General features: G+C 50.0%; 4 protein-coding genes across 26 annotated transcripts; 1 reads left to right on the top strand and 3 right to left on the bottom strand.

Annotated features, from left to right (window-relative positions):
- Nucleotides 1-3,279: 3,279 nt before the first annotated feature.
- LOC103654119 (protein FAR1-RELATED SEQUENCE 1-like) lies at nucleotides 3,280-9,828 on the bottom strand. The gene is made up of 8 exons (XM_008680942.2): nucleotides 6,127-9,828; nucleotides 5,645-6,028; nucleotides 5,100-5,562; nucleotides 4,749-5,016; nucleotides 4,292-4,632; nucleotides 3,988-4,050; nucleotides 3,789-3,893; nucleotides 3,280-3,698 (listed from the first exon to the last, which is right to left on the bottom strand). The coding sequence occupies exons 3-8, from the start codon at nucleotides 5,289-5,291 to the stop codon at nucleotides 3,504-3,506; spliced, it is 1,164 nt and encodes a 387-aa protein (XP_008679164.1). The 5' UTR covers nucleotides 5,292-5,562; nucleotides 5,645-6,028; nucleotides 6,127-9,828; the 3' UTR covers nucleotides 3,280-3,503.
- Nucleotides 9,829-24,893: 15,065 nt separating this feature from the next.
- On the top strand, nucleotides 24,894-29,460 carry LOC100304404 (uncharacterized). Its single transcript, NM_001361418.1, has 13 exons — nucleotides 24,894-25,239; nucleotides 25,358-25,507; nucleotides 25,705-25,881; nucleotides 25,985-26,128; nucleotides 26,232-26,337; nucleotides 26,422-26,570; nucleotides 26,653-26,778; nucleotides 26,940-27,083; nucleotides 27,298-27,385; nucleotides 27,924-28,297; nucleotides 28,442-28,768; nucleotides 28,888-29,103; nucleotides 29,201-29,460. The coding sequence occupies exons 1-13, from the start codon at nucleotides 25,048-25,050 to the stop codon at nucleotides 29,333-29,335; spliced, it is 2,328 nt and encodes a 775-aa protein (NP_001348347.1). The 5' UTR covers nucleotides 24,894-25,047; the 3' UTR covers nucleotides 29,336-29,460.
- Nucleotides 29,461-30,274: 814 nt separating this feature from the next.
- LOC100193613 (uncharacterized) lies at nucleotides 30,275-34,154 on the bottom strand. Of its 3 annotated transcripts, XM_008678346.3 has the most exons (6): nucleotides 33,835-34,154; nucleotides 33,212-33,484; nucleotides 32,002-32,224; nucleotides 31,395-31,465; nucleotides 31,148-31,283; nucleotides 30,275-30,757 (listed from the first exon to the last, which is right to left on the bottom strand). In XM_008678346.3, the coding sequence occupies exons 3-6, from the start codon at nucleotides 32,165-32,167 to the stop codon at nucleotides 30,669-30,671; spliced, it is 462 nt and encodes a 153-aa protein (XP_008676568.1). In that variant the 5' UTR covers nucleotides 32,168-32,224; nucleotides 33,212-33,484; nucleotides 33,835-34,154; the 3' UTR covers nucleotides 30,275-30,668. The 3 variants fall into 3 exon arrangements, with proteins under 3 accessions (XP_008676568.1, XP_035822555.1, NP_001132186.1); XM_035966662.1 differs by lacking the exon at nucleotides 33,212-33,484; NM_001138714.1 differs by having other exon boundaries at nucleotides 30,307-30,757; nucleotides 33,212-33,946.
- Nucleotides 34,155-38,580: 4,426 nt separating this feature from the next.
- Nucleotides 38,581-43,956, bottom strand: LOC103654120 (Phosphatidylinositol N-acetyglucosaminlytransferase subunit P-related). Of its 21 annotated transcripts, none has more exons than XM_008680951.3 (6): nucleotides 43,393-43,956; nucleotides 41,743-41,906; nucleotides 41,570-41,646; nucleotides 39,713-41,479; nucleotides 39,477-39,621; nucleotides 38,581-39,374 (listed from the first exon to the last, which is right to left on the bottom strand). In XM_008680951.3, the coding sequence occupies exons 2-6, from the start codon at nucleotides 41,894-41,896 to the stop codon at nucleotides 38,737-38,739; spliced, it is 2,781 nt and encodes a 926-aa protein (XP_008679173.1). In that variant the 5' UTR covers nucleotides 41,897-41,906; nucleotides 43,393-43,956; the 3' UTR covers nucleotides 38,581-38,736. The 21 variants fall into 21 exon arrangements, with proteins under 21 accessions (XP_008679173.1, XP_035823321.1, XP_008679174.1 ...); XM_035967428.1 differs by having other exon boundaries at nucleotides 39,713-41,475; nucleotides 43,393-43,954; XM_008680952.3 differs by having other exon boundaries at nucleotides 39,477-39,639; nucleotides 39,713-41,475; nucleotides 43,393-43,915.
- Between the last annotated feature and the right edge of the window lie 25,306 nt (nucleotides 43,957-69,262).

Consider the following 69,262-nt stretch of genomic DNA (forward strand, 5'->3'; position numbering starts at 1 on the left):
GGCTCTAGCACCTCTCCAATAGCCACGTTGGCATGTACACAGGGCTCAGGCACCTCTCTGCCAGACACGTTAGCGCATAGCTACACTCCCTATTGTACACCTGGACCCTCTCCTTGCATCTATAAAAGGGAGGTCCAGGGCCTTCCTATGGGAGGGTCACGCGGAGGGACGAGCAAACGAACAGGCTCACTCTCTCTCTCTCGCGCGCGAACGCTTGTAACCCCTACTATGAGGACCCCCTGGTGCGAGATAACACGAGCCGCATTTCCCTTTTGTGTTCCATCTTGCGCCAACCCATCTGGGCAGGGGCACGTAGCGATAAAATTCACTGGTCAGCCCGGTTGAGGGTCCCCCGGGGTCCAAAACGCCGACAATAGCGTAAGGGGATCTTACTAAACTTCTTACGCTCATGGCGCTTAGAAGTGACGGACGGCGTGTCGGAGCCGGAGGTGGAAGGCGACGAAGAATCGGTCTCGTAGTAGACCACTTTCTTCATTTTCTTCTTCTTGTCTCCACTCTGGTGCGACTTGACGCAGGGAGGTGATTCCTCCCTCTTCTTATTGCCGGACTCCCCCGATGGGGCTTTCCCGTGGCTTGTGGCGGGCTTCTCGCCGGTCACCATCTCCTTTTTGGCGTGTGCTCCCGACACCACTTCGAGCGGTTAGGCTCTAATGAAGTACCGGGCTCTGATACCAATTGAAAGTCGCCTAGAGGGGGTGAATAGGCAAATCTGAAATTTATAAAGTTTAAGCACAACCACAAGCCAGGGTTAGTGTTAGAGACAAAGTCGAGTCCGAAAGAGAGGGCAAAAAACAAATCACAAGCAAATAAGGCGGATGACACGGTGATTTGTTTTACCGAGGTTCAGTTCTTGCAAACCTACTCCCCATTGAGGTGGTCACAAAGACCGGGTCTTTTTCAACCCTTTCCCTCTCTCAAACGGTCACCTAGACCAAGTGAGCTTATCTTCTCAATCAATTGGGACACTTAGTCCCCACAAGGACCACCACAACTTGGTGTCTCTTGCTTTGATTACAAATGTCTTGGAAACAAGAAATGGGGAAGAAGAAAAGCGATCCAAGCGCAAGAGCTCAAAAGAACACGACAAAACTCTCTCGTCTAGTCACTATTGCTTTGAGTGGAATTGGGACTTGGAGAGATTTTGATTCACTCTAATTGTGTCTTGTATTGAATGCACTAGCTCTTGTATTGAATGTGTTGGCTGAAAACTTGGATTCCTTGAAGTGTGGTGGTTGGGGGTATTTATAGCCCCAACCACCAAAGTGGTCGTTGGGGAAGGATGTTGTCGACGGGCGCACCGGACAGTCTGGTGCGCCACCGGACACTGTCTGGTGCGCCACCGGACACTGTCCGGTGCGCCAGCCACGTCACCCAATCGTTAGTGTTCAACCGTTGGAGCTCTAACAAGTGGGGCCACCAGACAGTCCGGTGGTGCATCGGACTATCACTGTTCACTGTCTGGTGCGCCTTCTGGCGCCTGCTCTGACTCTACGCGCGCAGTCGTGCACTGTTCACTGCTCCTGTAGCTTTTGCAGACGACCGTTGGCGCAGTTAGCCGTTGCTCTGCATGGCACACTGGATAGTCCGGTGCTACACCGGACAGTCCGGTGAATTATAGTGGAGAGGCTCCCCGAAAACCCGATGCTAGCAAGTTGGAGTTGATCCACCCTGGTGCACTGGACACTATCCGGTGGTGCACCGGACACTGCCCGATGGTACACCAGACAGTCCGGTGCGCCAGACCAGGGCAGCCTACGGTTTTCTTTGCTCCTTTCATTTGAACCCTTTCTTATAACTTTGTATTGGTTTGTTGTGAACCTTTGGCACCTGTGGAACATATATTCTAGAGCAAACTAGTTAGTCCAATAATTTGTGTTGGGCAATTCAACCACCAAAATCATTTAGGAAAAGTTTGACCCTATTTCCCTTTCAATTTGGTCATAAGTTATATTTTACGTTATCTTTATTTTTCCATAGACACATTATTGTTCATTCATAACCTTATACATATATGTTAACAGATCATGGTTCCTATGCTACGCCGTAGTCACTGGACCCTTTATGCAATCAACTTTCAACTTCGTCGAATAGACATTTTAGATTCAAATCCTTATGGGCCATTGCTTGGAGGCACTTCCTGGAAACAAATCCACAATGATCAATTGTTGATAAATGGAACGAAAATACCTTGGTCCAGATTAATAATGAGAAGACTTAGCATTGCGTTACATGAAGCTCGACCAAATTCAAGTTTACCAAAGTTTGGCAACTACAAGATTGGGCTTCTTCCCAATTGTCCAACCATGTTACCAGGGTCAAATGATTGTGGTTTTTTTGTCGCAAACTTCTTCCGATTCTACGATTTTGATGATGGTGACTTATCAGAATTTGTTGTTCCGGTATGTTACTAAATTAGTGTTTTGATCATGCATATATTACTCCTTCATACATCTTCTTAGCGTTAATTCAACTATTATGACTATTTCAGGATCAACCATTGGACCAACGTGCTTTTGTTCTGCATTACCTGACCTTTCATCGCAACAACAGGGTTTACCCCTTCCCTGCAGAACTGATGCCTTTCAAGTATGTTCCAAGGAAACGACGTTGTTTGAAAGCCAAGACTTAGATATCATAGCTGAACAATATTCCCTCTGGGATCCCCAAACTGTTTATGTTACTTCTTAAGTCACTTATGTCAAGTGTTGCTCATTTGTATGATACTCCCCATGACACTTATGTTTGTTGTGTCCAGTGTTTATGCTACTTCGTATCTGTATTTATTTCAAGTGTGTAAAACAGAAGTGGTACCAGAATGCCTAGTTATGCTATATGTGATGAACTTCTATGCCTTACATGTCCAGATTGTCTGATTGTTAATCGTTTCCGTCCAATGTTTGGCGTATTTCTATTATCATATTATCCTTAATATTCAAGTTTTATGCAACATATATACTTCCTTGTTTTATATACATTAGGTTCCTTTTACAAATTTACCATGCTAATTATACTAACTGTGTCCAGTGTCTATGCTACTACCTTTCTGGTTTAGATGAAGTGTCAAACCCGAAGTATGTAATACTAATTGTTTAGTTATGTTAAGTGTATTGAGTTTATATACCATTCATGTCCAGATTGGCCAATTGTTAAACGTTCCATGCCAATTTTTTGCATTTATTTAGTTTCATGTTTTGTATAATGGTCTAGTTTTACGCAACATATTATAGTATTATATCAACGCATTATATAACCCAGTCATGCAAAATATTAATTTCCTCAACTAAAACATAGGTCATTGTGCTATTACAAATTTATACTACATCAACCTCTCTTTAGTCACACTTCAAATTATTCACCCAATTCCATATGCTCAGCGGTTTATTTATTTTCTACTTCTTCATCAATACGATGTTTTTAGCAGTCGAGGTTTCATTCCATTGTGGAGCAGTTGTTTTATTGTTTAGTCTTGATCCGGCCAGGTTTCATTCCACAGACAGACACGTTCTGCTGTTATGTCCATCTGCTATTCCACACAATTGGCATCTCCTATTCTTCTTTTTTTCTCCTTTGGCACCTAGTTTCATAATCCCATCTTCTGTATTTTTTATTGTCCGTCCTTTTGGTCTTGCACGATCCGGCATACTCAGATTTATAACATCCACATTAAAATTCAACCTCTGTATAATAAAAAAAGTTATTAATTAGTATACACATATTTACATAAATTATTTTTGTACCACTCAGCAAAATCAGTTCTCAATGCTCACCTCCTTAGCTTCTGAGGATGCACCAATCTGTTCCATTTGGTCGTGTGCTACGTGACACGGAGAACTTGTATCACCAACCTCAGGTGAAATTCTCATGTTGTCCACCTATATAGCACAACCCAAACACATCATCATTTCCATGCAGCATAAACATCTATTTTCATTATATACAAATGAACACTAAATTTTGAATACGTACCTGGTTACCAGCTGTTATTAATGCTAACGCATGTTCACATCCAGTCATGGTGTTATGATCATCCTACAAAATAAAATATTTTTTAGTACATTGATTTTATATATTCATTACATACAATACTTCATGCAAGATTATATATTTATCCTTTACATTCTATTTTATGGCATGTAATTGAATTATCATCTTCCATTCCATCGCCAGCATTATTATTATTTATTTCTCCTTCCTGGTACAAATAATATGTGACCATGCATACTCATGTGTTCTAAATAGTATAACATTTAAAAAAATTGAATCTTATTACCTGGTTTTCCTCATCATCACTAACATCACATGACTCATTACATCCAATGCCTGGCTCTAATCGGCATAGAACGCCATCGAGCTCATCCAACACATCCATTGCCTTGTCGTACCCTACTTTTGACATACACGCCTGGCGAACAACTTTCATTGTTTTCGTTAGCAACATTTTCTGTCTGTATGATTTAGTAACTCCATCCTTTCCCCTGAAGCTCTTATCAATTCTTTCAAACGATATATCTTTTCTTGATGAGACAGTGTACCTTTGCAATATATACTTTGAAGGTATCTTTTCAACTTGTAGATGCATGAAAGCTCTTAAAAGATGAACACACAATAGACCTGAAAACATGAAGACCAACCATTATTTTTTTAATGATAAACATTAATTTGTACTACAATCAACAAATTATTTAGCATGCAATTTTATTCTTTTAATCAACACAATATGTACAAACCTGTATGTTCCCACTGTTTGCACTCGCATGTATACTCCCCAGCTTCTATGTCCATTGTTACCTTGAATTGATGTTGTCCCCACACAATTTTATTAGATCTTTTTGTATGTTGTACGATCCAATCTTTATCACAATCGTCTGTGTCCTTCAATATTCTGTATGCAGTGACGTATTTCATTGATTCCTCAAATCTATTCATAACAGCTCTGGTGTATGCCCTAGAGACTCTTACTTCGAACCTATACAATGTATCTGTTGTCCTTGGTCCCTATAAGACGTTAATATCATAATTAAACAACGTATTTACATAAACATGTATGCCATACATTATTGATAACAAACACGACATACCTTGCTCATCAATGCCTCCTTTGATTCTTTCATTTTCCTGCTATGCAACATTTTCATCATTTGTTTAGCGAACTCATGCAGAGGGGTGTTCACATCTACATGTGATTGCTTCACTAATCTGTTCATGCTCTCACTTCGTTTTGTAGACACCATTACCCCACAGAAGTCATTTTTAAAAATGATGGTATCCATTCTTTCCTTATTTCATATAATTTGCATAGAGTCATATCTTCATAAAGATTGAATTCCTCTAGCATCATTTCCAAGGCACATTCAAACTTATGAGGAGTTAATGGATGATGTATAATAGATTGGAATGTTGTTTTAAAATCCTTATCAGCAAACCTTGCATATAATTCATTTAAGAATGGCATAAATCTGTTCTGGACATGCCATAAACATAGTCTGTGAATTGTTTTTGGAAATACAGTTCTCAGAGCAATTGGCTTTGCAGGATCTTGATCTGCAATTGCTCACAAACTATTATTTTACTTTCACAATAAATTATTTAACTTTTTTGCATAACAAATTCACATACCACATACCTGTTAGCATAACTCTCGAACCCTCGCATCCCATACATGTTTGGAATGAATTGAAAGCCCATTCAAAAGTCTGAACTATTTAATCTCCCAACAAAACAAATCCAAACACTGTACACTGCAGATGGCTGTTAGCTCCAATAAACATGCCCAGTGGTTTATCATATATATTTGTCTTGTGTGTTGTATCAAATGTCATAGCATCACCATAATCTGCATATTCCCCCTGCATACTTGTGTGTGACCAAAAAATACTCACATTTTTCCCATCATTGTCTAGCTAAAAATCACAAAAAAAATTGTGGATTCTGTTTCTTGCATTCCATAAAGAAAACCAAAAGTTTGGCTACATCATTTGCGCAGTTTTCTCGTCTCCTTGCTGCCCTCCTACATTTGTATGCACAAAAAATGATTATCCAAACATTTACTATAGTAATATTTATGGCACTCAATATATACATACGCAACATAAAAAGATTCCTTACATGTTTTTCAAATCTTGAGCAGTTACCGGTACGTTCTCTGGCCCATCATGCATGTCTGATATAAAATCAACTATGCAATGCTGCGGCACTCGGCTATCATGCATTGCATCAACAAAATTTATGAACTCAGCATCCCTACTTTTGTTGCAACGTAAATGTTGTTTATCTGCTTTGTCAGTTATGAACTCATGGTTATGCTTTAAATTCACCAGTTCAATTTTTGCAGCTACAACCATTTTTTTCATCATCATATATATTTTTTAATTTCATTTCGGCCTTACATTGCGTACGCCCCGAATTCCTATTCCTCATCCTAGGTGTATCATTTGGTTTTGGTGCACTTTTACCTTCACGTGAACAATTTATCCACTTACTGAATGTCTTCTCTCTGTATTTCTTCAATGGAAATCCAACTTCATATGCATACCTTTTATAGAATTCATACGCATCATCAACATCCTTGAAAGTCATCCCTATTGTTGGCACTATATTTGGATCAATGTTTTTTTTCTGCAATTCATTGACATTGTTGTTTGTACCACGGAATATGATCATAACAATCTAATCAATTATTAATAAAAACAATTATACTTACATGTGAATGCAGTATTTGAGGCGTATCCATCTCCCTGGAGCTAATGTTGGACATTGGCGGTCGAATCCGTTGATGCCCTTCATCCCTATGCTTGAAGCGTCGATTACAGGCCCCAGTAGAGCAGGAGGCGGTGTAACCATTAAGTTACCATCAACAACTCCCTCACTGTTTGGACCAAGATGACCGCCATCTCCTACCATCGCCGGTGATTGTCCAGAGCCGGCCATCTCCATCGCCAACTAGTTCTCCAGTAGTCGGATATTTTTTTCGAATGCAAGGAAATCACGGATGATACTCTAAACAAGTAACTGCACCCACGTTTCCAGGGTATTTCCATAATTTCCGCAACCGTACCGATATTGTAGGTGTTTAACTTCAATACAAAACAACACTACAACTTCTTACGCACAATGCCTCAACATTTTACGCCATTCTGTATATACTATATATGCAACATTTATAGCGTACCTTTTTATGACAATCCATTCATCATCTTATTCGATATTATCTTTAACTGCCTCAATTAAACGCCATGCAAGATCCATTAATTCCGCGCCCACGTTTCAGATTACACACGTTTGCATGCGAAATCTAATTCCTATAATTCTGCCAATTACCAAATGATTCCCGCCTTTCCATTAATCCACCCGTCACGGCGCCGTTGGTTCTGCATGTCCTCTATCTCCTCTCCATCAGACCCACGCGCTGACGGCTGAGCGGACTAGACCCCCTCCACGGCCTGGGCTCTCCTTAATATCCGAAGCCCAGGGCTCCCGTTACACCTGTCCTATATATATATATATATATATATAGTTAGTTAAAGATGGATTCCTATTTGAAGAGTGCCTAACCACATGTATAAGCTCACATTAACCCGTTAATTTTGGATCCAATTCGGGGTTTTTCTTGGGAAGTTTCGGGAAGAAATTGGAATAATATCGATTCATACAAAGGGAAAAGTGCTCTATTGATGCAAATGTTGTAGCTAGAGAATAGGGATAGAGGAAGAGGGGGAAATAGAAATGAATAAATAAAGAACAAAACCAAAAAACAAGTCGAAGATAGAAGAGCCCAGATTCAAAATGAAGAAATGGAAACTCGAAAAAGATCCTTCTGATTCTCAAAGAATGAGGGGCAAGGGATTGATACCGAGAAAGATCTCTTCTTATTATAAGATGTGATTTGATCCGCATATGTTTGGTAAAAGAACAATCTTCTCCTTTAGTCATAAATAATGGAAAGTGTTCAATTAGAACATGAAAATGTGACTCAATTGGTCTTAGTTAGTCTTCGGGACGGAGTGGAAGAAGGACGAGGACTCTCAAACGAGGAAAAGGATCCCTTCCAAAGAATTGAACGAGGAGCCGTCGTACGAGGTGAAAATCTCATGTACGGTTCTGTAGAGGGACACTAAGGATGACTTATTTGTCGACTTTTTCACTATCAACCCCCAAAAAACCAACTATGCCTTACGTAAAGTTGCCGAAGTACGATTAACCTCTGGATTTGAAATCACTGCTTATATACCTGGTATTGGCCATAATTTACAAGAACATTCTCTAGTATTAGTAGGAGGAGGAAGGGTTAAGGATTTACACGGTGTGAGATATCGCATTATATATATATAGCCCTGGGCTTTCAATAAGATATAGAAAGCCCCAGCTACCCCCCGCACCACCGGACCAGCCTGGTTGCTAGCCCCCCTCTCGCATGCGTCCCATTCCTTGTATGCGCTTAGCTTGTTTTAATTTTCACGCGCGACGAATTAGGAAGCGTATCCTTCCAATAAGATATAGGAAGCTCCAGCCACTCTCCTGCACCACTGGACCAGTCTGGCCCCTAGCCTCCTCCCGCATGCGTCACATTCTTTGCATGCGTGCAATTTGTTTTCATTTTTCATGCGTGAGAAATTAGAAAGCGTATCCTTCCAATAAAATACAGAAAGCCCCAGCCACCCCACCGCACTACCGTACCAGACCGCTAGCCCCCGCCTCACGCATGCGTCCCATTTCTTGCATGCACGTAGTTTATTTTTATTTGCACTCGCGAGAAATTAGGAAGTGTATCCGTTAACCGATGCATGCATGAAAACAAAAAAATCTGATTTGAATGCTTTATTCCGTCCATAAATATAAGATCTCTATAACAACCATGCAGCTATGCTCGTTAGAAATATTTTATGATATATACTAATATCAATTATGCTACACGGTGTAGATATTTATGCAATACGGTTAGGGATGGCAACAGAGACATCCCCGTCGGGTTTTGGCTCCCTGTACCCGTCCCCGCGACAAAAAAATTTCCCCGCGGGGATCCCCACGAACTCTTGCGGGGGCATTTCTTTCCCATCCCCGTTCCCCGCGGGGATAAATCCCCATTGGAGATCCCCGTCCCCGCTTAAATTATAATTATGACATACTTTCGTTGTTTTTAATACAAAACATTGTCACTTATATGCATTGTCAGATTTAGAACTTATTATGTGTATATCAAAATAAACATATTTGTACAACGAGTTATCTATTAACAATGTAATTATTTATTTTTATTGTTATATATTACATGAAAACATCACCATATATAAGTTTAACGAGTATGGGGAACGGGGATGGGGAATGTTTCCCCATCCCCGTCCCCATTTACCCATCGGGGGAGTATAAAACAGTAACATACATCAAACTATGAAGCATAGAACTAGCCATATAATTTGACCTATCATAATATAAATAATAATTTATAAGACATTACAATATAATAAGGTAAGAGGTCACAATAAATACAAGACAATATAATGCAGTAATAAAATTATTATCATGTATTTAAATATAGCAATAGTACGTCTAGTAGCATATGACTATAAAATTAAGATGTATATAGCGACATGACACTTACTCAAAGTACTTGGCATAATCAACATAATTGGTGTAAACTTGACCATTCGCAGGGTCTTGTGCAAATTATAAATATATGTATCAAGAGTAATAGTTGGTAAGAAAATATAAATAAGATCCATAAAAGTTTCAATTAACTATAATCTATATACCAGTAGATAGATCTTGATTTTTGTCGGCGTTTCGAGACAGGGGGGTCCCTAAGCCGACGAGTGAGTGTGCTGCGTGCCCCAGCCCAGATGGGTCGAGCGCGTGGGCGAGCGCGAAGGGGGGAGAGGCGAGGTGGCCGGAGTCGAGCGTGAGAGAGGTGGAAGTCCCGCGGCCTTCGTGTTCGTCCCGCGCCCAGGTCGGGTGCGCTTGCAGTAGGGGGGTTACAAGCGTCCACGCGGGTGAGGGAAGCGAGCGGCCCCAAGAGAGCGCCTGTCCCGTCCTCGGTCCCGCGCGGCCAACCTTCTCTAAGAAGGCCCTGGTCCTCCCTTTTATAGTCGTAAGGAGAGGACCCAGGTGTACAATGGGGGGTGTAGCAGAGTGCTACGTGTCTAGCGGAGGGAGAGCTAGCGCCCTAGGTACATGCCAATGTGGCAGCCGGAGAGATCTGGGCACCCTGCTGGCGTGATGTCGTGGCTGTCGGAGGTGCGGCGGAGCCTGGTGGAGGGACAGCTGTTGGAGCGGTCGAGTCCCTGCTGACGTCGTCCTGCTTCCGTAAGAGAGTTGGGGGCCGCCGTCGTCATAGAGCTTGTGGAGCGCCATCATTGCCCCTCCGGCGGAGCTGGCCGGATGGGACGCCGGTCTTGTTCTCCGTGACCCGAGTCGATTCGGGGTAGGATGATGATGGCGCTTCCTGTTGACGTGGCGGTCTGTGCCCTAGGCAGGGCGACGTGGGGGTTCCACCGAAGCCGAGGTTGAGTCTGCCTTCCGTTGCCGTGGCCGAGCCCGAGCCATGGGGTCGGGCGAGGCGGAAGTCGTTCGGCCGAGGCCAGGGCGGAGTCCGAGCCCTGGGGTCGGGCGAGGCGGAGTTTCGTCGTCTTCCGGGTCTTAGCCCGAGTCCGAGCCCTGGGGTCGGGCGAAGCGGAGTTTCGTCGTCTTCCGGGTCTTAGCCCGAGTCCGAGCCCTGGGGTCGGGCGGAGCGGAGTTCGTCGTCTTCCAGGTCTTAGCCCGAGTCCGAGCCCTGGGGTCGGGCGAAGCGGAGTTTCGTCATCTTCCGGGTCTTAGCCCGAGTCCGAGCCCTGGGGTCGGGCGGAGCGGAGTTCGCCGTCTTCCGGGTCTTAGCCCGAGTCCGAGCCCTGGGGTCGGGCGGAGCGGAGTTCGCCGTCTTCCGGGTCTTAGCCCGAGTCCGAGCCCTGGGGTCGGGCGGAGCGGAGTTCGCCGTCTTCCGGGTCTTAGCCTGAGTCCGAGCCCTGGGGTCGGGCGGAGCGGAGTTCGCCGTCTTCCGGGTCTTAGCCCGAGTCCGAGCCCTGGGGTCGGGCGGGGCGAAGTTCGCCGTGGCGCCTTTGGCAAGGCCTGACTGCCTGTCAGACTCACTCTGTCGAGTGGCACTGCAGTCGGAGTGGCGCAGGCGGCGCTGTCCTTCTGTCAGACTGGCCAGTGGAGCGGTGGAGTGACGGCGGTCACTTCGGCTCTGCCGGGGGCGCGTGTCAGGATAAAGGTGTCAGGCCACCTTTGCGTTAAATGCCCCTGCAATTTGGTCAGTCGGTGCGGCGATTTAGTCAAGGTTGCTTCTGAGCGAAGCCAAGGCCTCGGGCGAGCCGGTGATGTGTCCGCCATAAAAAGGGGGCCTCGGGCGAGACGGAAGTCTCTCGAGGTCGGCTGCCCTTGGCCGAGGCTAGGCTCGGGTGAAGCGTGATCGAGTCACTCGTGTGGACTGATCCCTGACTTAATCGTACCCATCAGGCCTTTGCAGCTTTATGCTGATGGGGGTTACCAGCTGAGAATTAGGCGTCTTGAGGGTACCCCTAATTATGGTCCCCGACAGTAGCCCCCGAGCCTCGAAGGGAGTGTTAGCACTCGCTTGGAGGCTTTCGTCGCACTTTTTTGCAAGGGGACCAGCCTTTCTCGGTTGCATTTCGTTCCGGTGGGTGCGCGCGAGCGCACCCGCCGGGTGTAGCCCCCGAGGCCTCGGAGGAGTGGTTACACTCCTTCGAGGTCTTAATACCTCGCGCGATGCTTCGGCTGGTCTGGTCGTTCCCTCATGCGAACTGGTCGTAGCCCGGGTGCACGGTCGGGGTCCAAGCTCTCGGGCTGGTATGTTGACGCTGTCAACGATTTGGCCGGAGCCGGTTTTTGCGAGAGCAGCCCCCGAGCCTCTGCACAGGGCGAGAGGGCGATCAGGGACAGACTCGACTTTTTACATACGCCCCTACGTCGCCTTTCCGCAAGGAGGAGGGGGGGAGTGCGCCATGTTACCCTCGATGGGCACCGAACATGGTGTCTCCGGTGAGCTGCAAGCGGGTAATCCGAGTGGACGTCCGTGCCCCGTTCGTTGGGGGTCGGCTAGGGGCCCAGAGGCACGCCCAAAAGTACCTGCGGGTGATTTGCCGGACCCGGTCCCCTGGCGACGGGGTCCGAGGGCTCGATGCCTCCCTCCGATGGGATTCCGTTACAAGATCGTTCCCGCTGGTCTCGGAAATGTCCTAGGGTACCTCGGGAGCGCAGCCCGAGCCTTGGTTATGTATCGAACGTACCCCTGGTCATCCCTCGCTCGGTGTCTGAGGCGACTGTGAACCCTTCGGGGGCCAGCCTTCGAACCCCTGATCAGTAATGGGCGCGGAGCCCGAGTAGCCTGAGGCGGCCATGGAACCCTTCGGGGGGCTGGCCTTCGAACCCCTGACCAGTAGTGGGTGTCGGGCCCACGCGATCTGAGGCGGCTGTTGAACCCTTCGGAGGGCCAGCCTTCGAACCCCTGATCAGTAGTGGGGGGCTCGGAGCCCGGTTCCTTCGCGGAGAAGGATCCCTTTCGGGGTATCCCCCTTTCCCGGTCCCTGTTGCAAGAGATAGAGAAAGAGGAAAACGGAAAAGGATACGAAATCGGACGACGTGGCGTACCTTTTCTGACGCGGTTGTTACGGCGAAGGTGAAGTGTCGCGCGCTCCTCCCGTCAGAGGCGCCGCCTGTCCCGCCGCGGAGTTAATGCGACGGGGCGAGTGGTTGGCGGGGCGGCCGTTGCGCGCGTGCGATCCGTTCGAGGAACGGGTCACGGGTGCACCGTCTCCACGCCGTGAGAGGAGGCTCTCTTGCTGTCCCAGGATGGGACGTGAGCCTGGCTGACGACGTGACCGCTGCGCCCGCCCGCCTGCCACCGCTATTACTGCCGGCCCACTTTCGGTCACTTTGACTGACGCGCCAGGCTGGCGCTGATGGGTCGCCTCGAGTCGCGGCATTGGCTCCGCAACCGAAGAGGCGCGATGGTGGCACAAGTGGCGGTGCGGTTGCTTGCATGCAGCAACTGGCGCGCCGGTTGCTCGACGCGTGGGCCTGGGTTCCCAAGCTGGCGTGTCAGAAGTTGGAGAAGCGCGTCCATCTGGCGCGGTTGCATGCCGCCTGCATGGCTGCCTGCCCCTTCTGCCCGTTGGTCTGGGCGAGAATGGGGGGTCGCTTGTAACCGCTGGACGGTCGTGCGCACCACGCGCGGCGGTTTGGCTTCTTCTGCCCTGAGCCGGCTTGCATGACATGTGGGACCCAGCCCCCGAGTCGCAGGGGAGGGCCTTGGAGCGTGTTGGAGAAGACTCAGCCTGTGGCGCCTGGGGGCACACGTAGGGAGAGTTGCCTTTAAAAGGAGGGAGACTCCTTTCGGAAGGCAACCATGTCTTCTTCCTCCCTTAAGCGTCGTGTCTTCCCATCTTCCAAGCCCCCGGATGGGGGGTATCCGCCGCCTTTCCGCCTCCTCGTTGGAGGAACGCAACTCCATGGGAGTTGGTACCTCTCAGCCATCGTTCGGCTTCAAGGATTTTCATCAGCCGGCCCGGCCGTACCCCCATGCCGGCGATCACCCAGGATGGTGACCGCCGGTTTCTGGGTGGGGAAGAGCAAGCCGGGCTGCGATCTTGGTCCCACCCTCAGCTTCAAGGATGTTCATCATCCCCGCTGGGGTGGGAGCCACGCTGAGCCGGCGCTCTACCTTCCGCGCGGGTCCGCGGGTCGCCCTTTCCCGCGGCATTCGGGGGTGGAGGCGCTCGCTGGCCCTGCGGGCGGCGCGGACTTAGACAACGTGGGGCTGATCGACGGCGGGCGTCGTTACCTCCAGCGTGTCGGAGTCGTCGGCCGGGCTTCCGGCGGCCCCTCCTGCCGGAGGGTGACCGCCGCATCGTGTGCACGGGAGGACCACCCACGATTCCGCGCGCCGTTAGGGCGGCGTTCGTGTTCTGGGGTGGCCCTGCTTTTGCACTGGGACGGCGCCCTTGCGCAGAGGCCGGCGCCCCACTCGTCTGGGAGGATTTGAGTGGGGATCTGTCGGGGGGCTGGTGTCCCCTGCCATCGGCGCCGAGGTGGAGGCGGCTCGAGAAGTCCTCGTCACCGACGGGATCACTGCCACCACCCGCGCCCCGGGCCACCGCGCCGGCGTGCTTGTCCTCGCCCCTCGAGCGTCGGCGGGGGCGAGAGCAAGACCGCAGCAGCGCCGGCCTACCGTCGCCGTAGTCAGGATGGGCGGCGGCGAGCCGACCGTCGGTCTTCTGTTGCTCCGCAGGCCATCCCCATGGAGTGGGGTCGTTCGTACCTGCGGAGGGGGGAACCGGAGTTCCGTTGGTAGTGGCATCTCGAATGCCAGTGTTTTTTGTTCATTGTGGCTGTCGGGGCCTGAACATGTATGTAATTTCGGCACGGAGCCGTGTTTTTTCCTCATTTTCGAGCACTAAGTCTCGCCTGTTGATTATCCGAACCGCTTTACCAAGCATGAGTCGCCCCGTGTCAAGGTGACGGGTGAGGTATCCGTATCCCGGAGGCGTAGGAATCCCTCGGCCCGTTCGGCCTTGTTGTCTGGGGTTCCTCTAGCTTAGTTAAAGAGACCCCTCGGCCGCCCTTCGGTGGACCGAGGCCAGGGGTAGCGATATCAGTATGAACAGAGGCGGAGTTGGCTCGAGAATGGGAACCTGGTTGGCCGGAGCCTAGTCGTGTTGTCCGTCAGCGGAGCCGACGCCAAAGTCGATCAGTCGAGGCCTCGGGTCGGGCTGGCGCCCTTGGAAGCCGGTTGACCGAGGCCCCAGGGGTAACCGGTCGAGCCGCCTGCTCGGGCCGGATTCCCGGAGGAGTCCCTGGACCGCGTCGCCGCCCGAGGCTGGGTCGGACTTTGCTGAAGACGTCGTCGATGTCGAGGGTGCTATGGCTCCCTTCAGCGTGAAGACCCGAGCCTGCAGGATCAGATCATCTTGTAGCGTGTGCTTTCTGCGGCCGCCGAGGCCAGAAAAACACACCCTCGCCGCGCTTGCAAAGCTGCGTCTTTTTTCCTCTTGTTTCGAGCATCTGGACTCTGTCGGTAACAGGGATGTTTGTGTGAGCGAGAGTTGCTTTTCGCGGAAGGGACGAGTGAGGTATCCGTATCCCCGAGGCGTGGGAATCCCTCGGCTCGGTCGGCCTTGCCGCTTACGCGTACTTTCACCCGTCCATGAGGCCCTGTCCCCGACTTAGTCGAGAAAGCTTGAAGGACTGCTTCGGCAGGAGAGCTTCCGAACGTGAAGACTTGTTCGGTCCACGGAGTCGCTTTATCCGAGCGCAAGTTACTTATCGCAGAAGGTGATGAGTGAGGTATCCGTATCCCGGAGGCGTAGGAGTCCCTCGGCTCGGTCAGCCTTGGCTGCTTACGTGTACTCCGTCGTTTCCAGGATCCGCTTTCCGAAGTAGTCAAGAAGCACGAAAGAAATCCTGCTAAAAAGAGATCCTTTTTCGAGGAAAAATTCGACGCAGAGGGGGTCTCCCCCCTTTTAGCCCCCGAGGGAGGGTCGGGCTTTGCCGAGGCTAAGCCGACCCTTCCTTGACGACTAAACTTTGCGTAGGTGCGAGGTATATGAACAACTTGAAAACATCTTAAGGGTAGAATCGACGTAGTTGTTTGATGTTCCAGGCGTTGCCGTAGATTTCGCCTTGATTGTTGGCCAGCTTGTATGTTCCGGGCTTCAGAACTTTGGCGATGACGAATGGCCCTTCCCAGGGGGGCGTGAGCTTGTGCCTCCCTCGAGCGTCTTGCCGCAGCCGAAGCACCAGGTCGCCCACCTGGAGTTCTCGGGACCGGACCCCTCGGGCGTGGTAGCGTCGCAGGGACTGTTGATACCGCGCCGAGTGTAGTAAGGCCCTGTCCCGAGCTTCCTCCAGCTGGTCCAGCGATTCCTCTCGGCTGGCTTGGTTGCTTTGTTCGGTGTAGGCCCTCGCCCTCGGGGAGCCGTATTCCAGGTCAGTGGGCAAGATAGCTTCAGCCTCGTAGACCAGGAAAAACGGCGTGAAGCCCGTGGCACGACTCGGCGTCGTCCTTAGGCTCCAGACCACCGAGGGGAGTTCCTTCATCCATCGCTTGCCGAATTTGTTGAGGTCGTTGTAGATCCGAGGCTTGAGCCCTTGTAGAATCATGTCGTTGGCACGCTCTACTTGCCCATTCGACATGGGATGAGCCACGGCGGCCCAGTCCACCCGGATATGGTGATCCTCGCAAAAATCCAAGAATTTTTTGCCGGTGAACTGGGTGCCGTTGTCGGTGATGATGGAGTTCGGGACCCCGAAGCGATGGATGATGTTGGTGAAGAACGCCACCGCCTGCTCGGACCTGATGCTGTTCAGAGGTTGGACCTCGATCCACTTGGAGAATTTGTCGATGGCGACCAGCAGGTGCGTGTAGCCCCCGGGCGCCTTCTGCAAGGGACCGACGAGGTCCAGACCCCATACAGCGAAGGGCCAAGTGACGGGTATTGTTTGCAGAGCCTGAGCGGGCAGGTGTGTCCGCTTCGCATAGAATTGGCACCCTTCGCAGGTGCGGACAATTCTAGTGGCGTCAGCCACCGCCGTTGGCCAGTAGAAGCCTTGCCGGAAAGCATTTCCGACAAGGGCTCGGGGCGCTGCGTGGTGGCCGCAAGCCCCCGAGTGTATTTCTTGCAGCAGTTCCCGACCTTCGGCGATGGAGATGCATCGCTGGAGGATGCCCGAGGGGCTGCGGTGGTAGAGCTCCTCTTCGTCGTCCAGCAAGACGAATGACTTGGCGCGTCGCGCTACCCGCCGAGCCTCGACTTGGTCGAGGGGTAGCTCCCCTCGGCGGAGATATTGCAGGTACGGGGCCTGCCAATCTTGGTCTGGCGTGGCCCCGCTCTGCCCTTCCTCGACGTTCAGTGCCCCGCCCTCGGGGGCCGAGGGTACCTCGGGCTCTGCCGAGGGTACCTCGGGTCGTGCCGAGGGTACCTCGGGCTGGGCCGAGGGTACCTCGGGCTCGGGCACGTCGTCGAGCTTGATGGAGGGTTGATGCAGATCCCGGGAGAAGACGTCCGGGGGGACTGTCATTCGCCCCGAGGCTATCTTAGCCAGCTCGTCTGCGGTTTCATTGTAGCGCCGAGCGATGTGGTTGAGCTCGAGCCCGAAGAACTTGTCTTCCAGGCGCCGAACCTCGTCGCAGTAGGCCTCCATCTTCGGGTCGCGGCAGTGGGAGTTCTTCATGACTTGGTCGATGACGAGCTGTGAATCACCGCGGGCGTCGAGGCGTCTGACCCCTAGCTCGATGGCGATCCGCAATCCGTTGACTAGAGCTTCGTACTCGGCCACATTGTTGGACGCCGGGAAATGGAGGCGCAGCACGTAGCGTAAGTGCTTTCCGAGGGGCGAGATGAAGAGCAGGCCCGCGCCGGCCCCCGTCCTCATCAGCGACCCGTCGAAAAACATGGTCCAGAGCTCCGGTTGGATCGGAGTCGTTGGTAGCTGGGTGTCGACCCATTCGGCCACGAAATCCGCCAACACCTGGGACTTGATGGCCTTCCGAGGGGCGAACGAGATCGTTTCGCCCATGATTTCCACCGCTTACTTTGCGATCCTGCCCGAGGCCTCTCGGCACTGGATGATCTCCCCCAGGGGGAAGGATGACACCACAGTTACCGGATGAGACTCGAAGTAGTGTCGCAGCTTCCGCCTTGTCAGGATCACAGCATACAGCAGCTTTTGAACTTGTGGGTAGCGGATCTTAGTCTCGGACAGCACTTTGCTGATGAAGTAGACCGGCCTCTGAACGGGCAATGCATGCCCTTCCTCTTGCCTTTCGACCACAATCGCGGTGCTAACCACCTGAGTGGTCGCGGCGACGTAGACCAAGAGGGCTTCTCCGTCCGCCGGGGGCACCAAGACAGGCGCCTTTGTAAGGAGCGCCTTCAGGTTGCTGAGGGCTTCCTCGGCCTCGGGGGTCCAAGCGAGACACTCGGCCTTCCTTAAGAGGCGGTACAGAGGCAGACCTCTTTCGCCGAGGCGTGAGATGAAGCGGCTCAGGGCCGCGAGGCATCCCATGACCCTCTGTACCCCTTTTAAGTCCTTGATGGGTCCCATGCTGGTGATGGCCGCGATCTTCTCCGGGTTGGCTTCGATGCCTCGCTCGGAGACGATGAACCCTAGGAGCATGCCTCGGGGCACCCCAAAGACACACTTCTCAGGATTAAGCTTGACTCCTTTCGCCTTGAGACACCGGAATGTCACTTCAAGGTCGGAGAGGAGGTCGGAAGCCTTCCTTGTCTTGACTACGATGTCATCGACGTAGGCCTCGACTGTGCGACCGATGTGTTCGCCGAACACATGGGTCATGCACCGCTGGTACGTCGCGCCCGCATTCCTCAAACCGAACGGCATGGTGACATAGCAGTACATGCCGAACGGCGTGATGAAAGAAGTCGCGAGCTGGTCGGACTCTTTCATCCGGATCTGGTGATACCCTGAGTAGGCATCGAGGAAGGACAGGGTTTCGCACCCAGCGGTGGAATCCACGATTTGGTCGATGCGAGGCAGAGGGTAGGGAACCTTCGGACATGCTTTGTTGAGACCAGTGTAGTCTACACACATCCGCCATTTCCCCCCTTTCTTCCTCACAAGCACAGGGTTGGCAAGCCATTCGGGATGGAATACCTCTTTGATGAACCCTGCTGCCATCAGCTTGTGGATCTCTTCGCCAATCACTCTGCGCTTCTCCTCGTCGAATCGGCGCAGAGGCTGTCTGATGGGTCGGGCTCCGGCCCGAATATCCAGCGAGTGCTCGGCGACATCCCTCGGTATGCCGGGCATGTCCGAGGGACTCCACGCAAAGACGTCGGCGTTTGCGCGGAGAAAGTCGACGAGCACTGCTTCCTATTTGGGGTCGAGCCCGGAACCGATCCGGACCTGCTTGGTGGTGTCGCTGCTGGGGTCGAGAGGGACGGCCTTGACCGTCTCCGCTGGCTCGAAGTTGCCGGCGTGGCGCTTCACGTCTGGCACCTCCTTGGAGAGGTTCTCCAGGTCGGCGATGAGGGCCTCGGACTCGGCGAGGGCCTCGGCGTACTCCACGCACTCCACGTCGCATTCGAACGCGTGTTTGTACGTGGGGCCGACGGTGATGACCCCGTTGGGGCCCGGCATCTTGAGCTTCAAGTAGGTGTAGTTGGGGACGGCCATGAACTTCGCGTAGCATGGCCTCCCTAGCACGGCGTGGTAGGTTCCTCGGAACCCGACCACCTCGAACGTCAGGGTCTCCCTTCGGAAGTTGGAGGGTGTCCCGAAGCAGACGGGGAGGTCGAGTCGCCCGAGGGGCTGGACGTGCTTCCCAGGGATGATCCCGTGGAAGGGCGCAGCGCCTGCTCGGACGGAGGACAGATCGACGCGCAGGAGCTTGAGGGTCTCGGCGTAGATGATGTTGAGGCAGCTGCCCCCATCCATCAGGACCTTGGTGAGCCTGACATCGCCGACAACGGGGTCGACGACGAGCGGGTATTTCCCCGGGCTCGGCACATGATCGGGGTGGTCGACCTGGTCGAAAGTGATGGGCTTGTCGGACCAGTCTAGGTAGACTGGCGCCGCCACCTTCACCGAGCAGACCTCCCGGCGCTCTTGCTTGCGGTGCCGAGCCGAGGTATTCGCCGCATGCCCTCCATAGATCATGAAGCAGTCGCGGACCTCGGGGAATTCTCCTGCTAGGTGATCTTCGTTCTTGTCGTCGTCGCGGGCCCTGCCACCCTCGGCGGGTGGCCCGGCCCTGTGGAAGTGACGCCGAAGCATAACGCACTCCTCGAGGGTGTGCTTGACGGGCCCCTGATGGTAGGGGCACGGCTCCTTGAGCATCTTGTCGAAGAGGTTTGCACCTCCGGGGGGCTTCCGAGGGTTCTTATACTCGGCGGCGGCGACAAGGTCCGCGTCAGCGGCGTCGCGTTTCGATTGCGACTTCTTCTTGCCTTTCTTCTTGGCGCCGCGCGGAGCAGACGCCTCGGGAGCTTCTTCCGATGGGCGACCCTGGGGCTGCTTGTCCTTTCGGAAGATAGCCTCGACCGCCTCCTGGCCAGAGGCGAACTTGGTGGCGATGTCCATCAGCTCGCTCGCCCTGGTGGGGGTTTTGCGACCCAGCTTGCTCACCAGGTCGCGGCAAGTGGTGCCGGCGAGGAACGCGCCGATGACATCCGAGTCGGTGATGTTGGGCAGCTCGGTGCGCTGCTTCGAGAATCGCCGGATGTAGTCCCAGAGCGACTCCCCCGGCTGTTGCCGGCAGCTTCGAAGGTCCCAGGAATTCCCGGGGCGCACGTATGTGCCCTGGAAATTGCCAACGAAGACTTGGACCAAGTCGTCCCAGTTGGAGATCTGCCCCGGAGGCAGGTGCTCCAACCAGGCGCGAGCAGTGTCGGAGAGGAACAGGGGGAGGTTACGGATGATGAGGTTGTCGTCGTCCGTTCCACCCAGTTGGCAGGCAAGGCGGTAGTCCGCGAGCCACAGTTCCGGTCTCGTTTCCCCCGAGTACTTCGTGATAGTAGTCGGGGGTCGGAACCGGGTCGGGAATGGCGCCCGTCGGATGGCCCGACTGAAGGCCTGCGGACCGGGTGGTTCGGGCGAGGGACTCTGATCCTCCCCGCTGTCGTAGCGCCCCCCACGCCTGGGGTGGTAGCCTCGGCGCACCCTTTCGTCGAGGTGAGCCCGACGGTCGCGTCGATGGTGCTCGTTGCCGAGGTGGCCCGGGGCCGCAGGCGCGGTGTCGCGCGTGCGCCCGGTGTAGACCGAGGCTTCCTGCATGAATCGGGAAGTCGCGGCATGAGGTTCCGAGGGATAACCTTGCCTTCGGGAGGCAGTGCTCTCGGCCCGTCGGGCCGCAGCGCCTTCCAGGAGATTCTTGAGTTCTCCCTGGATTCGCCGACCCTCGGTGGTTGACGGCTCCGGCATCGCGCGGATGAGCATTGCTGCGGTTGCCAGGTTCTGACCAACCCCGCTGGATGCGGGCGGCGGCCTGATCCTGACATCGTTGGCGACGCGGTGCTGGAGACCTTGGGGCAGGTGACGTATTTCTCCGGCCAGGGGTTGGCCCACCCATGCTTGTCCGACGTCCTGACGGATCGGCTCAAGCGCTCCTGTTCCCTCGTTGAGCCTGGCCTGCGCCTCGCGGACTTGCTCGAGTTGTGGGTCGTAACCCCCCGCCGGAGCGGGGACCACAGCTAGCTCCTGTGGGATGTCGGCGCGAGGCACCGGCCTAGGGAGATCACCGTCCTCCGGCATGCCAAGATGGTTGCCTTCGGAGGGATCCCCTAGCTCGATGTGGAAACATTCGCGGCTTGGGTCGTAGCTCTCGTCGCCAAGGCTGCGGCTTCCATCGGAACAGTCGGATAGGCAGTAGTCACATGCGGTCATGAAGTCCCGCACGGCACTGGGGTTGCCAAGTCCGGAGAAATCCCAACCGATGCTGGGATCGTCATCTTCCTCGGACCCAGAGGGCCCGTAGGTCGAGACGTCCGTCAGTCGGTCTCAAGGCGACCGCATACGGAACCTCAGTGGGGTTGCACTCGCCTCAATGAGAGCGCCCGCCAAAACGAGGTCGTTTGGCGGGTTGAGGCCGAGTCGAAATGACGCAAGATGGGAGTTAGTTGGTACCTTTTTGTCGACGAGGAGCGACGTAGTCACATCGGGGACTGGTTGCACCGTCATCTCTGGTTCGAGGGCGACGTCCTGCAGGCTTTCTGCGAGCGCGCCGGCGTCGTCTTCTTGCTCGGGGTCAGCGTGCCGCGGGGGGACGGCGCTTGCCTCCGTCTTGAACGCGAGGTCGACGTCCGGCGTGCCTTCCGTCGGGGCGTCGGGGGCGTCGATTCGCTCGACGGCCGACGAAGCGCGGCCTCCCACCTGGCCTTGACGGCCCCGCCTCCTCCTCCGTTGGCGGGGGAGAGAACGGAGCGAGCCCGAATGTTGCCCTTCCACCACGCGGGGAAGACGTCGTCGATTCCGCCGCCGGCGGGCGGGTTGTCGGCCGCCATTGTCGTAGTCGCGCGGCGGTGGAAGAAGTATCATGTCGTAGCTGCCGTCGAAGGACATGAACTCAAGAGTCCCGAAACGAAGCACCGTCCCGGGCCGGAGAGGTTGCTGGAGACTGCCCATCTGGAGCTTGACGGGGAGCTGTTCGTCAGCACGCAGCAGGCCCCTACCTAGCGCGCCAACTGTCGGTGTTTCGAGACAGGGGGGGTCCCTAAGCCGACGAGTGAGTGTGCTGCGTGCCCCAGCCCAGATGGGTCGAGCGCGTGGGCGAGCGCGAAGGGGGGAGAGGCGAGGTGGCCGGAGTCGAGCGTGAGAGAGGTGGAAGTCCCGCGGCCTTCGTGTTCGTCCCGCGCCCAGGTCGGGTGCGCTTGCAGTAGGGGGGTTACAAGCGTCCACGCGGGTGAGGGAAGCGAGCGGCCCCAAGAGAGCGTCTGTCCCGTCCTCGGTCCCGCGCGGCCAACCTTCTCTAAGAAGGCCCTGGTCCTCCCTTTTATAGTCGTAAGGAGAGGACCCAGGTGTACAATGGGGGGTGTAGCAGAGTGCTATGTGTCTAGCGGAGGGAGAGCTAGCGCCCTAGGTACATGCCAATGTGGCAGCCGGAGAGATCTGGGCACCCTGCTGGCGTGATGTCGTGGCTGTCGGAGGTGCGGCGGAGCCTGGTGGAGGGACAGCTGTTGGAGCGGTCGAGTCCCTGCTGACGTCGTCCTGCTTCCGTAAGAGAGTTGGGGGCCGCCGTCGTCATAGAGCTTGTGGAGCGCCATCATTGCCCCTCCGGCGGAGCTGGCCGGATGGGACGCCGGTCTTGTTCTCCGTGACCCGAGTCGATTCGGGGTAGGATGATGATGGCGCTTCCTGTTGACGTGGCGGTCTGTGCCCTAGGCAGGGCGACGTGGGGGTTCCTCCGAAGCCGAGGTTGAGTCTGCCTTCCGTTGCCGTGGCCGAGCCCGAGCCATGGGGTCGGGCGAGGCGGAAGTCGTTCGGCCGAGGCCAGGGCGGAGTCCGAGCCCTGGGGTCGGGCGAGGCGGAGTTTCGTCGTCTTCCGGGTCTTAGCCCGAGTCCGAGCCCTGGGGTCGGGCGAAGCGGAGTTTCGTCGTCTTCCGGGTCTTAGCCCGAGTCCGAGCCCTGGGGTCGGGCGGAGCGGAGTTCGTCGTCTTCCGGGTCTTAGCCCGAGTCCGAGCCCTGGGGTCGGGCGAAGCGGAGTTTCGTCGTCTTCCGGGTCTTAGCCCGAGTCCGAGCCCTGGGGTCGGGCGGAGCGGAGTTCGCCGTCTTCCGGGTCTTAGCCCGAGTCCGAGCCCTGGGGTCGGGCGGAGCGGAGTTCGCCGTCTTCCGGGTCTTAGCCCGAGTCCGAGCCCTGGGGTCGGGCGGAGCGGAGTTCGCCGTCTTCCGGGTCTTAGCCCGAGTCCGAGCCCTGGGGTCGGGCGGGGCGGAGTTCGCCGTCTTCCGGGTCTTAGCCCGAGTCCGAGCCCTGGGGTCGGGCGGGGCGGAGTTCGCCGTGGCGCCTTTGGCAAGGCCTGACTGCCTGTCAGACTCACTCTGTCGAGTGGCACTGCAGTCGGAGTGGCGCAGGCGGCGCTGTCCTTCTGTCAGACTGGCCAGTGGAGCGGTGGAGTGACGGCGGTCACTTCGGCTCTGCCGGGGGCGCGTGTCAGGATAAAGGTGTCAGGCCACCTTTGCGTTAAATGCCCCTGCAATTTGGTCAGTCGGTGCGGCGATTTAGTCAAGGTTGCTTCTGAGCGAAGCCAAGGCCTCGGGCGAGCCGGTGATGTGTCCGCCATAAAAAGGGGGCCTCGGGCGAGACGAAAGTCTCTCGAGGTCGGCTGCCCTTGGCCGAGGCTAGGCTCGGGTGAAGCGTGATCGAGTCACTCGTGTGGACTGATCCCTGACTTAATCGTACCCATCAGGCCTTTGCAGCTTTATGCTGATGGGGGTTACCAGCTGAGAATTAGGCGTCTTGAGGGTACCCCTAATTATGGTCCCCGACAATTTTAAAAAAATAATAAAATTAGTTTTATATTTTTCTAAGTGAAAACAAATTTATTATAAATTTATAATATAAACCCAAATTTAATATATATTTTTTGAAAAATACTGAATTCATTACCGACAGTACAACACAGAATAAAAACGATAATGTGCAGGAACGATCGAAAGAGACCCAAACCGTTTTTGTTTTCGTTTCTGTTTTTTTTCTACCAGTTTTGTTTTTGTATTTTTAGTAACTGTTTCTGTTTTTGTTTGGTCTAAAATTTCGATAAATTTTCAAAAATGATACCCGGTATCCGAAAATAGTTTAATTTTTGCATAGACGTTAATTCTATGGCTACTAGATGAAATGTTTGATCACCTAGGACTGTTTTTATCGGTACCCTATTTTTTGTGAATTGAACGTTCGAACGAAACACGAACATATCGCAAGCGTGAACCCACCAACTCCAGTCAAGCTCTTACTTGTGTCTTTATCCCATTTTGAAAGCTCAAATAAATGAAAAGACTCTGCAACTAATTTCCTATTCAGCATGCTGATAAAGAATACGATAATATAGTATAGAGTAGGGGAAAAAATACGAGATTAAACAAGAATGAGGTGCTCTCACCTGACCTGACATTCTCCGCTCTCACGGTGGGGTCGTCGTCGTCGACGGCGACGACTGTTCTGCCACCGTCCACCCGTTCTTTGTCCAGCGCGGTGCCCGCCTCCGCGCCGTCCGTGTGCTAGTGCCGCACTCGCGGCGCACGCGGGAGGGCGCGCGGCACCACAAGCGCGGCTCACGGCACTCGTGGCCACGCGCGCGCCACCCCGGTGACCTGAGTGGCCTGCTATTGACCATCCCCCCGCCCCCAATTCCTCTTCTCTCCCAACCACTGAACCACCACCAACTTCACGTCTGTCCAGCCGGCCAGTCAGTTGCCTTCTCACATCGCAACCCCCGCTGCCCGCCCGCTCCACGCTTGCCACGCCGGCCTCGCTTCCCACCTCCCACCAGAGACGCTGCTGCGGGCCGAGTCCACACCACAGCCGGCATGGAGGCTGCGGCGGCGGCGCCGCATCTACTGCACTGCGGCGGCTTCGGCCGCGTAGCGCACCTCCCAGCGCTCCACCGCCGAGGACAGTTCCCACGCGTCCGCGCCGTCGCCACGGAGCCCAAGCTGTCCACCTCCACCTCCTCCTCCTCCCGCGGCAGGACCAGGAGCCGTAATGACCTCTCTGACACCGTAAGTTTCGAACCTGGGGCCCGGTGCTCCCGTCCGTGCTGCCTTTTCCCCTTCCATCGTCGCTCCTGTGACCTCGCTGACATGTTTCTCTCCCTGTTCGATCGTGTGAGTAACCCAGAGGTTCGGAGAGGTGTCCAAGGAGATCCAGCGCGTGCGTAAGCAGATGGAGCAGGACGAGCAGCTTGCCACGCTCATGCGCGGTCTCCGCGGCCAGAACCTCCGCGACGAGCAGTTCGCCGACGACAACGTCCGCCTCCGCCTCGTCGAGGTGCGTCCAGACTGCAACCCTCCTTGATCCCACTTCACCTAACCTTTCACTCAGCGTGCTCTCTTCTTCTATAACTAATTACCATTTACAGAACGTCAGAATCACTTCCAGCACACAACTCCACAACATCAATTAATCTATGCACAGCTAGGTTGTTACTGAATTCCGTTTTTCCCCCCTACCTTCATTGGTTCAAGGTAGAATCCGCGGACAACAATGAGGGCCTGCCTCTTGTGTATAGCCCTGAAATCATATCAGCCTACTGGGGCAAGCGTCCTAGGGCCGTCGCCACCCGGGTTGTGCAGCTGCTGTCTGTCGCTGGTGGTTTCATCTCCCATCTCGTATCCGATCTTATTAACAAGAAGCTCAAGGAGGTACCTATCATATTCCTTCCTGCAGCTGCGTTGCCTTCCCTAAAACCATGTAAACGCGCTTGCTGATCGCTGTCTTCTGGTGTTGGAACATGTTCGTCGATAGAATGAAGTGGCTCGCGCAATTGAACTGAGAGAAATCGTGACGTCTCTGGGTCCTGCTTACATCAAGCTTGGGCAGGCGCTAAGTATACGTCCAGATATTCTGTCCCCTGCAGCAATGACCGAGTTGCAGAAATTATGTGATAAGGTAGTGCTGCCTGCAATAGTTCTTTTGTTAAGTTTCCCTTGTTACCGCATGTATATAGCACATACCTACTTGCTGATTGGGGATTTTTTACTGCGACGTCAAGGTTCCTTCATTCCCAGATGATATAGCAATGGCTCTTCTTGAAGAAGAGCTTGGTCAGCCTTGGCAAGCAATCTACTCAGAGTTATCCCCCTCCCCAATCGCTGCAGGTAGACAATGATGCAGTCTCTGCTTGCCACACTCCACAGTAATCGAATTCCTTGACTATACATATTCAATGCATTGTATTGCAGCATCTCTGGGACAGGTTTATAAGGGCCGCTTGAAAGAAACGGGAGAACTAGTAGCTGTCAAAGTTCAGAGGCCATTTGTACTTGAGACTGTTACCATCGATTTATTCATCATTAGAAACTTGGGTTTGGTACTCAGGAGATTTCCACAGGTAAGATTTTCATCTACTTGGGAAGAACTGGCAGAGACACGCCTTTGTTAATTTGAACTGAAACATTGCCGAATACTGTTAGGTGTCCATCGATGTTGTTGGCCTGGTAGATGAGTGGGCTGCTCGATTTTTTGAAGAACTTGATTATGTAAATGAAGGGGAAAATGGCACTTACTTTGCTGACGTGATGAAAGAAGATCTTCCACAGGTAATTACTCTGGTAGTCATAAATTTGCCCTGTGGAAGTGGGAAGTTGTGTAACAAGATAGTTTATAACATCTATATTCTATACTGTTACTGAACACAACATGTAAATGTTAGTTTCACTGTCAAAATTCACTTTTGTTAATTTATTGAAAATTCTCCCAGGTTGTTGTACCAAAGACTTACCATAAATACACGTCTAGAAAAGTTCTTACCACACAATGGATAGAGGGAGAGAAGTTGTCACAGAGCACAGAGGACGATGTTGGATCATTGGTCAGTGTAGGAGTCATTTGCTATCTGAAACAGGTTAGTTTGAAAAGCATTTGTTTACATCTTATAAATACTATCCACATCTTACATGATTGAACATATGCATGCACTCACTTGCTGAAGGTAAGGAATAACGGTCTTCACCATCTTATCCATAGTATTCCCGTCCTACATGATTGAAGATATGTGTGCACTCATGTCACCTTTTTTAGAGGAAGTATCTTCATGTTATATTTATTTTTATTTGCAGTTGCTTGATACTGGGTTCTTCCACGCTGATCCACATCCTGGCAATATGATTAGAACACCTGATGGAAAGCTGGCTATTCTTGATTTTGGTATGTCAACTAGTAGTTTGAAAATCCACAAATAACTATTTTGTCCAACTATGGTATTTTGTTTTGCTTCTCATAAAATTATATATAAACATTATATTAGATTTTTTTTGGCACATAAGACTGCTTTACTATTATTACTACAATGACACAGTGACATCCATTTAAGAATTTTCTTTCACTCTGCATTACTAACTAGTAACTGCAACTGTGCATACTCGTACTAGACTAAAGCATGAAAGTGCAGGCCTTTTCAGTAGCATCTGATAGCCTGTTTGCATTGCCTTTAGCAAGAATTCTGCTGACTAAGTTTGCACAAAATTATTTGTGTCTTTAGCTTTTTGTTCAGCCTACTTTTTGCTATCTTTTTTTTCATTTTTAAGCACATGGAAAAAACAATAAAAAAGGGGGTAGACCCGTGTCGGAAGCTTCCACATGAGTGGGGTATGGGAAAGGGAACCATCCCCCAGCAGATGCGGAGAGACTACTTCGAACCTTCTACCTGGAAAAAACAATAAAAATGTGTAATTTTACTTTGCAGGGCTTGTAACAAAACTGACAGATGATCAAAAGTATGGAATGATCGAAGCAATAGCTCACCTTATTCATCGTGATTATGATGCAATTGTTAAGGACTTTGTGAAGCTTGGTTTTATTCCTGAAGGGGTTAACTTGGATCCTATCTTGCCTGTACTGGCCAAGGTTTTTGATCAGGCACTAGAAGGAGGCGGTGCCAAGAATATTAACTTCCAAGAATTGGCAGCAGATCTAGCACAGATAACTTTTGATTATCCATTCAGGATACCTCCGTATTTTGCTTTGATTATTAGAGCCATCGGAGTATTAGAAGGCATAGCTTTGGTGGGAGATCCTGAATTTGCCATTGTGGATGAAGCATACCCATACATCGCACAGGTCTGTACCGTGTGCATTGACACTGTTGCAACTAAAACAATTCTGTGTCAAAGAAACACACGTAGGAGGCACAAAGAAGTTCTAGTTGGGTATTTGCTTTAAACTTCCATATTACTAACACGTGGCTTTATTTGACAATACCAGAGGCTACTAACGGACGAATCGCCTCGGCTAAGGAGCGCCTTGCGTTACACCATATATGGCAAAACCGGTGTTTTCGACGCGGAAAGGTTCATTGATGTTATGCAAGCTTTCGAGAATTTTATCCGTGCAGCGAAGAGCGGTGGTGGGGAGAACTTGAAGGGAAACATGGCTGAGCTGGCTGAGTTGGGAGGTCAACCTAGCACCAGTCTGGTTCCTGTATTTGCAATGGCCGTAGCGCAGCCTGAGCAGCCAGTTAAAGCCCGTGCGGCTCTTGCTTTTCTACTCTCTGAGAGGGGGAACTTCTTTCGGGAGTTTATTCTTGACGAGGTACAGCTCGCTCTTATACTATTTTACAGCTGCCGGTAGTCACATGCTCATATTAAGGTTTCCTTGTTATAGTCAGATGCTCATTCAAAACTAAAGGTCTCTCATTTTCTGCATCGCAGATTGTGAAAGCCATCGATGCGATTTCAAGGGAGCAGTTGATCCAGATCGCCGCGTCTTTTGGGATAGGAAACGCGGCCCCAGTTTTTAGCATGGTTCCTGTCAGGGCCAGGGCATTGCTTCCGACGATCACAGAGGAAGACAGGGTCATCCTGAACAACGTCGAGAAGGTTGTGAAGTTCCTGACATCCGGGACTGCAACTCCAACAGTGGGCGGGGTATGGGTGCTAAGCTCTTCCCTTTTTCTTTTTTGGTTTTAATACTACTAAAGAACCGATGTTGAGGGTTGCTGACATCCATTCCCGTGGTTGGCAGGACGTGAACGTGGTGTCTGTGGTGCAAGAGCTTCTACCTGTGTTGCCAGGCATCTCGTCGAAGATCCTACCTGATGTCTTGAGCCGGTTGTCGTCACGGGTATTTGCACGGATAATCCGGGAGACATTTTTGTAGAGTGTTCTCTTTTTGTTTGCCCCTTGCTAACAGGAAAACTACAAGTAGCAATATCTGCCCAAACAACACGCAAATGAATGGTGATAGAAGATTGTACAGCAATACAATGTATAGAATTTGCATCTAAGTAAGTTAACAAAAGCAGCAAAGCTTAACCAACACGTACTGTCTGTAGTGAGCACACGAGGGCTCAACACGATAAAACTGGAGAGGTTGTGTTGGCTTGACAAGTGCTTCGACCTCTGCGATTGTACTCTCGGCTTCTCCAATCTCAGCAACTTGCTCATTCGACTCCTCCACCTCAGCCTGCAACGTTGAAATGGCCTAAGAAAACAAAACAACGCACAGCATCTAAAATCCTTTTTTTTATGTCGTACCAGCGTTGTTTTCAAGTCAGACAGTGTTTAAAAATGTTGTGTTGTGTTGGCTTGACAAGTCGCTTGTGGCAGTCTGGGTCCATCATCCTTGACTCAGCTATAAAACGTTCTCCTGCACAAGGCGAAGTTCAAGTTTCGTTTTGACTTCTGAAATGAGAACAGCAAGCAAGACTTGTCAGTCTCAGTGACATGATAAGGAAGAAGAGGAAGAGTGATGCTGATGCTGATGCTCTAAGGATCTGTCAGCACCTGCACGTTGACGTCTTGACCTTCAGGTTCCTCAGCGTGGCCATCCTAGAAACGCACGAGGCAGCGGCGGGTCCAACAAAGGGTTTTGCCCCCAAAAAATTAGGAAAACAAAAGAACCGAAATTAATTTTAATAAGTGCTAATACGTTGATTATTGCATGTTTTATATGCCAATTAGAATTTGAAATTAGCAATTACCATGACAAAATTTGTGTTAGCGCATATTTATCTTTGTATAATTAATTTTTATTTTTTAAAAAAATAATGTAGATACAAATAGTCAATTATTCTCATTTTGTTCACTCTCATCCATCTAACCAAACCAAAAGAACTTGCCTCATCCATTCAACCAAACAGATATCATACATATTCATATTTCCAAATCCACAGATGACCCCATCCCATTCACCCTTCTCGTCAAACCAAACACTATGAGGACTCAAGCAAAAGCATAAAGTATTTGCAGGGATGATTCCATGAACAAACAAAGTTGATACTGATACATGACGGTTAAAAAACACGGCAACATGGACAATCACAAATATTAAAACTTCACGTTTCTACAAGAACACCGCTGCCTGTGGCTTTAAAAACATGGGTCATCACAGCTACACTCGCTTACGATGGACGGATTGACTTGAATGCATCATGGAGCAGCTCCGAGACACATGAAAACAAAATCCCTTGTGCTGCATTACACTCCTCACCTCATTTAGTTTTCACACTAGAAGTCCCATTCTTTTCGATGGCTCGCTGCCTTGCACGCTCCATCTTCCGTTTACGCCATTCTTCGAGAGCTGGAGATGTTCACAAAAGATCATCAGTTCAGCAGGTTTACAACAAGTCAAGAAGGGTAAAGGGGAGAAAGCTGCCAGGCTGCTCTAGCAAAGCAGTACCATTACTTAGAAAGCACTCTATTCCAGAGCATGTAGCTGCTAGCTGACGTGCTTACACTGGAAATACAAATTGGTAGTAGTAATGACATCGCTTTAAAGTTTATTATGCATTGAGCATGCATGAAAGCGCAACGGTTCAAATTATCCCTGCTTTATTGTAAGGAATGAACCATATTTATCAAGTCCTATTCCTACCGTACATATTGCACAATACAAATAAAATTATCCAAACTATGTTTTGTCTGAAAATTGCAAAAAGTAAAAGACTGAGCAGTGGGCTGGGAAAAAAACCTTTTTGGCTACTGCCATCATTGCCTGCCCTCAAATCCTTAAGCCGTTTTGATAAATCAACAGCGGCAGTTTGCTTAGGATCTTCATCTGTCGCCATGCCATGCTCACCATAAGCTTCTTGCTCAATTTCCTTCACCTATGTAACGATCAATGAGAATTGTCAAAAAAACAAAGGTCTTCTATGCTGCAACATGGTGTGTATCTCAATTTCTTTCTCAAATCACTCACAAAGTGCACGGAAACATACTCTTCTAATCAAATCCACAGGCTCCATAGCACGACGCAGCTCCTCAGATTCCCATATATACCGAAGCTGAGCTGCACAATAGTAGAACCCAGTACTTAAGCTGAACTTAATCATCAAATAATAGAAGCGAGGTGCACAATCACAATGTGAGGAGCAGACTGCAGAATTTTCTAACACAGTAAAAACCTAACACTTACAAATAGACTTTAACCAAGCACCAAAACAACTTAACTCCATCAAGATCAATGATCTAACAGTTGGGCACTGAGAATGCTGGCAGCGGGTGAAATGAGTAATCCTAACAGAGGCATTTTTGGAGCAACCACAAATGCACAATCTTAGAACTCATCTGAACTCAGGATGGATAAAGGGGTCTTTCCCCCAGATGCTCAGATTTGCAAAGATGGATCGGCATCAATATTTCCTATGCCAAGTTATAATCAAACCCCATGTTTAATTGGAAGAAAATCCCCAAACTTTGCTAGATTTAGTTAGCTAACCAATGAACCGTACTACTAAATCGGGACCAAACCGAACACACCTCTCAATCCAAAGATCCAAAGCAAAATGATAAATTCAGGGCGAACACGAGATCACGGAACCGTACCAGAATCGAGCTTGTTGCCTCCGGCGATACGCGTCCAGGACGAGTAGTAGTTGTGGAGGAGGAGGGCCGCAACGAAGAGGTTAAAGGCGCACATGACGATGGTGGCGTTCTTGTACGATATCCTAGTCGCCGCCGGTCCACCTCTCCAGTTAGGCTGCGCGTCCATCCCCTCGTCGGCGCCCTCGTGGAGCTCGCCGGAGGAGAAAGGTAGCCGACCTCCTCGCTGCGGGTAAAGTGCGACTATTATGCAGGCAAGCCTTTCAAATACTATCTAATCTTAGGCCCTCTTTGTTTACCCTCTAGATTATATAATCCAACTTAAATAAGTCGAGAGGTAAACAAACAACACAGATTATTAGGTGGTTTATATAATCTATATACCTAAATTATGATAATTCATAAGTAGGTCAATAGATGCTGATATAATTTATATAATTCATAGAGAAAATTGGATTTATGCCATTATGAAACTTAGGATTCACTCAAATGCTATTATAGGAACACGCTTCGCTAAGAGACCATTATCAAACGTTGTCTTACAGACAAAATGCCATTTAGAGGGTTATTTGAAACTTAACCTTATTTAGTTATATTGGCAGCTAGTAGCCGGACACTTGCCCCTATCAAATCTGTTCGCTGTTCTCCCTCCCCCCGCTCTGCCGCCGCTCAGCTCTAGATCAAAACTGCTAAGCTCCGCCGTTCACAGGACAGTCTATTTTACGGCACAGTTTTAAAACACAGTTTGCACGGTTTCAGAACACAGTTTCAAAACGAACACAAATTTAGAACACAGTCGGCAGACGCTAACACGCGATGGGATACGGCGAACACCGAGCAGCAGGTCTCTAAACTAAAACTTTGGCAGCACTCTTAACCAGTCAACAACAGATCACCAACCATTCGATTTCACACAAATGTAATCCTACTGCAAGTGCAACAGCCACCTTTAGAGGTGTTCATTAGCAAACGCTAGAAAAACTGCAAATGGCCATATTCATATCCAACCAATATGCCAATAGTTGAATCGCGTAAGAAGCAGACCAATATGCCACTAGTTGAAGAAACAATCAAATCGAACCAAAGTGGAGATCTTTACAAATTAATTCGAGATAATAACTAGGCAAACCAATTGTATATCATAGTTTCATTCAATAGGATGGGAGAGCAGGCGATTCGAGCTGTTGATTGGGAATCTAACCGAGCTGCTCACCTGCAGATTGGAATTGGATCGATGGATGGACCGCGGACGCCCGCACGCCGATTGGATCTCCTCCTCCTTGGGCGGCTGCTAACTGGGTTGGGATGGGACAGGAGCCTTCCTCGCCACAGCCGCCGTGCCGTGCTGCTCCTCTTCTCCGAGACGCTGGGAGCCCCGATTGGAGACGGGAGGCGGAGAGGTATGACGTGACGGAGTTTCGTCGTCGAACTCCACCGGCGCGCTGAACCTTCAGCTCGGCCTGCAGGAGGACGCTGGGAGCTTCGGCTGCGGCGGGGCAGGAGCCGGTCGTTAGGCCGAGCAAGCGGGTGCGGTCCGGATCACCGGGGGCGCTGGGGGAGGGCCGGGCGGCGGTGGGACTGCCAACGGAGGCGCGAGCTATCCGACGTGCCAGGTGGATGACTGCCGAGAGGATCTGACCAGCGCCCGCCGGTGGAGCTCGCCGAGCGTCGGTGGACCGCCGCTGGTGGAGGGAGAGCGCCGAGCACCGGTGGAGGAGAGCGACGTCGTCGTCGGTTTTGGTGGAGGGGACACAGAGGATAGAGAAGAGAGCGCCGTCCGGTTTGAGATGCCGGCGCTTTTGGTTGGAGGGGCAAAAGTGAGGGGGGTGGGTGTACCTGCCGCGGTGGACGCTCGTCGCCGGCGAAGGGTGCAGCAGAGCTGGGACCAGGAGTAGGGCGGCGGTGGCGGCGGTCGCCTGGCCGGCTGGCCCACGTGGATGCGAAAAACGGCTGGACGGGAAACGAAGATCAACAGCAAGCAGGTGTAATTTGTAAACACAGCACCATTGGGCTGGTTTTTCTATTTTTAAAATTTCTGGATGTGAGTGGACGTGAGTACGAGAGTGGTTCGTTCTTGCTCGGGTTTACTTTTATTTATTAGGGCTAGTTTTAAAACCTCCAGATTTTCAATTTTTTTAAAAATATAAATCCCTTAGAAAAATAGAGTTCTCAAACTAGTCCTTAAAAAACTATTTTACCTCCATCAAGACATCAATTGTCATAAAAGTTTTTTTTCTTCCTCAACTATAGAACCGGACTCTTTAGCCCATAATGTTGGCTCTCTAGATCAAAACGAGTTTAAGTGTGTGTTTGATCGAGGAGCAGAGAGGAATAGAACGGTTCCATTCTTATTTTTTTTAATGTTTGATTTCCAACGGAGTAGAGCTGAATGGTTTCTAGAGTCTATATATGGCAACTATTTGGGATGATCTCGCTCCACTAAAATGATCGGACGCGAGCGCTCTCCTCCCTCTTTTCCACTCCACACTCATATGGCTCTCCAACCAAATAATGAACGGAGCGACTCCGCTCTATTCTACTCTTCAACCAAATAAAAAATGAAGCGGTTCCGTCCTATTTGCCAAAAAACAGAATGAAATGCTCGATTCTTAGAAACTAGAATGGAGGCACTCTATCCAGTTGGCTCCTCAACCAAACGCACCATATGAGTTCTGTTTGATTTGTTGCCTTACTTGATATAGTTTCCCACGTCTAAGATTAAATATGTTTGACCGAATTAGGTCTATGTTTTGTTTGTAGCCATAGGTATGACAAGAAAAATTTGTTACGTATGTTACACTCGTCAACAACTTATAAAAACGTTGCAAGATTTTTTTTAGACATGCCAAGATGTCGCATAAAAATGAAATTAAGCGTCTAACCTTAAAAAGTGTGGCATAAAATATGGTGATATTATTTTTGGAAACATGTCCACAAATGCGAATATTATTTTTGTAAAAAAAAATGGTCCTACATGTAGCTGCAGCGGAGAGGATGTAGATGGACGGTATTGGTCGGGTCGTTGGGATAAACCCTTTCTGCGTTTTCATTTATACATTTTAATTCAAAAACAGATTCGAAATCAAAATTGTCGGAAACAAGACCAGACATAAGATATACGGAAAAACGAATTGATCCAAATAATGGTCGAAAATCGGAAAGATAGGACGATCTCAATGTAACAATATCATTGTAACATGTGGACGTCCTTTTGCATGTATTTGGGTGCTTCTATGCCGTGCCAATATAAATTGAGCTAGTTTAGCTAACTGGGAGCTTTGAGGGGAGTGAACTTTCCGCATGTATATGTGGCCGCACAGGTCCTATCATCGCCGTTGGAAACATTTTTGGCATGAAGATTCGTGCGGTGATTTGAGCCATGTGGACATGGCCTGGCCAGACCTCTGATCGACGTGCAACGCGCAGGCGGCGCAAGGCCTGTCCGTAGCATTAAAATGTCTTATTTTGCATTTATTTATGTAGTCTGTAACTCACACATATAAGTAACTAAATATAATAATCTTAAATAAAATTAACGCATACGGTGAATCAAGACGAGACACCACGGAAGGTGGCTGCACCTGCACAGCAGCGTTGCCTTGCCAGCTTGCCGAACGCCATGACAGATGAAACAAGCAATGATCCAACGAATTCAATGAAGCTTGCTTGAAGGACAGGTGAGAAAAGCATGCAGAGACCGCTGTGATGTGAGCCGTCGTGAAGGTGGCACTCACTGCGGCCCCGAATTCAATGGATCCACCAGTCAGTCGCACTGTACCCACACTGCGTGCATGCAATCTGAACGACCAAGCAACACCAACAAACACACAGCCAGCCACAGGTCAACAGGACAGACATGGGGGGCAGGGCCACCAATAGCAAAAAGCAAGCAAACAGGTGGTCATGGCATTCATTCATATCATACTCATACCGCAAAAAAAACTTACACCAAATTGGCGGCAGCGGGCAGCGGCTGCAGTCTGCAGGAAAAAGGCAGATCTCATGGTAATAACTGATAGCCTACTTCAGAAGTAGCGTGATCTTAATCCGGCCGTTCCATATACTTGTGACAAGTGAGAGGCAGCCAGTCTGCATGAGCTAGCTGACGATGCCATGCAACACAAGCGAACACATAGGACTATCACTACCGGAATTTGGCTCTTTGCCGAGTGTCATATTCTTTGCCGAATGTTTTATTTCGGACACTCGGCAAAGAGCTCTTTGCCGAGTGCCACGCAAAAAACTCTCGGTAAAAGAAAACACTCAGCGAAGAAGCTCTTTGCCGAGTGTTTTATTTTTGACACTCGGCAAAAAGTTTCTTTGTCGAGTGTCTTTTTTTGACACTCGGCAAAGGGCTCTTTGCTGAGTGTCATAAATACAACACTCGGCAAAAAGCTCTTTGCCGAATATTTTTTCTCCAACACTAGGCAAAGACAATTTAAAAATCACATTTTAAAGTAGTAAATTAATTCAAATGAAAAAGTTTTCAACTACAAATTTGTATAACTCATCATGATGTACAATTTATATATTGAACATTTCTTCATATGACAAAATAAAAATAAATTTGTTCATAAAACCTATATCTCTCTCGTAGTTTATGAAACTACGAGAGAGACGTATAGAATTTGTGCATATTGTTAGAACCATTATCTGAGATAAACAAATGACCAAACAACCAAAATAAACTTTGTAGATCTTGAGAAGTTATAGAAGTTTATAGTTGACAACTTTTTCATTTGAAGTCATATTGTCAACGAAAACTACGTCTGAATTTAAAAAATTTAAAATTTGAATTTTGAAAACGACTTCGAAAGAAAAAACCACCAACATGAAAGTTGTAGGTATTGAAGAGTTATGAAACTTTGTAGTTGACAATGTTTTAGTTTGAAATCATCTTGTTATGCAAAACTATGTTTGAATTTTGAAATTTAAATTTTTCAAACTGTCTCGGATGGAAAAACCACCAAAATAAAAAGTTGTAGGTCTTGAAATGTAATGAAACTTTGTAGTTGACAATTTTTGATTTGAAATCATCTTATCATTGAAAATTTCGTGTGAAGTTTTCAAATTTCAAATTCAAATTTTGTAAACGGTCTCGGATGTAGAAACTATTAAAATAAAACTTGTAGATCTCAAAAAGTTATGCAACTTTATAGTTGGTCACATTTTCAAATGAACTCATTTAGTGCTTTAAATAATCAAATTACTCTCGATTTGTTATAGTACATGGGGAATGAAAACGTAATATAAACATAATTGGTGTAGTAGTGTAGTGGTATAGGAGGGTATGTGCGAGAGAGAGGTTGCGAGTTCGAATCTCACCATTTACAAAACATATAAGTTTGATTCAAAATATTGCGAGTTCGAATCTCACCATTTACAAAACATATAAGTTTGATTCAAAATAATAGTGAAAAATGATAGGGCAATGGGTAAGGTAATAGGGTAGGGTTGGAGAGTTGTTTCTAGAATTTTAAAAATGTTTTGCTGTTTTTTTAATTTTTTCGATTCTTAATTTGCCGAGTGTTTTTTTTGCCGAGTGTCCGAAAAAAAGCACTCGGCAAAGAACCCTGTGCCGATGAAATATTTACCGAGTGTTCTTTGCTGAGTGTTACACTCGGCAAAGCTTTTGCCGAGTGTAAAATAGTGCCGAGTGTCTTAGACACTCGGCAAAGAACGCGATTCCTGTAGTGTATGAAGCAAAGACAGAGGGGTCACAGACAGTTCAGTCCGTCCCCAGGCCATGCCATGCAACTGCAACTATCAGGGAAATTTCACGTGCTCCCCTGCAAAGGTGATAAAAAAGATGAAAACCAGGTAACAGGACCTGGCGCCCACCGGTATCAGCAGCACCGGCACTGTCTCCTCTCCCTGGCACATGAGAATTTGTTCGGTTTGAAGGGGTTTCAGGAGGACTAAATCCTAGCCTATTTAAATTTATATAGAAGATAATTTAATTCCCTTCAATCATCATCAAATCATCTCTAATCGAATAAGCCCTCGTGTGCCAGCTGATAATCCAATAAGCCACATGTGGTTGTGGCTGGCAGCCACGACCACAACCACAGGACACAATCACACAAGCCCACCAGAACCCTGATAATCCAACCAAGGAGCAACATCTCCTTTATCCAATAAGCAACAGCAAGACTTAGGCCCTGTTCCAATCTCGCGAGATAAACTTTAGCAGCTATTTTTAGCTACTTTTAGTCATTTGTAATCTAAACATGAGAGCTAATGGTGGTAATTGAAACTAAACTTTAGCACTTCAATTCATATAGCTAAAGTTTAGCAGGAAGCTAAAATTTATCTCATGAGATTGAAACAGGGCCTTATCCGTGATACGGAGGCGACTCAAGTGATTCTCCTCCCTACTTAGTTCCAATCTCGAGGCGACGACAAGGCGGCAGTTTTTAGTCTGGATCTCAGAATAATAAAAAAATGTATTATGTTTCATACTTGTGGCATGCATGGGACTAGGCTCTAAGCTTGGATTAAAACAAGATCATCTTGTGGACAGGGTAGGGACAGGCTCCGAGATGCAACTACTTACAGTTTTTTTTTTTGGTCTCGTGTGTGTAATTAAACGGCGAAACAAATGGCATGATCCATTACCAGTCAACGGCTAGAGCAAATGCCGGTCAAAACAAAGATGTGAACAAGGCAAAGAGACCCATTCCATCTTGAGGGGTGGATTAACGGAGCAGTGTTAACAGCAGCAGCAAGTATCACTCACTAGCAGTCAGTCAGGAGATCCACAACCGTCTCTTCAACCAGCTCCTCCAACACCACGGCGCAGACCGAGGCGCCGAGACCAAACACCTCCAACCGAGCCGTCTCGCCGCTGTCCGCCTCCCGCCTGAGTATCATCTCCAGCAAGACGTTTCCTTCGATAGTTTCGCAGGGAGGGTACTTGTCAAGTGTCGACCAGTTCCTGATAACGCGCCAGATCTCCTCGGCCGCCGAGTCACCACCGGAACCGTTCTTGCAGTTGCAGTCCAGGCGTGATCTGCCGCCGCCCCAGGGGTACGCGGCCAGTTCCGCCGTCCAGGCGAGCTCGGCGAGCGCTTCGTTTACGGCGTCGAAAAGAAGCCGCCTTCTCCCGAACCTGGTTCCGTCGTCTTCGTGCTCTGAAACCTTCTCGAGCAGGTCCGGGTCCAGAGGGCCAGCCAACACGCAGCTTGCTCGGTCCATGCCACAGGAGCGGACCAGCTTCTGGATGAACGTCAGCGAGTCTAGATCCTCGTCGGCCTTGGAGAAAAGCCTCGAGAGTCTCAGGGAATTCGGCGACGTGGCTTCCGGCGGGGGGTCCTCCCACGACACTGGCAGGGACCGTGGAAACGATCCGATCAAGGGAGACCTCGACAAAGCCTCTGCACATGTATGTAAAAAAAACAAAAAGGCATTTGAGATGAGACCGTCTCGCTCTAGAGTCTAGACTGCTCAAGATTGATGAGATGGGCTTTCAGCCTTACGTGGGGATGGAGATGAGTACAGTACATTCCTGCTGTTATCACGTATAATAAACGGTCCATCTAGCACAGATACAGGACTAGGCTGGTCCTGAGGGTCACCAAGGATTCCTGGGGCGCCAAGACTTGGAATGGAGGCAATGTTGTCCTGATACAGCGAAGCTAACTATCATGTTTTTTGTGACTTTTGAAAACCATGAGCACCAGCTTTAACAAGATAATAATAGGTTTTGAATTACCTTGGCAGGGGTGGTATTAGCTGTATCATTAGTACCACAAGAACTAGTGACGAGTCCTTGCGCAGCGTTCTTCTTCCCGTCTGTGTTTACACGACTAGTACTTTGTTTCTGAAGATTGTCTAACGCAAGACGGTTCAAGCCCTTCTTCACATCAGCAGTAGTTTCAGCCCCTCCATAGACCTCGAGTCTATTGCTCACGGATAGATCTGCCTTCTCCCTAACTGGTTTCTTGTTTTTAGAGAACAGGCTTGAAACCTTTTCCCTAAACGATGATGACTTCCTGATCCTCTCCCTTTCAGCTTCCTGAGTACTACCAGAGGCTACTCCTCCATTAGACTCGGCGACTCCACAGGACAGAGAAAGTGGAAGAGACCGAGATCTTGGCAAGCATGAGAAAGGCTCCTCAGGTTCCAGCTCAGGTGCTGGGCTCCCCAGTGTTTCCGCCCCAATTCCTTCCTGGTCCTTGACTTTCGGTATTGTGAGTATGTCACCAAGCGTGCCTGTACTTCTGCGACCTTCCATTTCCTCCTCGCTACTGACTGTTGACGATACCATAGACCATCTCTCCAAAATCTTCTTCTTGCCTTCCCTAACTACCGACGGTTCCCTTCTATGGGATGCCTGGCTAGAGCATGACGCAGAGTAAGGACTTCCACTTCTGCTCAGAAAATCCCAGGAACGGCCAGAAGTCGGAGTGCCAAACTCCAACTCCTCACTTGTTTCACCAGGCATCTCTTTTGAAATCTCAACTTCTGATTTACTGAAGGAGTCATCTCCGATATAGAAGTCAAGGTATTCACATGAGAGCGTGCTCTTTTCGTCTTGCTTGTCTTTTAGCCGCATCCTCGTCTGCCAAGTGACCTCCTTTGCCAACCTTCTTGAGCACACGGTTTCATCAACCGTCGTCATACTTTCATCTTCACTGTTTTCTGCTGATGATAATGAAGACCTTGCAATCCTGGAATCATGAGGTTTTGACAGTCGTCCTGGCTTCAGTAACACAATTTTTGTTGGCTCGGACAAATTTGAATTTGCCGGGCAAACATCTAAACTCTGATGGCGCCTGTATCTGTTAAGTCCCCTTTCATCTCCATCTGAAAACAGTTGTCTCCCCACAAGAATGCTGCCTTTTCTCTTTGCTAGTTCTGATGGCTTCAGTATGGTTATCTGCTTCGCTTGAGAAGGTGGCGCGACAGGTTGGAACTCATAACGGTTGCTTGATAACAGAGGATTTGGCTCATCAAGGAACTCCAAGAATAGGTCCCTATTTGAGCTTAAAAACTGTAGTGCATCTTGGAACTCCTTCGAATGAAGAAGCTTCTCGTCCGTGGCTAGACGCTTCGCTTCAGCAAACTTCTCGCGGACAAGCGACATCCTCTTCTCACAGCAAGGCTCATTTCCTTGATGCTTGCTCCGGCTGCTATTGATTCTTGAAGGTTGGTCACCAGAACCATTCCAAGTGTGCCCTGCCTTTTGGTTTTGATGGCATTTGCTTTCCTTATTTGGCTTGAGATTCCGGTAGTTCTCTTCAAAACCACCACGTTGATATTCCTTATCCAATTGTCTCGCTAAATGGAAATTAGATTGCTGAACTGGAGCATCATGTAGTCCCATTAATCTTGCAACAACATTCAGTGGCTCCTCATCAGGCATCCCTTCTTTCCACATGCCCTGCTCCATGATCATCTTAACAGGCGCTGCACCGCTCCTTTTAGTAGGCGAGTTTGATCTTTTAGTAGGGGAATTCCTTCTCGTCTGGCTATCTATCTGCAGGTAAATTAGAGAAGATCAAGGTTGTGTAACTTCCAGTTGTGTCAAGTTTGGTTTCGATGCAAGAATAAACATTTTTTTTCAGACTTGTTTATCTTCTGTCTGAGCTGGGGGGATAATTGCCATCTTGAAAGTGTTACTTCGGTCTTTTCCGGCCGGAGAAACTGCAAAGCATACTGCATCAGAGATTTTGTGCACCACACACTGAAAGAAGAAACCCATCCCAGGGAACAGAAGAAATCATGCAGAATCTACAATACCATCTCTATGTGCCTTCTCAGTTAGCATCTTGGTGGCAACCACGCCATTGCTGAGGTCGAACATGTCGATCATCCTCCCCAGGCATCCTGGGAAGGGCGCGAGAACCTGGAGGTCCAGCTTCTTCCTGTGCCTTGTATCCTGAGCCCCTTTCATTCACACCGTCCTGCAAAACCAGAGCCATAAGCCCATAACTCATCAGACTCCGCAATCACGTCGCCATTATGGTAGCAGTAACAGAGATTTGAAAGCTTCAAATTTTTTGAAGACACATAGTGAACGAGTAAGAGAGAGAAGAACCGGACAACGCAGGCGCGCAAGAACGGAACAAAAAAAGACACAACTGTTCAGCTGCGTCCAAAAAGCGGCCTCCGCATCACGAAATCCGATGAGGAATCAACACGTGAAGCGCGAACCCCGACGCCTCGCTCCCCCGAGGACAAGAACAAATGCGCAAAGGACGACAGGGAACTATGATGATGGGAGAATGGCGAACAGATCGACGGACGCCACGAGAACTCATCATCACATTTCGCCCGCCGCCCTCCCGGGAAAAAGGCCACACATGAGACGAACTAGCTCGCGGGGATAAAAGATGCGCCGCGGGCGTGCAAAAGCTGCCGCTGCGTCTCTCTCTCTCTCTCACTCACTCACTGCCAACCTTTCTCTCTCACTGTGCAGGCCGCAGAGGAAAATGGCTCCTCGACCAGTAGCAGCCTCTTCGCTTTGGCAGGAACTTGCACGCGAACGCAACGTAAACAGCGGGAAGGAAGGAAGGAAGGAAGAAGCTTCGCCAATGTCGCAACCACGCCGCGAAAGGAGAGTAAGGGGATTTCCTACCCAACAAACCGAGGCCTGTGTACCCGCAGATGCGCCAAGAAAGCTGCGACGGCCGGAGCAGCAGGTTGGGGGAGCGGAGGAGGAAAGGCGCCGGCCTTTTCCTTTTCTCGCCTGCCCGAACGGACGGTGACGGACGCAGGGAAAAGGGCCCAGCCGAATCTCATCTCATCAGACGAGACGCAGCGGTGAACTGAATAATAAATTACGGTACATGCAGGGGAGCGGCTGGGCGAGCGGCAGGAATGGCGTGACTGGGACGGGCGGCGCGGAGCAGAGCAGAGGCGCATGTTACCTGGTCGGCAGAACGGAGCCTGCAAGGCGGCAACAACCGTATATATATACGCGGCGGTTGGCGGGGACGCAGCCATCGTTTATCCCGCCACCGTGGAGGAGGACGGGGGACAGGGCGCAGGCGCGCAGCAACGGCAACGGCACCGACACCGGAGCCAATGAGCGCGGCGGAGGGAAAGCTGGCGATGGCGCTGGTCCCCATGAATGCGGCGAGGCAGAGAGAGGTTAGGAGGAGAGAAGTAATAACAATATCCCGGTAGGCGAGCAGGTGACTGCGATTAGGTCGGATTAGAGTCAGGATTAAAAAAGGAGGAGCTCCGTAATCCAAACCGAGCCCCAGCCCCAGCCCCAACCGGAAGCGCGGCTGAAAAGGCACTTTTGGGAGGAGCGACAGCGGCACCACCACCAGTCCACCACCACGGCAGGCAGCACCCGGATGAACAGCCAACCCAAAAATGGCAAAACCCACCACCGTCTACCAAGCAGAGACAGGGAGGAGCGTAGGAGGGTGGGCGACGGACCTGCACTGCCGCGGGCACCGCAGGCGGGGCCGGACGCGTGGATCTAGCGCCTAACCCGTGTCTCCCCGCGAGGACGGGGGCGAGCAGAGGTCCCCCTGCCGGTGGCGAGCTGTCCGTCTTGTTGCTGCGAGGCAGCGCCGGCCGGACTGCGTGCAGTCGGCCGGCCACGTCCGTACCGTCTGAGAGAGAGAGAGCCGCCGGGCGCCGGAGGTGGCACCGGCGAGACCGAGATCGTGGCACTGTGATGTGGTAGTGCGCAGAGGGAGACAGCGACAATGGCAGCTACACCGTGAGTGGTGGGGAGGGTGGGCCGATGGGGAGGAGGAGGAGGAAGGCAAATGGCAACTTGACCAAGTGTGGTGGTGACTGGCGGGGGAGGGAGGCGAGAGGCGGGGCGCAATGGGTCAGTGGCGGTGTCGCACTCGCACGCACACGGAAGGGGAAGGTGGTGGTGGAGGAGCTCGGCTGGCTGGGTGAGTAGAGTTCGGCGGGCCGGTGGGGGCGTGGCAGGTCACGTGAGGCACCATTATGGGCCGCGGCCCGCGGCACCGGCCTCTCCCTCCCTCTTGTGCTCGGCGGAATCGCGCGGGTATGTCTTGCTCTTCCTCGATCCCATCCACGGACATCTCCGCGTGGACAGGGCAGGGCACCGCGCACGCTCGTCCGCCTCCTCCGCGCGTTCATGGCTGCCAATGGCCATGCGTACGCATAATGATTCATAACAAAAAAAATATATATACACCATGTGTGGCTGTGATGTGTGCACCCGATCAATTCGTGCATTTTTCATTCCTCGATCGATGCAGCCATGCACATTCCGCTTTACCACCGGGAGGAATGGGACCCAACAGAGGCAGCAGTGGTGCATTGCATAGTCATCGGTCCAGTCACAGGTGACTAATCGTGTTGTGCTCACGCTATACGGTACTAACATCTAATATTGTTCGTGTCGGTCTAGACACTATTTCACTTTGAGAGCTCAAACAACAAAGATCTTTAAGATTATATATACAAATTTAGAACTTGAACATGTATACCAGTGAATTTATTATACTTAAAACCATAACAAATCATATTTCAAACACACACGTCTATAGACTATCAGTTGATCTAAGCCATGTCTAATCGTGGCAACCACCTAAACGTGTCGTGCTCGTGTCATTCTATATTCACCCGGCACAACACTAGACATGTATTATGCCAGCCATAACACTATATGAATCATTCCCGTACCATGTAAAACACTGCGGACCGTGACTAATGCCAACCTGTTTAGCATGGTCCAGTTGACCATCTATAACCCCCTTTGATGAAGCGTGCAGTGCAGCAAGCGAGGGGATACGGTGCACATGCAAAATCTTCCTCCCTTGGATTCAAATCCATCACTTCGGCTCTGTAGCAGTATTTCACAACCGACTGGCTGTTCACAATTTTTGTACTCCCCTCCTCATTTTAAATGACACAGCACAGCGCGCCCACACTCTCCAGTGGGATGGAGGTATAGATGGCCAAAAAGCATGAGGCACGTGAGCCCGGCACGAAGCCCGCTTTTTGGGCCCGATCCGAGCCCGGCACGGTAGAATAAGCGGGCGGGCTTGGACAGGAAACTAGGCACGGCGGGCTAGCCCGGCACGGCCCGTTTACCTCTAAGCCCGTTAAGCCCGTTTTTTTACACTAAAACGTGCTTACCGGACCGTTTAGCCCGCTTTTCGGCCCGTTTTTTCGTGCTAAACGGGCCGGCTCGGCCCGTTTAAGCCCGCTACGGGCCGGGATTGGACAGAAAATTAAACCCGCTGGATCAGCAGGCCCGGCCCGGTTTTTTGCCGGGCTTCACCGGATCCGGGCCGAGCCGGGCGGCCCGTTTGGCCATCTCTATATGGAGGGGAGGTAGAGAGAGAAAAAAAAACAGGCACAGCCATTGCTGCTCGCGTCGCAGATTCGCGGCACGGGACAGTACGCTACCGTCCGCAGCGCAGTGCAATCTATGCTGATAAATTGGGAGATCGCAGGAGGCCAAGGACGCTGTCCCTCTTCCTTCTGTCCGTCCGGCGTGCCCTGCTGTGTCTGCCGTCCGCCCGGCCGCAATGAATCTTGCCTCGGACACACGGCTCACCAGCGTCCAGCCGTCCAGCACGCACGCCCATCGGAGCTGACGGCGGCGCGGAAAGGTGGTGGCGGTGGACTCAGATTCAGGTTCAGTCATGCAAACGTACGTGAACGTAGAGCAGCATGCATGCATGCGTCTATATGGTATGGAGACGACCACCAGTCTGGTGCCTACATGCACTGATGAGCTAGCTTCTCTAGAACAGACCAAACATATATGCATGTAAGGACGGGACGGATGCTACTGGATTCCTTTCTGCTTCTCTGAAACACATTCAATCTACACGGCGAGCATTTCTTTATATCATCCGATTTCTTCCTCAAGCCGATTGTTAGTTTGTTACTGCAACTCCCGATTGTTGCTTATAATAAGAATTTTTCTCATCCTGTGGCTGGACAGCCGATCGAGAAGCATGCAGTGGCCTGCATGATTACTTATTAAAAAAAAACTTGAACAGAAGTAAAAGGGAAGAGAACAGCAAGAAGACGTTCAAGGCCTCTCTCTCTCTCTATCCATGAGATTCAGCTCAAAGGGGGTAAGGTAGGATACCCACAGCTAACAGGAATGCAAAACAAACGTACCCCAAGCTAAGCATATATCTAAGGTTGCGTTTGGTTGAAGAGTGAAGGAGAATAGAGTAGCTTCATTCTTATTTTTTTTATGTTTGGTTTCCAACAAAAAGGAGGAGCGGCTCTATAGTCTTTATATAAAAATTTACCATAAACGGCTGGAATGATCTCGCTCCACAAAAACGATTGGATGCGAGCACTACTCTCCTCCCTCTCCTTCCATCTATATACTCATATGAGTCTCCAATCAAACAAAGAACGAAGCGGCTCTGCTTTATTCTACACTTCAACGAAATAAAAAATGGAGCGACTCTGTTTTGTTTGTCAAACGCAGAATAAAACGGCTCCATTCTCAAAAAATTATAATAGAGCCGCTCCGTTCTAGTTGACTCTCCAACCAAACGCATCTTAAGTGGAGTGGATCAGATCGACTGGCCACGGTTTTCAAGCAGATAAATGGGCCTGATCTACAACCTGCAGCGACACTGACGTAAAGGCTTCGGCTGCCAACGACTCTATGGTTGCATTGCATCAGCAAACAAATGCGAGCTGAACCAAGTAGAGTGCAACCCATGCATATTACCTTTCAAGGCGGCATGCATGCATCAGTTTAACGATAAGAAGTTCGGCGACACAGTTCCACATCGCCTTTCGCTGGACGGGATCTAGCTCAGAAAGGCTCACGTAGTGTTCTTTCAAGAATTTTCGAGCCAACAGAGAAAGCGTGCGTGTGTGTGTATATATATATATATATATATATATATATATATATATATATATATATATATATATATATATATATATATATATATATATATATATATATATATATATATATATATATATGGATGAACTAATGGAAGCCTAGGGATTCCATTAGTACGGGAAGCCCAGCCAGGTATACCTACGCGCAGGTAGACGTGCACGGTTCTGGCTCAGGCAGATTTTAGCGTAAATCGTAAACCAAACCAGCGTAAATTAGTACGAATTTTAGCGTAAATCGTAGATCCGTTTCATAACGACGAATGGGTCCAAACATTACGGCGTAAAAATCGCGCGCTTCCGATCGTGCGCGGGTTCTGGATCGGGTGAACTTTTGCGTAAAACGTGAACTAAAACAGCGTAAATGGGTATGAATTTTAGCGTAAATCATATATTTGTTTCGTAACGACGAATGATACCCAAAATTACGGCGTAAAAATTGCGCGTGTCCGATCGTGCACGGGTTCTGGCTCGGACGAATTTTTGCGTAAAATGTGAACCAAAACAACGTAAATGTGTACAAATTTTAGCGTAATCGTAAATTTGTTTCATAACGACGAATGTGGCCAAAAAATTACGCCGTAAAAATCGTGCGCGGATTTTTGCGTAAAATGTGATCCAAAATAGCGTAAATGGGTGTGAATTTTAGCATAAATCGTTGATCTGTTTCGTAAAGAATTAAAGAGTTTAAATCGCGCATGTTTAGCGTTAGTTTCCGTGCATGTCACATAGAAGTTTTTGAACATAAAACACATCGACAGGACAATTTATTATGTAACAACCAAAATGCAACACATGGTTCAGATCTCAAAAATAAGAAACCTGTCATTTCATATCCGTCAACCCATAAATGATATACAAAATACAATAATGAGCAACACAATGATGGTCAGGATGTTAAAAAGATCCATCATTCATGTCGCACACATCAATCAAGAACGATGTCATAAATATAACAAAGATGGCAGATGTCATGCCATAAATCATGTCAATATATGTGCATGCTGAACCAATAACAGAAAACATAATTGAAAAAACAAGATCATCAGAACACTTGGCTTCTGCTATAAAAATGCTTCTTATGCTTCTTTGTAGCCTATACATAGTTCCTCCATATGCTTTTATGATTCCTGAAAGAAATAGGATAAGTGAGATGAAAATGAAAGAATACAGTCCAAAACTTTAGTAACTTACTTCTTTATCCTCTAACATTTCTTTAGAACAATTATTATACATTTCTAGTACCACAATCGAGCCATACAAAAATTTTAAAGCCCAATGTTTTCCTGTTTACCCCATGAAAAGGAAGAACACGAAAAAATTATGTTATCAATTACAAAGCTAGACCATTAAAGAAAATTGTGAGGCTAAAATAATGTAAGTAGTTATTACATTGAATATAGGGACCAAAACTTCTTTGACAAAAGGTTCTAATAGCCCTGTTAATTCATCTATTTTCTTCTGGGACATTTATCTCCTTTTTGCACTTTTTTCTTGAACTATTTGTGCACGTAATACAGACTAAGCACATTCTTAGAATCTAGATGTTAAAAAGGCTATCAAATCTAAAGAATGTTATTCTTTGATACTGAGTATACTATCATTGTCAGCCATATAAAAAAAGATAATCACCTATTCCTACAGCTGGCAGAACTGAATATGAAAGATCCAAAAAGTAGCATGGATAATTATTCATTTTAATTGCACCTCTTTTATTTTCTTGTCTTGTATGAAGACAACATCAATCTCAGCATGATCAATGATGTAGTTAACATCTCCTGCACCTGTTTGACATGGAAAGGTATTGACTCTGAATTCCTAAAGTATTACATTGGATTTCTTATTAAAAGAGTGTGTGTTCCCATATATTTTATTATTTGATCTGAAACATTCTATGACGTGGGCCTACTATTTAATGGCCTCCCACTCACCTACAGTATCATATAGTGGGACACAGATTAGACTATAGCCATTGCAAGCCTGCAAGATTTAATTGTGGATCAGCACATTTTATTTAGAAAAGATCCGATGGGGAGAGTTAAAATCCATACAAGTAAGTGGCAGTTTACCTGCATCACCACTATCCACAGAGGACAATTTTCTCCATAGATTTTGACCAGGGAACCAGGTACAGTATGAACCAAACAGAGAAGCAGCATTTTGTCTGGTCCATCTGAATGTTCTAGGATCTCTACAAAATACGAAGAAACCAGTTCACAGATAACAGGAAAAGGGGTCTTATTTTACATAGCTGGAGAGGAAATTTCGCTTAAGTTTATGCTCTTGTTGGCCGCACTCCCGGCTATTGCAAAGCAATACAGCTTGCAGCACCTCGTCATAGATCTCCTTGAATGATTTCCACAACTAGGGCCCTGGCTAGAAAACGAAAACATATCGGGTTTTACCAGTCATATAGATGGAAATTGTAGACTAAGGTCTAGGTTTACTTCATAAAGCTTTGATCCAAGCGACTCAATATCTAATCTGTTTGCAAGAAACCATTTAAAACGTATTTAAGTGCAAATTGAATTAAGAAGGACTAAAATACAGACCTCAAATCTTGTCCTGGAAATTGTGAGGGTGGATGATTCCCAGATTCAACTCCAGTCGCAAGGGATGGATCCGTAGGCGCTTCAGTTGTTTGCCATGGGTGTCGGTGTTTTGGGTCCAACCACACACCCGGGGTTGCCCCTCAAGGTGTTTTTAGGAGTAGGACGGTGTTGACGACTATAGCAAAATGGTTCGTGCCAGTGGCACGAGAGACAGTGGACAATGTTTACAGGTTCGAGCCGCTTAGAGATGTGTAACACCCTACGTCCTGGTGAGTATGCTTGGTGAATGAGGTTACAAGAGAGCTCTCCGAATTGAGAATGCAGAGAGTTGAGGTGGGTGACTGAGTAATAGGGTCGATCGTTCTGAAGGGGTGCCCCCTAGGCCTTATATACTTGACCGTGGGGCAATACACGTGGATATGATAACAATGTGTAGCTAAAAGATAGTGAACTGTTTGAGTTTATCTCCTTGTAGTTCTGCCGACCTATCCTCGCATGGCTCCGTTGCATGGGGGCTCCAGCGCGGGAAAGTCGGATCTCTGTTGTGGTCGCTCGCTCGACGTTGTGGGTCGTCCGGGCTGGCATCAATCCGGCCTCATGTCGATCTGCTTTGCTGATTGTCCCTCCCCAGGCCCACGAAAGAATAACCTTACGATTTATTGGGCCCTTGGGCCTTTCGTGAGGTCTTTTACTCTTTTAGTGGACCCGAGGGATATCTGTCCCCCACAAGCCCCCGATCTTTGGGTTGATTTTGAGGTAATCAGCCCAAAGATCCCAGGTCCAGCTTGCAGGTAATTTAGGGAAAACGATTTCTTACTGTCTCCTCCTGCTTTGATCACTCGTAAACTGAAGCTTTGTTTCGTGCTTGTGCCTTAGAGGTTGGCATTTCATCTTGTAGTACCCTGAACTTCATTGGGTGCACCGGAGGTGCACCCAATGGGTGTAGCCCCCGAGCTTCGAGTAGATTTTGGAAAATAATCTACTCGAAGGTCTCCATCAGAAATTACTTTCATCTTACTCTTGTGCTTTGGTTGAGGGTCAGCCTTGTCTTTAATCTTGTCCCATGCCTTAGAAGTCGGCACTATCTTGGCCTGAAATAGTGATCCATGGGGTGCACCGAAGGTGCACCCAATGGGTGTAGCCCCCGACCTTCAAGTGGATTTCTGAGGATAATCCATTCGAAGGTCTTCCTTTGGTGTCTTTTTGTTGAAGATTATCCTTTCTGCCTGTGAAAATCGGCATTATGCTATCTGCATTATGCTTTGGAGGTCAGCATTATGTCATCAATATTATGCTTCAGAGGTCAGCATGTATTTTGTCTTTTGCAGCCGAGTTCACAATCCATCCATATCTTGCTGGGTGGTGTAATTTATTTGCTCTGTGACTGATTGGACATTTGATGGACGCTCTCTGTCTAGTCTTCACGTCGCTTCTGTTGGCCATATTTTGTACTTCACCGGCTATATTTGGCTTTCCTCTGATCCTTACTGATATCTCATTTTTGTCTTGAGGTATTCATTGCATGCCCTGCACAGATGTGACAGTTTTGAAAAATATACTGATAATTCCTGGGCGTCCCCCCCCATTGGGTGTGGGCAAGGGACGGCTTGGTACGCTGAGTGTTTTAGCCGGCTGCTTCTGAGTAGTAATGTGATGTGACGGCGGGTGTAATCATATCCTCCACGCTGTTGACTGGAGTCCCAATGGGTGTTGTGTTGCGTGAAACGGCGTCAGCCATCTGGCGTGTCTTCAGACGGGTTGAAGTGCTTATTGAATGCTTTACGACTGTTCAGTGGACGCGGTTGGAGGTGAGCGGTTGCTTTCTCCTTCTATAAATAATGTCGTTGCCTCTCCGGCTTTTTCACATCTCTTGCTGTTCTCTGTTGCTTGTTTTTCTTCTCTCCCTTTCGCTTCCACCATGGGCAAGAACAACAAGCACAAGCGTGAGCCAACTCCTCCATCGGAGGATTTTGGTGACTCGGAGTACTCAGAGGAGGAGTTCTCCTCTGAGTCTGAGGGGTCTCCGGCTCCCATCCCCCTGCGTGAGTCGTCTGACGACTCAGACGACTCCCAGGGGCTCGCGGCGGAGGTCTGGACGTACATCCGGGCCGTCGAGCGCTCTGGGCTCGAGGGCTCGGATGAGTCGGAGTACTCCTCGGATGAGGAGGACTCGGACGGTGGCGGCGACGGCGAGGACGGCGGCGGCGACGACGACGACGAAGGCAGTGGCGGCGGTGACGGTGACGGCAGCGGCAGGGGCGGCAGCAAGGACGGCGGCGACGGCAGCAGGGGCGGCAGCGGCAAGGGCGGCGGCGGCAGCAACAGGGCCAGTGGCTAGATGCCACTGGTCCTTAGATGTTAGTATAGTATAGTTAGAATAATGTAGTAGTATTTAATAGTGTAGAGTAGTATAGTGTAGTAGTAGTAGTAGTAGTAGTAGTAGTAATGTAATGTAATGTAGCAGTAGTAATAGGGAAGTATCAACTCATAATGAGTTGATTTGTAAGTATGATATCTTCCCTTTAATGAGGAAATGATGTTAGCTTCTCTGTGATGATTGCTCTCTGATATTCATAACTCAAAGTTCTTGAATCATTACTCTTCCCGCCTTTTCGTGAAGTTGATTCCCTTGGGATAGTAAGTGAATAACTCGGGCATCATATCGATGCTTTTAGAGGTAGCTGCCGAGTGACTTGAAGACGGTGTCAGCGTTTTAGAGGTAACGCCGAGTGACTGGAGGGCGACGTCAGCGTTTTAGAGGTAACGCCGAGCGACTGGAGGGCGACGTCAGCGTTTTAGAGGTAACGCCGAGCGACTTGAAGACGACGTCAGCGTTTTAGAAGTAACGCCGAGCGACTGGAGGGCGACGTCAGCATTTTAGAGGTAACGTCGAGCGACTTGAAGACGACGTCAGCGTTTTAGAAGTAATGCCGAGTGACCTGAGGGCGACGTCAGCGTTTTAGAGGTAACGCTGAGCGACCTGAGGGCGGCGTCAGCGTTTTTAGAGGTAACGCCGAGCGACTTGAAGACGACGTCAGCGTTTTAGAGGTAACGCCGAGCGAATTGAAGACGACGTCAGCGTTTTAGAAGTAACACCGAGTGACCTGAGGGCGGCGTCGGCGTTTTAGAGGTAACGCCGAGCGACTTGAAGACGACGTCAGCGTTTTAGAGGTAACGCCGAGCGATAGCGGGCTGCGTGGGCCATTTTGAGGATAATAGCCGAGTGATGATGTGGCGCACCGGTGTTCTGGAAATAACTGCCGGATGATGACGTGGCACGCTGGTGTTTTGGAAATAACCGCCGGGTGCTGACTGGGCGCTTTTTGAAATGGTATCTGGCTCGGGAATATCCTATAAGTGGTGCGCTTTTAGCCGCCTCTGCTTTCCGTGCCCTAGTTCTTGCTTTCTCGCTTCCGAATCCTCTCTGCAATTCGCCTTCCACTCTGCTCGTCGGTAGAATCGAGATGGCGCCCAAGAGGAAGGCCTCGAGTTCGTCTGCCGTGGTGATTCCTCCAATCGACCCCAACAACCAGTTGCCTTTCGCAGGTAACCACATGTCCGTCATCTCTGAGCCCGAACTTCTCCACCTCGTGTCCATCGGGGTTCTTCCCCTGAAGGAGCTTTGTTCTTGGCAGATTTGCCATGGGGTCACTGTCCCGACTGAGGATACCCATGAGTCCGTGATTTACGCTCCTTTCCTTCTCCGCGGCCTCGGTCTTCCCATTTCTCCCTTTTTTCGCGGCCTCCTTGATTTCTACCATCTTAACTTGACCCATCTGAATCCCAATTCTATCTTGCAAATTTCCATTTTCATCCATTTATGCGAAGCTTTTCTTGGCGTGCTGCCACATTTCGGGTTGTGGAAGCACTTGTATCACTGTCGCCCTGGGATGGCCGGGGGACAACATCAGTTGGTTGGGGGTGCTAGCTTGGAGATGCGCCGCGGGAGGAAGACTGAGTATCTCGAAATCCCTGTCAAAGACAGTATCAAGGGATGACACTTGGAGTGGTTCATTGTTGAGAATTATGGAAACTCTCTCCCCCCTCGGTCGGGAAGACAGCCGGATGTTCGCACCCCAAGCTGGACCGAGTCCCCCACAGATCAGGAGGTAGCTGAGGCAGGTGCTTTGCTGGCTGAAGTTGGATTGCTGAAGGAGAGGGGTCTGACTGCTGAAGCTGTGGTTGCTGATTTTGTCTTCAAGAATATTCAGTCGTTGAAAGACAGGGCATTCCCGGCTTATCTGTATCGAGGCCTAGCCGACTCAACTCGGGTTACCAACAGAAGAATTCCCTCTGTGGACTTGGTGAACCGACTTGAGATGATCCTTAGAGGCAAAGTGTCAAATGTTGGTGCCCCAGTGGCATACTCAGCCTGGAACTTGCCTCCTCCCAAAGCCTTCACTCTTTTTGTGTCGAATCCACCTGTCACTGATGGCAGTTTGGGCCTTAGAGTGCGGCCCTCTGCTGAAGAAGTTAGTGCCTTGGTTGCCTCGCTCGAGGAGATTCCTGATGATGAATGGCAGGTCCATTTTGAGGTGCCCCTGAACCCTAGTGATGCAGAGATAAGCGCTATGCTTGATTTGCTGGCTGAGGACTCTTCTGATGCTGCTCCTGCTGGGGCATTGGTAGTGGCGCCCCTCTCAGAGGCTGATACAACCTTGGATACTCAGAAGCCTGCCAGTACTCGCCCGAGGCGCCCTTGCCGAGCCAGTCGACTTGATCCTTCTGCTGATGAGCAGAAAAAGAAAAAGAGACACCTCCGGCGAGTATCCAGTTTGGATCGGGACGTTGGTACCTCGGTTCCTGCTGCTGAAGAAGTGCCTGTGACTGAATTTATTGACGCTGACCCCGATGGGTGTACCCAATCTGCTGCTGATCCCAATGTGGGTGCTCCATCTGTTGCTGATCCCAATGTGGGTGCTCCATCTGTTGCTGATCCCAATGGATGTGCTGCCTGTGTTGCTAATGTAGACGACGAGGAGGAAGAGGATGAAGTTCCTTTGACTCGAAAAAACAGTCGGCAGTTCATCGCTAGTGGTGAAAGTAGTGGAGTTCCTTCTCCTGCTTTGTCTGCTCTCATTGGTCTGCAAGAACTATCCCTGGCCAATTTTGATCAGACTCTTGAGGATATGGTTCCAGAGGATTTGTTATCGGAGCCAGCAGATGATGGTGTGATGGAGGTTTGTGCTGATGTGCTTGATGCTGGGTTGAGGTCATCCCGTGCCTTGTCGACCTTAGAGCGCGATCTTGAGGGTCGGGAGACTGACTTGGATCGTCCTGGTCCCATGGAAGTAACTGAGGGCCCATCAGCCTTAGAGGTGGCTACCGCAGGGAACTTGGACCCCAAGGATGGTGTTGACACGTGCCCAGCCCCCGAGAATGTTGTCGGGGATGACTTGGTTCGGGTGGGAAGTGCAAGCCACTGCCCAGCCCCCGAGGGTGCTGCCGGGGATGATCCGGCTCAAGTGGGCAGTGCAAACTATGACCCAGCCCCCGAGGATGTCCGAGCGGGGTCTCCCTCTTGTACTTCCATGGACGTTCATGCGGGATCACCTCCGCACTCCGGCTGTATGGTGGTGGCCCAAGCCTTGGATCAGGGAGTCGCTTTAGAGGGTAGCATCCCCGCTGACCGAGTGTTGGGCTCTGTTGATGGCACCGGGTTGATTCCTACTGGTTCGTTGCAAGCTGCTTCGGATGGTGGCCTTACGCCCGGTTATCAATTGATCTCTCATGATTTGGGGATCCCTTCATTCTTTTCCAACCTCCAGGTACTGTGATGTATTTTAGCTTGATTTTTACGCTGCATGAACTGCTGTCATTACACTCATCTGTTCTCCTCATCAGGCTTTGGTGGATGGGATGGCTAGCCAGCTGAGGTTACAGGGTGCTTCTGTTCCAGAAGTAGCTTCGTCTCTTGCACGTTGGAATCCAGTGTCACTTCAACATCGTGTCTCTGACTTGGAGGCGACCAACGCTGGTTAGTGCTTTTCGCTTCTCTTTTGTCTTCTCTATTAAACTGCTTTACATTCTGACCCCCTTTGTTTGGTTGTCTCCTGCTAGGTATGACTCGGCAGATTTCCACTCTTGAAGAAAAACATTCTCGAGATCAGGCTGAATTGGTCCAGCGGTGCTCTGACTTTGAAGGAAAGTATTCTCAAAGTCAGACTGAACTAGCTCAGGTCTCTGCTGCCTTAGATGACGCCAATGCACTGAGTTCTTCTCTTCATGCTCAGCTTAATTCTGAAAAGGTGACTTATGAAACTATGCTTTGCCTTGTCGTGATCCTATTACTTGCTTGATGTTTGAGGGAGTTGACTTCTGTTTGCGGGAAGAAAAACGTATCCTTGCTGCTTCTCGTGATAGTCTTGACAGATTGTATCGTGATTCTAGCAACTCGCTGACTATCCTAGAGAGGAGTCATCGCTTCACCATGGAAGAGTTAGACAACCAACGCTGTAAGCTGCAGGAATCCACGGATGAGGTGACCTGGCTCAAGCAGTTGATATCATCGAAGGACGCTACCATCAAAGAACTTCGAGCTTCCAAGAAATCCATCGCCCAGGAGTTAGAAACTGCTCGGCTGACTGCCAAGGTTGCTGAAGAAACTTTCGTTACCCTCAGAGCCCAGCGCGACAGAGCCATGGACAAGGCTATTCGGGCGGGGCGAATCTTGATGAGGAGACCCGGCGTGGTTGTTCCCGAAGATATAAGGGCTGACGTGAATGCTGCCCCTGATTCCTCGAGTCGTCCTTCCTCATCGATTGCTCCTGAGAAAAATATCACAAAATAGAGAAACATTTTGCGTGCTTTGAGCGCGCGGTTAGCATGGTCAGACATTTGTTAGAGGACGTCATTTCAGTACTTGAACAACATTGTTATTCTCATATTGTTTCAGAATTCATCAGTTCGTAAATTTGCAGTAGTAAAATGATGTGCGATGGTTTTGAAACTTGTTTGCGGGATTTAGAAGTCATCCCTATATGAATAATTATAAGCGCATCAGATCGCTTTAAGTTGCTGCTGACTTAAGTCGATTGCTTCGGTTAATAGGGTGTAGTGGTCACCCTGTAGGCGCGAGCATGTTGCACTGGCTTAAGTCGCTGCTGATTTTAGCCAATTGCTCTGTTGGCAGGGCATAGTGGTCACCCCGAGTTAAGTAAGCGCGAGCATGTTGCACCGCCTTAAGTCGTTGCCGACTTAAGCCGATTGCTCCGTTAGCAGGGCATAGTGGTCACCCCGAGTTAAGTAAGCGTGAGCATGTTGCACCGCCTTAAGTCATTGCCGACTTAAGCCGATTGCTCCGTTAGCAGGGCATAGTGGTCACCCCGAGTTAAGTAAGCGCGAGCATGTTGCACCGCCTTAAGTCGTTGCCGACTTAAGCCGATTGCTCCGTTAGCAGGGCATAGTGGTCACCCCGAGTTAAGTAAGCGCGAGCATGTTGCACCGCCTTAAGTCGTTGCCGACTTAAGCCGATTGCTCCGTTAGCAGGGCATAGTGGTCACCCCGAGTTAAGTAAGAATGCAAGTCAATCATGAACAAACTGAGTATCTTTGAAGCCCTTTTTTATTGATGACGTATTTCCATTTTACAGAGTACATCGTCGTCCCGATAGCTTTTGAAATACAGCTAGGGATAAAATTTCCTGAGGTGTTCTATATTCCAGGAGTTCCCGACTTCTGTGCCGTCCATCTGAGTGAGACGATATGATCCTGGCCAAGTGACTTCTGCTACTACGAAGGGTCCTTCCCATAAGGGTGATAACTTGTGTCGTCCCTCCCCCGTTAGAATTCGGCGGAGGACGAGATCTCCTACTAAGAAGGATCGCTGTCGCACGGCCTTGTCGTGATAGCGCCTTAGAGTCTGCTGGTACCGTGCTGATTGGATTACTGCATTTAGTCGTTCTTCCTCGAGTATATCAATGTCCTCCAGCCTGGTGGCTTCGACTTCTGCTATGTTTTCGAAGATCAACCTTGGCGCCCCGAACTTGAGATCGGCGGGTAACACTGCCTCCGACCCATAGACCATGAAGAAAGGAGTGTTTCCATGCAGAGCTCGGCTAGGTTGGGTTCTTAGGCTCCAGACGACATAGGGCAATTCTCTTATCCATTTTCCTGTGAACTTTTCATTCTTATCGAAGACCTTTTTCCTGAGTGCCTCCAGTATCATCCCGTTGGCTCGCTCAACCTGCCCGTTGGCTCTTGGATGTGCTACAGAAGCATACTTGATCTGAATGCTTTTTTGCTCGCAAAAGTCGAAGAACTCTGAACTTGTGAAGTTGGATCCTAGATCAGTTATGATGTTGTTTGGTATCCCGAATCTGAATATTATGTCTTGTATGAATTCCACGGCCTTAGCTGAGGTCAAAGAAGCAATGGGCTTGAACTCTATCCATTTAGTGAATTTGTCGATTGCTACCAATACATGAGTGTATCCTCCTTGAGCTTTCTTGAAAGGTCCAATCATATCCAGTCCCCAGCATGCGAAGGGCCAAGTTACTGGTATGGTCTGCAGTTGCTGTGCTGGTAGATGTTGTTGTTTTGACAAGTATTGGCAAGCTTCGCACCTCTGAACTAACTCGGCTGCATCACTCTTCGTTGTTGGCCAATAGAATCCTGACCTGAAGACCTTCCCGACTAGTGTCCTGGACGCTGCATGTATTCCACATTGCCCAGCATGGACCTCCTCCAGAAGTCGCTTCCCAGTAGATGGGAGAATGCACTTCATGAGGATGCCTGATGCACCCCTTCTGTACAATGTCTCCCCAATGAGTGTATAGTGAGCCGACTGTCTGGCAATGCGCTCGGCCGCATTTTTGTCATCTGGTTCCTCTTCATTCTTTATATACCTAATGATTGGCCTTCTCCAGTCATCAGAGTCTGACTCGGGTTGATTTATAATATTACACTCCTCTGCTTGATCCATTGAGATGCTCGGCCGTAGTATTTCTTGTACAAAGACTCCAGGTGGGACCTGAGTTCGACTGGATCCTAGCTTGGACAATGCATCGGCTGCCGTGTTTCGATCTCTTTCCACATGATGAAATTCCAGACCTTCAAATTTATCTTCCAGTTTTGGGATGGTAGTGCAGTACTTTCCCATTGAATCGCTTGAACAATCCCACTCTTTGTTTATTTGGCTAATGACTACCAGAGAGTCCCCGTACACCATCAATCTCTTGATGCCCAATGATATGGCGATGTTCAATCCATGGATCAGAGCTTCACACTCGGCTGCATTGTTGGAGGCCGGAAACAGCAACTGAAGGGCATATTTGAGGTGCTCGCCTCCAGGTGTGGTGAAGAGAATTCCTGCTCCTGCTCCCTGCAGCTTCAGCGAGCCATCAAAATACATTCGCCATACTTCTGCAGTCTCTGGGTTATCTGGTACTTGCTGTTCAGTCCACTCCGATACAAAATCAACCAATGCCTGAGTTTTAATGGCAGTGCGAGGTCGAAATTCGATGTCATGAGATCCCAGTTCGCAAGCCCACTTGGCTATTCGACCAATGGCTTCCTTGTTGTGAAGAATATCCCCTATTGGAAAACCAGTAACCACTATGACTTTGTGGTCGTCAAAGTAGTGACGCAGCTTGCGGGCAGTTAGAAGTACTGCATATAATAGCTTCTGAACTTGAGGATACTTTTTCTTCGAGGGGCCCAGAACTTCACTGATGAAGTAAACAGGATGTTGCACTGGGTAGGCATGTCCTTCTTCTGCTCGCTCGACTACCAACGCGGTGCTTACCACGTGAGTCGTGCAAGAGATATGCAGTAGCAGATCTTCGGCTGGTTGAGTTGACGTAGCTCGTCGTGGCGGCTTCAGTACTGGTGGTGTTGTCAAGAATTTCTTCAGTGCATCTAGAGCTTCCTGTGCCTCTGAAGTCCACTGAAACTTATCCACCTTCTTGAGTAGCTTGTAAAATGGTAAACCTTTTTCCCCCAGCCTGGATATAAATCTGCTTAGAGCTGCCATACATCCAGTAAGTCGCTGAACCTTCTTTTGTGATCGAGGTGCTTCCATCTTCATGATAGCTTCAATCTTATCCGGATTAGCCTCAATTCCCCGGTGGCTGACAATAAACCCGAGTAACTTTCCTGCTGGTACCCCAAAAACACATTTTTCGGGGTTAAGCTTCCATCGATACCGCCTCAGACTGTTGAAAACCAGCTGTAAGTCTTCGATGAAGTTTTCCGAATTCTCCGTTTTGATTACCACGTCATCTACGTAGGCCTCCACACGCTTGCCCCAGTGATCGGCTAAGCATGTTTGAATAGCTCTCTGATAAGTTGCTCCAGCATTTTTGAGACCGAACGGCATGGAGGTATAACAGAAAGCACCGAACGGAGTGATGAACGCTGTTTTTTCCTCGTCTTCCTTTGCCAAACTAATCTGATGGTATCCGGAATAGCAATCCAGGAAAGACAGCACAGAACATCCAGCGGTGGAGTCCACCACCCGATCTATCCTCGGGAGCCCGAAGGGATCCTTCGGACAGTGCTTGTTGAGATCAATATAGTCGACGCACATGCGCCAATCCACTTTATTCTTTTTGAGTACAAGAACAGGGTTGGCTAACCACTCAGGGTGTAACACCTCTCTAATAAATCCAGTCGCGACCAAGCGAGCTAACTCGGCGCGAATGACCTCTCTCTTGTCGGGCGTGAAATGACGTAGTTTTTGCCGAATCGGCCTTGCCTGGGGATAGACCTTCAGTTTGTGCTCGGCCAGCTCTCTTAGGACTCCCGGTATATCCGCAGGTTGTCATGCGAATACATCTCGGTTATCTTGCAGAAATTGGACGAGCGCGCTTTCCTATTTGTCGTCCAGGCTGGAGCTGATGATGACAGTCTTGCGTTCATCAGCGAACCCCAGGTTGATCCTTTTAGTTTCTTCAATCGGCCGCATAGAGGTCGCGGCCTGAGCTTCGTTAGCCGGTACTGCAAGGTCCTCCTCAGGCTTAGAGTTCGCCTGTGTTGAAGAAATCGTCGACGAATTGGTGGTGAGGGCTACTTGGATGGCCACTCGGAAACACTCTGCGGCGCCTTGGAAGTCGGCGCGCACAGTTATGATTCCTTGCGGTCCTGGCATCTTCAGTATCATGTACGTGTAATGCGGAATGGCCATGAATTTGGCCAATCCCGGCCTCCCGATGATGGCGTTGTACCCGCAGTCGAAGTTCACCACTTCGAACCTTAGGAACTCGGTTCTGTAGTTCTCCGGAGTTCCGAAGGTGACAGGCATGTAGATGTGGCCCAGCGGGTATTCCCCTTCAGTCGGCACGATGCCGAAGAAGGGAGTGTCCGACTCGTGGAGCTCTTTGAGGTGAACTCCCAAGCCTTGGAGTGTCCGGGGGAAGGTGACGTTGATGCTGCTCCCCCCGTCCACTAGCACCTTCTTCACCCGGCTCTCTCGGATCACCGGATCGACGAGGAGCGGGTATTTGCCTGGATGGTCGAAGTTGAGCCATTGATCCTCCGAGTGAAAGTGATCGGGTGCTCCGACCACCGGTATGGGGCGGGAGGACCGGTGGTCGCCACCAGTATCTGGCGGTCGTTGAGCTTTTGTTGTCTTTTGTTCTCCTGCGACCCGTGTCCGCCGAAGATGACGTTGACCTCCCTGTCAACGCGCGGGAAAGCTCCTCCTCCTCCCTCCTCCTGCTGATGGGGTTGTCGTGGTTCATCTGGTCCTCCCCTCGACGGAGGAGGAGGTAGAGGTTGGAAGGGTCGGCCGTGCCCGATGGAATGCTTGAAGTCCCGGCAGTTACGAAGAGTGTGGCGCATGTCCTTGTGGTACAGGCACTGGGCGTCGAGGATGTCGTCCAGCGTGCGCTCGCCTCCGCGAGGTCCTCCTCGGGCGCGAGAGGCAGGTGGTCCGGCGGCGTGCACTTCTTCGCGAGGCCTCTTCTCCCAGCGTTTGTCGGGTTGCTGGTTCGTGTCGCGTCGTGGTGCTGCCGGTGCGGGCTTTGCTCCTCCGATGAGGTCCTGGGCCCGCTCGTCGGCGGTGATAGAGGTCGGCTTCCCGGAATAGCTCCTCGGAGGTAGTCAGCGCCTTCTGTAATATGGCTCGGACGAAAGCCGAGTTGTTGGACCCTCTGTAGAAGTCCTCGATCACGGCCGCCTCCGTGACCTCGGGGATACGATTTCTCATGGTCTGGAACCTTTTAAGGTACGACCGGAGAGTTTCGTCCCCTCGACGCTTGATGGATTTGAGGTCCCATGGTTGCGCCGGTTTGTCGGAGAGGGACTGGAAGTTGGCGGTGAAGCGTCGACTGAAGTCGCCCCAGTCGTCGATGCAGTGTTGGGGTAGATGTCGCAGCCATTGCAGCGCGTCTTGCCCGAGGACAATGGGTAAGTACGCGGTCATCACATCTTCGGACGCCCCGGCAGCTCGAGCAGCGGTGGTGTAGATGGCTAGCCAGCCCCCTGGATCCTGCTTAGGTTCATATTTGTCGAAATTGGATACCTTGAAGTTGGGAGGCCATTGGATGGCCCTAAGGCGCGGAGTAAGAGCAGACACTCCGCATGTGTCCTCCTGTCATCGGGGATGATGTCTGTCCCAGGGAGGGGAGTAGTTGTTGTGGTTCCTCGACCGTCCCTGGGTAGTACCGCCAGTTGAGGCCGTTGCCGACTCAGTTCTGGTGGCCTGGCTCCGAGCTGGGATGCCATGATCCCTGTCGTACTCCTCCCGGCGGCGGATTTCGTTCTCGTGTCGTCGTTCACGCGAAGCATTGATGGAGCTTCGCGCGTCTCGGCGACTGTTGATGGCGTGTCGTAGATCGTTCGGCGGGTGAGCAAGCGGTAGAAGATGGTTGGCTGCCTGGGTGAACAGTCGTCGGTAGCCCTCGGCGTCGGGAGTCCGAGGGAGTCCATCAGCTATTCGAGCTAGTACTCCTCCAACTTCGCTCGGCATGTTCATGGCTCGAGCGAAGTCGGGATTCAGGTTGCACCCGAAGAATGGATTCTCCCGGCGTTGCCTTGCATCTTGCTCGGCTTGTTCCTGAGCCCGGCGACGATCGCGTCGTCGGGAGTTCCTTCATTCTCTGAAGACGCGTTCCTCCGGAGTTTCTCCTATCTCTGAGACCTCGTCCTGCGAGACAGGTTGCTCCGGATCCCATTCTCCGGCCGCATGATGTCATCGAACGTTCCTGCGCCGGTTCCTCCGTCGGCGAGATTCTCGTTGAGGTTGTTCTTCTCCGGGTGCGGTCGGCTCGTCGTCGGAGACGGGAGGCGACTCCACTCTCCCGATGAAGAGGACGTCGGGATAGAATGGTACTGCTGTCGTGGCGACCTTCTTTCCGTTCTCCTTTGAGGGCGGAGGAACGGAAAGAACAACTTGCTTCCCCTTGGTCTCCTTCTTCCTCGCGATCTGTGTCCATTCTTTTGTCAGGGAAGTAGACAGTGGAGTTCTCCGGGTCAGCGGGCTCTTGGCCCCTGACTTTCCGGAGACGATCTTTTTCCGGAGAGCTGGAGGTTGCGCTTCTCCGACATTTTCGGAGTTTGTTGGAGGAGACTTCTTTTCCGGCGGATCCGCAATGCGGTGTAGAGTTCCCTCTTCATCTGCTACGGATGAGATTGTTCCGAAGCAGAATACGGATCCGGGACGGAGGGTGATCTTGCTGTGGAAGGTGACGGCCATTGAGCTAGCTTGGATCGTCGACACACCCCCTACCTGGCGCGCCAGCTGTCGGTGTTTTGGGTCCGACCGCACACCCGGGGTTGCCCCTCAAGGTGTTTTTAGGAGTAGGACAGTGTTGACGACTGTAGCAAAATGGTTCGTGCCAGTGGCACGAGAGACAGTGGACAATGTTTACAGGTTCGGGCCGCTTAGAGATGCGTAACACCCTACATCCTGGTGAGTATGCTTGGTGAATGAGGTTACAAGAGAGCTCTCCGAATTGAGAATGCAGAGAGTTGAGGTGGGTGGCTGAGTAATAGGGTCGATCGTTCTGAAGGGGTGCCCCCTAGGCCTTATATACTCGACCGTGGGGCAATACACGTGGATATGATAACAATGTGTAGCTAAAAGATAGTGAACTGTTTGAGTTTATCTCCCTGTAGTTCTGCCGACCTATCCTCGCATGGCTCCGTTGCATGGGGGCTCCAGCGCGGGAAAGTCGGATCTCTGTTGTGGTCGCTCGCTCGACGTTGTGGGCCGTTCGGGCTGGCATCAATCCGGCCTCATGTCGATCTGCTTTGCTGATTGTCTCTTCCCAGGCCCACGAAAGAATGACCTTACGATTTATTGGGCCCTTGGGCCTTTCGTGAGGTCTTTTACTCTTTTAGTGGACCCGGGGGATATCTGTCCCCCACAATGGGCATGCGGGGAAAGACTGGGTGGGCAAGAACGCTGTCGTGAGCAATACTTGCCACCATTCGTCGGATCGACCTAGACTGCTTGTCAACGGCCTATGAAATACGGCCCCATCGACCACAGGCCTGCTCATGTTTCCCAGTCGACGACTCACGGCCCCCCTCGTCCTCCCCACTCACTGACGAGGAAAATTCACCTGATTATACAAGAAGAAACAAAACAGAAATCTTGCCACTTCCAAACAAAAAGGAAAATGAAATTTTTTTGCTACTCGCGCGCGCTCGACATGAATCCTAAGCAACGACGTGCGACGGCCTAAAGCACCGGGCGATGTGAATATGAGGCAGGCAAAAGTGGTGGTGATGGTGTCCATGGCGGTGGTGCTCGTGCCTGTTCCCCACCGACGCCGAGGCCTCCATCGCCCGCATGAACCGCTCGACGGCGCACAGGACGACGACGGCGCCCTGGTGCGCGAAGCCGTACTCCTCCCTGGCCTCCCCGAGCAGCTCCAGCATTCGCGGGTGGCCCAGGCGCGCCACGGGCACCGCCACCCGCCGCGGGGCCTCCCCTTCCTCCCCGACCCAGAACATCGCGCACCCCTTGGTGACCATCCGCTCCGCGTCGTGCCGCGATGGGGTCTTCACGAGGAGGTGACCGCCGGCGCCTTCTTGCACATGCTATAGCTTCATTAGGCTTCCCCGACCCGTACCTTGCGGGCTCCTTCCTCGCCGTCCTGGATGGGTTGGTCACCGTCAAGATTGGCGCAAGGGCGGACGTCAGGTCGGGTCGCCGCCGCCATGGATCTCGGCTACGGGCGCCGGGTGAAGAAGCAAAATTAATTTGGCTAGCAAAATCTTAGGGGCGGTTGTTTTTTTATGATGGTGCACGTGGCAGTTTCAGTCATCCTGCGTTTCGCACGGAAATAGGAATATGTTCCGTGCATTTTTTCTATATAACGGATAAAAAACAAGCGTAAATATATGTGTAGTTTTATTGGTGCGTCTAGTCAACCGGTTGGATCGGGGTGGCCAGGGCTTTCTTTAATTAGAGAAAGCCTAGGGCTCCTAATAGATAAACTATATATATATCTTGTGGGCGTATGTTCATAATAGTCCACTTCGTCTTTTATTAATGAATCTATGTGGTAATGCCTAGTGAAGGAAACACTGGAATTTGTGCTCCAAATTTACAGGTAGGAGGAAGAGATTTTTTTTGAATGTCACCGGAGGGGATAGGATCCCCACCAGAATTGCATTACTTTTTTTGTGGCCAAAACGCCTGTTTTATTACAGCACGGGGGGTGGTAGGTTACATCGATGAGATTATACTACGTTACACACAAAGCATGACACCATGCAGCCACGATCTGGTAGTCCTCATGTCGTAGCCTGTATCTCCATAATTCAGCTTCAGAGCGGCACAGTAGCATGGTTGTTGCAAGCGGTGATCTTTCCCGTGGAACACCACAGCATTTCTGCGTTTCCAAAGCCGCCAGCAACAGAGAAGGACAAACATGTTGTAGTGTTTTGTCGGGACAGTAGACGGTCGAAGCAGGCTCAGAAGAACGTTGTTGTGGTCCGGGGCAATCTGGACTCCCAGAGCACCCCAGAAACTGGAAGCAAAACCGTAGTGGAGGAAGATGTGTGCCGTGTCCTCGGGGGCTTGCCCACATACCTCACACGTAGTATCTTGGACAACTTTTTTCCTGGCCAGGTTAACGTGGCATTGGACGCGACCGTTGTTGACAAGCCAACCAAAGAAACGTACCCGAGGGGGGCTTGGTTTCGCCAAACAAAGGCAGCCTCGGCACTGTGCACCCCCTCGCCATTGCGCATGACACGGTAAAGACTCCCAGTACGAAGATTTGAGAGCACCTAGAGGGGGGGTGAATAGGTGATCCTGTGAAACTTAAACTTATGGCCACAAAATCTTGTTAAGTGTTAGCACAATAATTGCCAAGTGGCTAGAGAGAAGGTCTTGCACAATACGATAATCACAAAGAATTCAACACAGAGAAGACACAGTGATTTATCCCGTGGTTCGGCCAAGTACAAAACTTGCCTACTCCACGTTGTGGCGTCCCAACGGACGAGAGTTGCACTCAACTCCTCTCAAGTGATCAAATGATCAACTTGAATACCATAGTGTTTTGCTTTGCTTATCTTTATCCCACTTGCGAGGAATCTCCACAAATTGGAGTCTCTCGCCCTTACACTTAAAGTTCACAAAGAAGCACGGAGTAAGGGAGGGAAGCAACACACACAAATCCACAGCAAAATGCGCACACACACGGCCAAGAAACGAGCTCAAAAGACTATCACAAAGTTCTCACTAGAACGGAGCTCGAATCACTGAGATCGAATGCGCAAAGACTGAGTGTGGATGATCAAGAATGCTCTAAGGTTGCTTGGTATACTCCTCCATGCGCCTAGGGGTCCCTTTTATAGCCCCAAGGCAGCTAGGAGCCGTTGAGAACAAATCTGGAAGGCCATCCTTGCCTTCTGTCGTCGGGCGCACCGGACAGTCCGGTGCACACCGGACACTGTCCGGTGCCCGATTCCCTTCCTTAAATGGCGAAGCCGACCGTCGCAGATGCGGGAGCCGTTGGCGCACCGGACATGTCCGGTGCACACCGGACAGTCCGGTGCCCCCTTCCGACCGTTGGCTCGGCCACGTGTCCCGCGCAGATCGCGCAGCCGACCGTTGGCCCGGTCGACCGTTGGCTCACCGGACAGTCCGGTGCACACCGGACAGTCCGGTGAATTTTAGCCGTACGTCGTCGGCGAATTCCCGAGAGCGGCCACTTCGCTCGAGCCAGCCTGGCGCACCGGACACTGTCCGGTGCACCACCGGACACTGTCCGGTGCACCACCGGACAGTCCGGTGCCCCAGACCGAAACAGCCTCTTGGCTGTACACAGCCAACTCTTCTCTTCTCTTCTTCTTTCTGTTTCTGATACTTAGGCAAGTATATTAGTACACAAAACCAATGTACTAAGACTTAGAAACATAACTTTGCTCTTGATTTGCACTTTGTTCATCCATGGGCATAGATTCACCTTTAAGCACTTGTGTTGGCACTCAATCACCAAAATACTTAGAAATGGCCCAAGGGCACATTTCCCTTTCAATCTCCCCCTTTTTGGTGATTTATGCCAACACAACATAAAGCAACTAGAACAAGTGCAATATCACTTCAAATAAAAACTCAAATTTATTTTGATTCAATTTTGGCATATATGGATCATCCTTTGCCACCACTTGGTTTGTTTTTGCAAATCAAACTCAAAATCCTATCTTTAAGTCAAATGCACTTGTAGAGACATAAAGAGAGGTTTTCCAAAGAAATTTGAGTCAAGATTCCAAAAACTCCCCCTTTTTCCCATAATCAACACTTCTCCCCACAAGAAGCCAACTTTTGACGAAAGAGACAATGCAAGAGTTTTGACAAACCCCCTTTTTCCCATAATCAACACTTCTCCCCACAAGAGGCCAACTTTTGACAAAAGAGACAATGCAAGAGTTTTGACAAACCAAAAGCTCTATCCTACTGTTTTCAAAGTTTCTCAAGTGGTAGCTGATCCATTTATTGCTTTGGCCTTTATTTTCTCCCCCTTTGGCATCAAGCACCAAAACGAGATCAATCTTGGCCCTATAACCCCATTGCCTCACCAATGTCTTCAATTAAGATCAAATGGCAATAAGAGTTCATGAGATGAACTTGGAATAAGTTACCCTCTCATCGGAGTGCAATGGAAGTCTTTCATGGTCCAAGTCCACCTTTTCCCTTTCAATCCTCCTTCGAGACTAAATCATCAAACTCAAGTGCATGGTTAGTCTCAAAAGATCAAGTTGTAACACATCTCCCCCTAAACATGTGCATCACTTTGCAACGGACTTGTGAGGTCCAGGGAGTGTTTGTACAACTTGAGCACCATAATAAGCAACAAAATGCAAAAAGGAACATGATCAAAAGCATAAATACATGTATGCTACAATTCAATCCAAGTTCCGCGAATCTAAGACATTTAGCTCACTACGCAGCCTGCAAAAGGTCTTCTCATCTAGAGGCTTGGTAAAGATATCGGCTAGCTGGTTCTCGGTGCTAACATGAAACACTTCGATATCTCCCTTTTGCTGGTGGTCTCTCAAAAAGTGATGCCGGATGTCTATGTGCTTTGTGCGGCTGTGCTCAACAGGATTCTCCGCCATGCGGATAGCACTCTCATTATCACATAGGAGTGGGACTTTGCTCAGATTGTAGCCAAAGTCCCGGAGGGTTTGCCTCATCCAAAGCAGTTGCGCGCAACACTGTCCTGCGGCAACATACTCGGCCTCAGCGGTGGATAGGGCAACGGAGGTTTGTTTCTTAGAGTTCCATGACACCAGGGACCTTCCTAAGAATTGGCACGTCCCTGATGTACTCTTCCTATCGACCTTACATCCAGCATAGTCGGAGTCTGAGTATCCAACTAAGTCAAAGGTAGACCCCTTTGGATACCAGAGCCCGAAGCAAGGCGTAGCAACCAAATATCTAAGAATTCGCTTCACCGCCACTAAGTGACACTCCTTAGGATCGGATTGAAATCTAGCACACATGCATACGCTAAGCATAATGTCCGGTCTACTAGCACATAAATAAAGTAAAGACCCTATCATTGACCGGTATGCTTTTTGATCAACGGACTTACCTCCTTTGTTGAGGTCGGTGTGTCCATCGGTCCCCATCGGAGTCTTTGCGGGCTTGGCGTCCTTCATCCCAAACCGCTTTAGCAGATCTTGCGTGTACTTCGTTTGGGAGATGAAGGTGCCGTCCTTGAGTTGCTTCACTTGGAACCCAAGGAAGTAGTTCAATTCGCCCATCATTGACATCTCGAATTTCTGCGTCATCACCCTGCTAAACTCTTCACAAGACTTTTGGTTAGTAGAACCAAATATTATGTCATCGACATAAATTTGGCACACAAACAAATCACCATCACATGTCTTAGTAAACAGAGTTGGATCGGCTTTCCCAACCTTGAAAGCATTAATAATTAGAAAGTCTCTAAGGCATTCATACCATGCTCTTGGGGCTTGCTTAAGTCCATAGAGCGCCTTAGAGAGCTTACACACGTGGTCGGGGTACCGTTCATCCTCGAAGCCAGGGGGTTGCTCCACGTACACCTCCTCCTTGATTGGCCCGTTGAGGAAAGCGCTCTTCACATCCATTTGGTACAACCTGAAAGAATGGTGAGCGGCATATGCTAGCAAGATACGAATTGATTCTAGCCTAGCCACAGGAGCAAACGTCTCCTCAAAGTCCAAACCTGCGACTTGGGCATAACCTTTTGCCACAAGTCGAGCCTTGTTCCTCGTCACCACCCCGTGCTCGTCCTGTTCTTCCTCTCTACCACACCATTTTGCTGTGGTGTGTAGGGAGCGGAGAACTCGTGCTTGATCCCTTCCTCCTCAAGGAACTCCTCCACTTGAAGGTTCTTGAACTCGGACCCGTTATCGCTCCTTATCTTTTTCACCTTGAGCTCAAACTCATTTTGAGCTCTCCTGAGGAAGCGCTTGAGGGTCCCTTGG

Source organism: Zea mays, chromosome 4 (genome assembly GCF_902167145.1).
Source record: "Zea mays cultivar B73 chromosome 4, Zm-B73-REFERENCE-NAM-5.0, whole genome shotgun sequence".
Taxonomy (NCBI): domain Eukaryota; kingdom Viridiplantae; phylum Streptophyta; class Magnoliopsida; order Poales; family Poaceae; genus Zea; species Zea mays.

Bases quoted from the DNA above. Each gene is read 5' to 3' on its own strand.
- LOC100304404 (NM_001361418.1), top strand. From the start codon at position 25,048: ATGGAGGCTGCGGCGGCGGCGCCGCATCTACTGCACTGCGGCGGCTTC. The intron at 26,338-26,421 runs GTAGACAATGAT...ATTGTATTGCAG, and splicing joins CCCCTCCCCAATCGCTGCAG to CATCTCTGGGACAGGTTTAT. The intron at 26,779-26,939 runs GTAATTACTCTG...AAATTCTCCCAG, and splicing joins TGAAAGAAGATCTTCCACAG to GTTGTTGTACCAAAGACTTA.
- LOC103654120 (XM_008680943.3), bottom strand. From the start codon at position 41,896: ATGAAAGGGGCTCAGGATACAAGGCACAGGAAGAAGCTGGACCTCCAG. The intron at 41,480-41,569 runs GTCTGAAAAAAA...ATTTACCTGCAG, and splicing joins CTCAGACAGAAGATAAACAA to ATAGATAGCCAGACGAGAAG. The intron at 39,375-39,476 runs GTAAGGCTGAAA...ATACATGTGCAG, and splicing joins GTACTCATCTCCATCCCCAC to AGGCTTTGTCGAGGTCTCCC.
- LOC103654119 (XM_008680942.2), bottom strand. From the start codon at position 5,291: ATGGATACCATCATTTTTAAAAATGACTTCTGTGGGGTAATGGTGTCT. The intron at 4,633-4,748 runs GTTTGTACATAT...TCATGTTTTCAG, and splicing joins CAAACAGTGGGAACATACAG to GTCTATTGTGTGTTCATCTT. The intron at 3,699-3,788 runs GTGAGCATTGAG...TTTATTATACAG, and splicing joins CATCCTCAGAAGCTAAGGAG to AGGTTGAATTTTAATGTGGA.
- LOC100193613 (XM_035966662.1), bottom strand. From the start codon at position 32,167: ATGGACGCGCAGCCTAACTGGAGAGGTGGACCGGCGGCGACTAGGATA. The intron at 31,466-32,001 runs GTACGGTTCCGT...ACTATTGTGCAG, and splicing joins AGGCAACAAGCTCGATTCTG to CTCAGCTTCGGTATATATGG. The intron at 30,758-31,147 runs GTTTTTTTCCCA...GAACATCTCCAG, and splicing joins TGATGGCAGTAGCCAAAAAG to CTCTCGAAGAATGGCGTAAA.